The sequence below is a fragment of the Aristolochia californica genome, unplaced genomic scaffold (assembly GCF_029961685.1).
Source record: "Aristolochia californica isolate CCGP_79_NKW_82.1479 unplaced genomic scaffold, dmAriCali1.0.hap1 SCAF_14, whole genome shotgun sequence".
Lineage (NCBI taxonomy): Eukaryota > Viridiplantae > Streptophyta > Magnoliopsida > Piperales > Aristolochiaceae > Aristolochia > Aristolochia californica.
Window position 1 is genome coordinate 26,119,352 of NW_027181815.1, and position 60,948 is coordinate 26,180,299.

Consider the following 60,948-nt stretch of genomic DNA (forward strand, 5'->3'; position numbering starts at 1 on the left):
TGGCAGTTTTACATAGTTCTGTGCCTGCTCACGCAGACAGAACTACCTGTTGGTTGAAGCTATCAGCAAGAGATGAATTCTCAGCAGCTAACGACTCTGCTAGAGCTCGTGATGCCTCAAGAGCTCTCTGCAAAGAGAACTTTTCTTGTGTCAAATCTTCAATATGCTGCAAAAAAAAACGATGCCACAATAAGCAACATTAATATGAAAAGAAGTTTAATGTCACACAGAAGAGAATCATGTTCCTATCAGACGAGTAATTCAAAGGCATTGAAATCCTACTCAGGAATGATCACATCATCAAAAGGCATCAAAAGGAATCCTATGATAATATTTCAAGCAGCAAGGAAGAACACAATCATATTAGCTGTAATTTCAATAAGCCTGAACTTCTGACTAAAACTAGATATTTTTGTCCAGAACAAAAAAAAATCAATTTGCAAAACAAATGCTTAGAAGAAATACAATATCTATACCTGTTCTAAAGAAGCAAAATCTTCATCCTTGTTGGCAGCAGGAAACTGCTGCTTCATGAGAAAGTAATCATCCCTGGAAGAAACAGAAGCACTGGAAGAAGGCATGTTTGTGCATGATAGATCTGAAATTGTGGAGTTAACAACATTCTTTTGACTCTCAGGCACCATAGCTGATTGCTGCAAGCCTGATGAAGGAAGAAGCTCTGCACTGTGTACTTTTGAATTTCCGAGAGGGGAATGCAATTCAATTTTTTCAGACTCATTAAATGAGAAATCTGGCACAGATGAAGCTCTAGCCACATTACGAGAAACCATAAAAGATGGAAGAGATCGTCCAATTATGGTGTCAGACATATATGATGGAATATGAACAGATGAGGCTTTGGAGTTTATAAAAGAAGCAGATGAGGAATTTCCAGACATCCGCCATGGTGCACTTTCCACTGTGTGATCAAATGTGCTACTGAGCTTCTTCTCTCCCATTTCAGAAAACCAAACATTTCTAGAATTTATGCTTCCTCCAATAGAGGTCTCATCTCTAGGAGCACGTACTGTTTGGGTCAATTCTGTGGGCGTAGAATACGATTGGGACAAATCTGCATAAATGCTTGAGAAAAATGAGTTCAAATAGCGTTAAATAAATGGGTAACCAGTAAACATTCAAAAACACTAATAAGATTATACCCTCGGAATTGCTTGACAGGGCTGACCTAGTCAAGGCACTTGGAAACACCGGTATACTTTGCTGAAGACCACTAGATGACCTCTCAGATGAGCTGCTGGTAAAAAGGGAACTAGAAGGGTTAGGAAACTCTAAAGAAGAGTCCCTTGCAGAATTCCCATTTCCTTCCAGCCGACTTTTGCGTGAGGGTAAAAAACTTGACTGACGAATGTTTTCAACATTATTTGGAGAGCTATAAATAGGATCAACCTCCTGTTCTAGTTCAACCATGTGTTTGAGCTTACTTTCAGATCCAGTAAAACCAAGATGAGGATTCCTCTCTTCCCTCCAGTTTTCATTATAAGTGTAGTCTGATGTAGGAGAGCCTGGACCATTAGATAATTTAACCTGCAGATGCTTGGTATGTTGGTCAATAGAGCCATTAGAAGATGTAACAGGAGCCCTAGCATCCATATCATTTAACGGATAGAGCTCATGGCTCTGCAATGACTTAACTGCTTTACTGTCATAGGTCACGACAGAAGCAGCAGGTGCGCGACTGCTCATAACATCTCCTTGAGATGAAGCTCCATCAAATGCAAGAACTTTCTCTATTTCACTTTCTTGTGATAACTTATCCTTTTGGTCAACATCAGCTAATTGCAACTGCCCCACAGATGGAACTTTTTTTGCTCGTCCTTCAGCCTTTTTTTTACGAAACTCCTCCAGCTGATTAGCAAACAAATCAAGATTTAAGGAAACCAAGAAACCCAGTTGCATAGCAACAACAAGTAATTAACTAATAACCAGATTAGCTGCACAAATGTGATTAATAGAGTATTCTGTTAACAATAGAAAACTTTAGACATCAGTTTCAAAAGGCTAGGTGAAACAGTAAAATCTATAGACACCATAAAATAGTAGTTTTAGCGTTTTACATATTGTCACAAGTAAAATTCATTCCATGCAGGATCACGCCACTGTGACCCGACAGGATTAATCCAAGAGGAGATGTACGACTGATCGGATGTCCTAGTACCAGACAAACAAAACGACTCATCTGTATTCAGGATAAAAATCAAACGATTTAAAGCCTTTACTCTAGAAGGATTCTCATTTTTCCATAAGCACCAAGATCATGAATTCTAACGCATGCACGATGAAAATCAAGGGAACAACAAGTGCACTGGAAACTAAAACTTAAAACGACGAGATCCAAGTTTGAATTTCCTGACACAGATTCAATTGAAGGGATCGTGGTGAAACTTCTTCTCTTATTCTCGAAAAACGAAAAAGTTTTCTGCCAAAGTATAGAACCACGAATACCACAATTGTCAACCACCAAGAACTTTTCCCCAAGTCATGATCAATAACAGAGAGAACCAATGAAAATCAATTGGATAAGTCAGACATGCTCAAAAGAGGGAAAGCTTTGAATATGGCATCCCTGATCTTAATTGAACACATAATGGTGGCAAACTTAAAAAATCACGACTAAACATACCCGACGCTTTCCAGCTTCCAAATGCCCCTGCTTCCGCGACGACGAACTCGAACTGGGCAGGACCTGAGCAGAAGCCATCGGTCATAAACTCTTAACCTATGAGACGTCAATTTGCCCCTTGATGACCGAATTTCCACAATATACTATGGAAACCCTATCAGAGAAGCTCACAGGTACAAGGTCGCCTCTCATGCCTTTGGCTGACAATCCATGGACGAACGGGTACCAAATTTTTCAAAAAGAACAACAGATCAATGACGAACGTGAAATCCTTATCAAACACCGAATGCGGAAGCAAGGTGGCATTCCTTTCAAACAATGGAAAAGAATGGCGAACAGAATAACCTTCGAGGATCAGAGAAGATCTCGGCAGCCGCGGCGAAGGTTTTCGTGCAGATCTGTCTCAGATGGCTCGCCCAGCCGCCTGCTCCTACTGGTTTTTCCTGTTTGGATTTTTATTTTCACATCGGTGGAAAACAGAAATATTTGTGTTACAAGCAGGATTGCACCGCGAGAAGGTAACGCAAGTATTTGAATCCCTGGCAAACTAAGTTTTTTCAGGAATCGAATTTTAAATTTGGGAAATTTTTTCGCACGTCATCAGTCACTGCAATTTCAAATTGAATTATAAAAGTAATAGTGCAAGTGAATTACTTTTTTGTATTATTCTGATTAATGAAAAATATTTTTTTATATCAGTATATAGAGAAAAATAAAGAAGAAAATATAAAAATATATTAATAAAATATTCTAAAATTTTAATTTTATAAGATAATTTTTATTTAATTTTTTATGAATAAGTTAAGATAGATTTTAACTTGTCTAAATTAATAAATAATTAAAAATTTTAAATTAATTTTATTTATTTATCTAAATATATAAAAATAAAATACTTAAACAAAATTTACTTTTATAATATCCAAATGCTTAATATAATTTTTATTTTTTAATATTTAAATTTTCACTCTTAAAATATTAATTAAATATAATATTAAAAATCATGAATTTGGATTAAAAAAAGGGTATTTTATTATATAATTAATTTTATAGATTTAATTTTATAATATAGTTTTATTTAACTAGAAAAGATATATTTTAATATGTTCTAAATTAATAAATAATTTAAAATAAATAACTATTATTTATTTAATTAAATATATCAAATAAATTGATTAAATGAATCCTTACTTTTATAATATCCAAATGTTAATCAAATTGTTACTTTTAAAATATCTAAATTCTCACTCTTAAAATAGTCATTAAATATAATATTAAAATAAATAATTTATATAAAAAGGGTATTTTATTATATAAAATTACTTTAATAGATTTAGATTTTATTTTAGATAGCTTTATTTTACTATAGTAAAATAAATTTTATCTTTTTTAAAATTAATAAATAATTTTACAAAAAAATAATTATTTTTTTATTTTTTTATATATAATATATACTTAATTTTAATATCTAAATTCTCACTCTTAAATTAGAAATCAAATATAATATTAAAATCATGAATTTCTATAAATAAAAAATAGGATATTTTATTATATAAAATTATTCTAATATATTTAATTTTTATGTTCTAAATAAATTTCAACTTTTTTAAATTAAGAAATAATTTCAAATTAAAATAATTTTTTAATTTTAATTAAATATAAAAAATAGAATACTTAAACAAATGTTGAATTTTATTATATCTAAATGTTAAAGTGACAGGGCATAATGAGTAGAACAAGACTGAGAGAGCGAGTGAAAGTGAATTTACTAGTCTTATGGAGGGATTTCACTTTCACACATATTTCTTAAGAATAGGTGAAAGTAAATTATCTTATTATATACAAATGCAAGAGTGACTAGGCAGAATGAGTAGAACAAGAATGAAAGAGGAGTGAAAGTGAGTTCACTTGACTTAGGGAGTGATTTCACTTTCACTCATATTTCTTAAGAATGAATGAAAGTGAATTACCTAGATAATTCAAATTCACTCGCCACTTACATTGCACACTAACAGGTTTTGGTTATTTTCACTAGTGAAAGTATTTTCACTTTCACTTTCAGAGTGCACTAATAGGGCCTATATGTAAAAAAAGTCATATATAGTTCGAATAATTTAAAAACTATAACTTGGATGAGTTAGATTATTAACTCAACTAAGTCTCATATATAATGACTCGTTAACATAATTAATACATGACCATGTTAGTCTCGAGACCTTCATTAAAACTAAGTTTGATTATAACAAATAATAAGCTACTAATAATATGCATTAAGTTTGTGTACAAAAAACTTCAAAGGAAATTTTTGACAATATAATTGTTCCACCGAATAAGGACCATCTGAATGGCTTTTTAGAAAAGGGTAATACCTCAAGTAAGAGAGCACATTATTCGAATAGCCTAACAACAACCATTCAACAAAATAAGAGAACGAAAACTCTTTGGAGACAACCATCGAGGGCACAATCCGGTCTGCATTGAAAAACGCTTAGAAGTGTAGTCTCAAAACTTACTGTAAGAAAGGAACTTGTGTGGTTTGAGTATTGAAGCCTTTGACAAAGAAAAACAAGGACTTGAGTGGTTCTAATCTCTAAAAATCAGAAGAAAAAAAAACACTTGAAAAGAATGTATTAGTGCAATGTTTGCTAAACTCAACAAGTTGATTTCTCCACTAAGAAAGTTTCAAAAACCACCTTCAAACCTTAAGTTAGGGGCTTAACACCAAAAAAGGGAGACAACAACCAAGGAACTCAATTCCAAGGCCTGGAATTGGGCATTCATGGAGGTTTTCATGGTTGGATAATGCATGGGAAGAAAATACTACACAACATCAATGCACAAAAAAACATTTTCTTTGATGTAGAATTATGGAACTTATCTCACTAGAGGATGATGCCAACATAATCAATTTTTTGGAGCAAAAATAATTATGGTTCTTCACTTTTGTAAGATCTTCCCATGGAGCAAAAGAAATTATTTGAGCAATAAAAACTCCAGGTCCTAAAACACATGCTTTGATATCATGTTAAATTATAGGTCTTAATTCATAATGACTTTGGTTCAGGAAGAAGGAATGAGTGGAAGAAGAGGAAGAGAAGAAGAAGGAGAGTAGCTCGACTAAAGCGAAACCAAAAGAAAAGAAGCCTCCGTAGTTTCAAATTAGAGTGAGTTCCTCCCTCTTTGTTTGTAAATTCCTACATAATAATAAATCTGCCCTTAAGCATATTAAGAGAAAAAAAACTAATAAGAAAATACCTAAGTAAAAATTATTACACTATAATCTTTAATACCACATAAGTGGGTATTCGCTTGAAAGCAAGCAAAACTAGACCATAACAACATTGACGAGAGACAAGAAGAAGAGGAAGATAAGAAAGAAAAGGAATAGGAAGATAAAGATGGAGAAGAGGAGTACAAAGAAAAGGAAGATGGCGATGAAGAAGAAGAGAATCAATTGGAGGAGGATGAATAAAATGATAACCTATTTCAAATGTAAACATGTCTAACAATATTGTTTATGATATTTTGGTTTTTTATTTATTACAATGTTTTGATAATTTGTATTGTGTTTCATATAATATTGCATATCTAATAATTTTTTTAATTGTCTAGTTCACCAACATGCCTCCTAGAGCACCGCGTCGTTCTCCATCACAGTACTAAGAGCCACCACTTTTGGAGACACAACCCCTTACGTCCCGATAAGAGGTGTCATCTATCCACATGGGTGAGAATACCCTTATGACCACCAATATTTTGAGGACTCACACAAAGAAGAGAATCAAGAAGTTGAAGGAGTATCATGATTCAAATTTCACAATTCGTATACTATGATATAGGTAATTTAGTTTCGTTTTTTGTGTAACAATTAGTCCTAGGAGTAAAATCGATATGTTATATTTTGCACTATTTGTGCAAGAAAATTTTGGTGTGGATCATTGTGGAGACACAGATGTTAGATATGTCTATAGGGAGACTTGAGGCCACAAATTACAAAATTACCATAACAAGATGCACAAATGGTTCCAACATTTTGAGGATCCATAGAAGGTGATGTTGAACCACTATCCATAGGAGGACACGTAGAGGTTTTTAGTGGAGGATTGGGAATGAATTTTCCAAGAGACCTTCATGGATGAGAGTTTTCCAGGGAGTTTTTTTTATTATAATGACAATTTTATGTGAATGTTGATAATGGTACTTTTCTTAAATGTAAAGGATTCCATAGAAAAACTCTATAAATGCGAAGAAGCAAACAATTCGGCATTCCAGCTAGTTCAAGTCATTTCTGCAAGTGCACCATGAGATGCTATGTATTATATTTTTTACACTTAATCCTTCATAACAATTGATGTTAACAAAAACTTAATCAATTTAATAATTAAAAATTTAGTATTTTAGATGTACATCCTTCAAGAGATACAAAAATCAAGGTCTACGCAAAAGAATCAGCACAAGAATCTCAAGACCTCACGCTTAAAAAATGTATAAAGACTTCTTGAAGAAGCAACCACAATATAAGAAATGAAGAATTGAAGATTAGAGTTCAAGTAGATTAAAAAATTTCGAAGACTCTATACTTGTAAAGAGAGCAGCCCCAACTCTTCAAAATTGAGTCAAACTCCACATTCTTTCAAATTGTGTATCAAAGTTGGAGGCTTGGACAATTCAAGGGAGAAGGTTGTCTCTCCAAGAATCAAAGGGTGTAAGCTTTCCATTATTTTCTTGATAGCTTCATCTAGAACCTTTGAATCTAGATAAAAAAAGGCTCGTTAGAGCTTAAATCTAGCCAAATCTCTGGGAGATATCTTTTAATTGTGAATTTGAGCATACACGTAGCTAAAAAAAGAGCCAAAATCTCCTTTATGTAAAATTTCAGCTAATAGAGCTAATATTAATAGAATTTCTCAAGCACGAGTTCTTGGAAGATGAATACCAATAGGAGAATATCGATAACATATTATTTGGTACTATTTATGGTGGGTGCTTAATTTTTAATTATTTACATTATTTTTTTACTTGCGCGGACTTAAAATTTTAATTGTAATTAACTCAATTCACCCCCTCTTCAGAAGCCACCTCAGCCAACGCTCATCATACCCTAGTAAAGTTTCTAGGAGAATTACTTTGGTCAGGTGAGCCTTATGGTCACTAATAGTAATGCCCCATTCTTTGTGTATGTAGTCAAAGATGTTGTTACTTGAATGTCTTCAATATGAGAATACAACCTAATGTACTTCTGCACAACCCAAGTAGTTAACATCTGATATGTTATACAAATGGCTTCTCCCTTGCATATGTGTGGGTACCAAAAAACATTGTAATAACAACTTTATCTCTTACTTTTGACATATGAATTGACCAATCACAACTTCTATCCACACATACAACTGCATAAGTCGAGTCTAGACTGACAGTGGTCTGGTATATGAAACTATCTAATTGATTCATCTTCCAGGACTTCCAAAAATTCATTATGATGCTAAAAGACCATGTCTAATTGTAACTAAGGTGATCTCTATGACTGTTGTACTCAAATATCCTTGCCCCACCTGAACCCCACTACTTCTTCAGTGACATTTTCAACTTCAAACATAATGAGAGGCCCAAGGTTTGTTTCATTGTCACTTTGCTACTGCCATCAGGTTGAATGATAAATTTTCTCTTAGTAATCCTCATCAAACTTGGCATTAAACTCATCATTGAGATTGAGGTTTTGATTGTCACCTAAACTAAGTTGGAGATTCAAGCCATCTGCACTAGTATTCATGGGTGGATATGCTTGCTTAGAGTCCAAATGCAAATCAATGGCTTCTTCATAAATCATATAATGAAGAAGCTAACTTGATCGCATGTCATCTACCCCGCACTTGAAGTAATATGATACAAAATATAAATAAAAAATAAATACTACTTTTAGTTAAATACGATGAATAATTGTCAATCTATAAACCCTGTTATTGCTGTATCATCACCAATTGCAGGCACATAAAAGTTAGTTCGTAAAACATCATCTAGTTCATGATATGTGGGTGCAATTGTTATATTTCTTGGACAATCACTACTAATAGGCTCAATGTCAACATTTACGGGCTTATAACTATCACTAGCAACTCCCTCAACCATGCTACAGATATAACCATATCACAATTTAATAAACTACCTATATATGAATACTCATATACGTGGGCATAGTACTACAAGGTTCACAAATACCTTACTAGTCCATTTGTTCTTGGTGGCACCAATGGTTTCTTTTCTTTACTTCATAGAATCATGGAACTTTGGACATACACCATGCAACAAGATGGAAGGCTTCTTGCATGTCCATGTCATCAAGTATGGCGATGGGATTGTCACTTGGGTTGTTATATGTGCATCGATAATATATAGCTATGTCAACCCTTCAAATGTGATTATCCTGTCAATAAATATGAGCCTACATGTGCCCCCTTCTTACCGATTACCTTTTAGTGTAAAATCCCCATCATAAAACTATGAAACAATATTCTTTCATACGACATTACATGTCAACTATAAAATAAATTATATATGTTAGTGGCACATGAGCTTTGGTTTTGGTTTCCTACAAATAGCCAAGTTACGAATATATGATGCACTATGATATCAAATATAAAGTAATTGTATTAATAAAAAATAACATAATATGTTATCACTGGTAACATACTATATTGTCAACTACCCACCACAACACTATATCGTGAACATGTTTCACTTCAATCAACTATGTCCCAAGGCTAGAAAATAGTGTGTTATAAATGCACTTAACATTGAAAATTACAGTATTTTGTTGGTGGACAAATGACAACAAACATGTATAGATTGACAATAATACTATGTTTATAGATTCACAGTAAGTATGTTAAGTATTAGATATGTAATATGTTCTAATAAAGTCGATTACTATGTTACAAACTGCATTAACACTAGGTTAGTGCTCATCAACTATGCATTAAATTTCCCAACTCTATAACCAAACCCTAAGGAAGTAGATGTATGACATAATAAGCTTGCCTTTTACTATTTCGAAAAAAAGTGGATCTAATAACATACATAAAATCAAACAATACTAAAACTGAAAAAAAAAAAAAAAACTACCCACACGAATGAGAAGGTATGATGTGTTGGAATGGGCATGTCTTTAATATGCAAGTTGCGCCTTCGCTAAGAGGTCGATCTTTTGGCACAATGGTTAGTAACATGGTATCAGAGTAGGTTGGTCTCGAGTTCGAGTCCCGCTCCCCCCGTTTGTTCCGTCCCCGCATAGGTGGGACTTTCTTTTTGGCTGTCCTGGTATAGGAGGGATTGTGCATGTGTATTTGTACACGGGTGTTCCCCATGCGGGAGAGTATTGGAATGGGTTTGTCTTTAATATGCTAAGTTGTGCCTTCGCCAAGAGGTCGATCTTTTGGTGCAATGGTTAGTAACATGATGTTTTTCAATAAAACAAAATTGAAGAACAAAGTGGAGAAAAGGAGCAGGGAAAGCTACATGAATGACAAATGGGACAAAAATAGAGGACATACAATGTGAGGCAACAATATGATACTTGTTTGCCTTCTCCTTCAACGCAACAACCAAAAACATGGGGTACATAATAGAAAAAAATTCAAGTTAAAACTTTAAGTAAGGCATGTAAAAAAATAATGTAATATTGAAATTTCAATGTAAAGTAGACATTCACACACCATAGGAGACAAAAGAAGTTTTTTTTTAGATTGAATTGACTAGATTCTAGCTCTAACAAGGCCTTTCTAACTAGATTGAATAGGTTCTAGATGAACCTTTCTCAAATAAAAATGAAATAAAGTAAAACTTACACCGAAAACTTGAAGAGTACCTTCTCCTCAAGAGTTCGAAGTTTCCACAATGTACAGTGTTTGGGAGATGATATGCAAGGAATAGGTGGAGGAAAGAAGATTGGAAATGCAATTGGGTATCACTCTTTCACTCAAAAAGCACTTTTGAAAAGTATTGCAAGATTGAGAGTAAAGGCTTCAAGGTTTTACCAATAAATTCTCATTAACTTCTCTATATGTAGTTTGGTAGGGTATTTATAGCTTCCCCAAACCAAACTAGCCATTGTTAACCCGTTTGCAAGAATCAGAATAGTTGATTGAACTAGTGCCAGTTTAACTAAATTGATTTTCAAAGCATGATAATGATTAATTCTAAGTGCTCTAACATGTCCTAAAAAGATGTATATGATGTTTCTAAACATGTTTATATGCAATGTATGTCCTAAAGCTCCATGTACACCATTGTACTCTAAAGAAATGAGTTAGGATAGATCTGTTACATTTGTGAATGAGTTTTGACATGTATCATTAACACTTAAACTCTAGTCTTCTCGTTGTCTTCTTCTTGAAACTCTAGTCTTCTCGTTGTCATCTTCTTCATGGGTGCTTCTTCATGATATATTCTTCAATGGTGCTTGAAGTCCATAATTGGCTCTAGTTTGGGTGGGCAACCTGATAAATAGATATCCAAAGGAATCAACTTATTGACTCCCCAAATGGTACTATAAGAATTAGTACTAAACATCTTCCCTATAATGGTATAAGCTCTCATAGCAATGACATTTTGGTCTAGGCATTTGGTCATATAATCTCATTAAAGAAGGAACCATTTTCATTGTTATGCTTGATCATTTTGAAGTTTTAGACCTTGATCGCATTGTCACTTGCAGCTAAAGTATTTTAAATACTTTACTTTGCAAGTTGTCAATCATATTAAGTTTTTTTATCATTAAAATCAATAAGGGAGTCAACCTAAGGTCAACAAATGTTTGGATTGACATGTTGGGTTCATTTAGTTTTACAAATTTTGGAGGGTTCAGGAGAGGCTAAACTAAACAAAAGGGCATTTTGGTCCTAACACCTGCACTTCATAATTTCGATGATACAATTGGAAGAATAATAATATTTTTATTATGGTATCAATTTATTGTATAATTTTCCTCTAACTTTCCCACACATTCCTCGTGCATTAAGATTTTTGAGGCACAAATTTTGAATTGGAAAGTTACTGATTATCAACTAAATAATGCCAAAATTGTGATTATTTCACCAAAGATGGTAAAATGACGATGTGTCAACTTTGGGACAAAATACCCTTGGTTTCAGTTTGACATTATTATTCTGATTCAATTCTTCTTTTTCTAACCCAACTATTCGATAGTATAATGACAATGCATAACATAGTATTCCACTCTAGAGTAACATAATTATTCTTTATTACTTAACATAGCAGTATTATATATTTATACATAGTATTATATATTTATACATGGTATCATTGCCAAAGGATGAAAATTTATTCTTTTGAATCTATAATGAGCATAAAGTGGCTTAGTATGGATACTTTGGTGTTTGCATGGGTAACCTACAATTTCATAGCCAATGCCACAATATCCAACTAGAATGGGAGAAGTAAATGTCGTTCTCAATATTTGAACATTATTATAGTTTCCCTATTTGTGCTAGATTATGTTCTTGATACCCTTTAAGATAGTGTGAAACTATAATTTATTGTACTATTGTGAACCACAACTATTTGATAACATAGAGTTTTGTGCATAACATAGGATAACTATTGCTTAACAGAGTAGTATTGTATATTTATGTATAGTGTCATTACCAAAGAATAAAAAATATTCTTTTGATTCCAACAATGCATGCTTGACTTTTTCTCAATTGATTGCATGTATTATTTTTCTAAGTTTTTTTCAATAGATGTGTGCGTGAATTTTTCTATACAAAACTCCTGAAAAACTACTAAACATAAGGTGATGCTCTTGACACTCAATAATATTGATAAAAAATTAAGAAAATTAGTAAAATACATTATTTAATATTTTGACCAAATAGTCCTCATTGTATGAGTCTCAAATGAATAGAGCGCAATTGTTGAAGTAAATAAGCCAAAATTCACAACACATTGATAATCAATTATGAGTGGAAAAGTGGCCTATTATATTGTCGGTGAAATTAAAAAATATGATGGGTACCAATTGATTTATGAAATAAAGACCTAAAAGATGATGATCTCCAACGTAATAGAATTTTGTTAGATTAGATGAGTTTGGGCTAAATAGTCTCCAATGTTAAAAAAAAAAAAAAACTACTCATTATGGCTTGATGGTTACATTTGGTCATTCAATAAACTTGATCCAAATCAAGTCCAAAACTTGAAAAAAAACATGTATTGACTCCTACTTTTGAAAGTTGAGCATGGTGGTAGGTGAGTTACACATTTTGGAGACCTACAAAATCTAGATCTTAGATTGACGTTTTGACAATTTGAACTTTTGTGTCATGGAATAGACTCCTTTGGTAGTGGTCAACTCCTTCTAGGTTTTTGTCATGCTTTCAAAATGGTGCATGTGGTTGACTCCTCACATGGGATTGATTCATTTTCTACCTAAAAAACTTCCTACTTGTATAGTGTGGTCGACTCATTTCTAATTCAAAACTTTTTAATTTGAGGGTTCGCTACTTTTATCAATTTTTTCAAGTTCAATATAGTTGACTCTTACTTGTGTAGTTGACTCCTTTGGACTTTGACACTTCAAGATATCAACTCTCCTATAGAAGTGGTCAATTCCTTTATAAATTCAAAATTCACTATTTTAAGTGATCGTCTCTTTTTAACTTTAGTTCTTCATTCTTTCTACTAAAGTGATTGATACCTTTGCAAGTACTAACTCCTCTTGATCTTTATACTTCTTATCTTCATTTTTCCTACTGAAGTGGTTGATACCTATGTTGACTCCTTTTATCCAAATTACAAAATTACTCTTTTTTTGTTGTAAAAATTACACTTGTATGTCATGATAAATAGTTAGAATTTATCATCAAAATTAGGACACGTAGAGGGATCTAGATAATTCATTCCAGCGACATCCCCCCTTTTTTTATAATGACAAACACTCAAAAAGATTAAGTGAAAAAATGCACATGAAATGTGTGGTGATTTTGACCTCAATTATTGCTATAATTAATTTAACTTAACTATCATCATTATGAAGTTCAAGGAAAATTGAGTTTATTTTACAAGTTCTTCCCCTTTTTTAGAGATTCATTTTAATCTATGTTTCTCCCACTTTTAATCTCTGTTACCAAGAAGTGAAATATTATGTTATGCATTGCCAAAAATACTATGTTATTAGATAAATATGGTTGAAAAGAGTGCGATACCAAGAACTTATTCTACTACATAAAGTATAATTATGAGTGTATGAATAAAAAGAACAACAATTATTTCTTCCATTTTGGTAAGACGCTATGTCAATGGCAATGAAATTGTAGGCCACCGAACCAAATAACAAAGTATTCACGTTGGAGTCGAATCCATACTCGTATGGAGTCAAATACACCAACATGGAGTCGAACACTTATACATGGAATCGAGAACTCAAGAATCAAACTAAGTCCAGAAATCCTAACTTCTGAGTCAAACTTCAGAAAAATTACCACAAGGAGTCAACCCCATAGTGAAGGTGTCAAGTTTATACAAGCAACCTCAAGGAACAAGAAGTCAAACCTAGAGTTAATAGTAAGTTTTAAATCTTTAAGGATTCAACCCTTGTAGGAAATATGTGTGTATAGGAGTCGATTACATCAAATAGATTTGGCTTAGACTGAAGACCCCCATAGGAAACAAAAAATATGAGATTTGAGTCACACGAAGGATTCAGTCTCTAAAAGAGTCGTTGAAGTAGATAAGATTCGAACTCAAAGCGAAGGATTCAACCCAAAATTCTTAAAATGGAATCCTAAACTATTCCAAAACCAACATCTTCACTTATAGATGATCAAATTGTGTAAGTGAATTACCAAAATGACAAAGGGACTAGTATAATGTTTTTTAGTATTTTTTATATTTTTAGAATATTTTTAATCAAATATTGACACGACCTAGAAATCAACCTAAAAACAAGTAATAACTAGTTTTCAAATTAAGTTTTGATCCTATAAATACCCAAACTTTTTCTAGCTTTCACAACAACTCAACCACAAAATTTTATAGCCATCATATCATACTCATTGGTCTTCTTGTGCTCAAATTTGAAAGAGGTTTTCTACTTCAGGTTTTTGTTTCTTCATACAAACTAAGTTATATGAACTTTACTTTTACATATATGCTGAATACCTTGCTTGTAATTTGAAGTTTTGGTTACATCTTTTGATTGATCTTTTATCTTCTTTATAAAAAAACTTTTGAATAAGATTAACATCAACTCAAAAATGTTAATCTTAAGGGAGGGGGGGGGGGGGGGGGGGGGTTAGTCAACTTGACGTAGGAGATGAACTTCAACCACATTACTCAGTTCATCTTATGATGTCGTTAGTGAAGCACCAGCATTCAATTCATGTAGATGACTAAGATGAATTTGAAAATCATCTCCACGGTTTAATTTCGGGAATCTGGTTTCAACACTATTTTGCGAATCATTCAGATGAAGCGGGCACCATGCTTCGAACCCTCGTTGATTTTAAATTTTTTTTTGGCTCTCTCTCCAGTACCCTCCCTCTCTAGGTCTCTTCCTTCTCGATTTTTTTCCTCCATTTCTCTGCGACCTCCATTCTCCCTGCTCCCTCTCTCTTCTTCCTTCTCCCTCTCCCTTATCCTTTCTCCCTCTCGGCCTCCCTTTCCCTTCTCCCTCTCATTACGAACGTCCTCTCGGCCTCCTTCTGTCTATCTCGCTCTCCCTCTCAGTCTCCCGCTCACTTCTCCCTCTCTCTTATTCCTCTCATCCTCCCTCTCTTCTCTCTCTCTTCTCCTTCTCTTCTCCCTTTCAGCCTCCCACTCCCTTCTCCTTGATGCTATTCTCATTTCCCCCAAGATACCTTCCAATTTCGTTCGACTTCCCCATTTCGATTTTGATTTTCTTAGATTTTGACATTTGGGCATCGATTTCGTCATTTCTACTTCAATTTGGCATTGATTTCCCCATTCGGCTTCGATTTCACCTTTCAACTTCGATTTTCCTCAAATTTCAGAAGGTAGGCCTAAATCCTAATTTTTTTGTCGATTAAATTAGTGTTGTATTTTATTTAATTTTAGTATCAGTGGCTAATTGGTATTGATTGTTGCATAATTGTGGGATTTAGGATTACGATTTATGGTGTTTATGGTCTAAATTCTTGATTAGGGTTAGGGTTTAGTGTATTGAGGGTTTGGTGCTTCGTATTCAAGGGTTAAGTGTTTAGGGTTTAGGATTTATGGTATTTTTAGGGTTTAGGGTTTAAGTTTTTTTTAAAACTTTTTTAGGGTTTAGGTTTTTTTCAAATTTTTTAGGGTTTAGGTTTTTTGGGTGATAGGGTTTAGGGTTTGGGGCTTTTAGGGTTTTTAAGGTCTAGGGTTTAAGTTCTGGAATTAGGGTTTGGGGCTTTTAGGGTTTTTAAGGTCTAGGGTTTAAGTTCTGGAATTAGGGTTTAGGGCTTTAAGGTTTAAGGGGTCTAGGGTTTAGGGTTTTAAGTTATGGAATTAGTGTTTAGTGTTTAGGGTTTAGGGAGTTTAGGGTTTATTAGGGTTTTTTTTAAGGTTCTCGATTAGGGTGTAGAGTTTGGGGTGTTTAGTCCAGTCCAAACAAGGTTGAGTAGCCTACACGGGTGTCCATTTGCCAACAAAACCCGGCCTCCATCACTGACGAGGTGAACTTCGTAGTGACTGTGAAGTCATAAAAGGGCTTTACCAAGGGTGTTCAGTGAATTTGAACCTTATGTGTGTGTTTTTGCATTGTTTAGTGCGTTTGCAGTAGTGAAAATAGTTTGATTAATTTTGAAATGTTTTAGAATATTGTTGAAATTTTTGAAGTGATATGGAACGTTTTTGCCATATGGTGAGGAGATTCGGGTGTTATACATATCCACCACATGGTATTTTATTTTTTGTAGTTTGTGCTTCCATGATGGGTAAAGGTTGTTTGATAAAGTTTTTTCCATGAGGACAATCTCAGATTTAGATTATAAATGGTTGTAAGAAAACAACAAACTGCTTGACCATATGACATTTGGACCTTCGAAGATGACAACAAAATGTTTGAACCCTTGGTCGAGCAGGTCAATATAGGGAACAAGTTGCCCAATGGGGTTTAGAAGCATGTGGTATATATGGACTGTGTCAATATGTTCAATGAAGATGCAATCAATAAAAAAACTATTGAGCAGCTCAAGAATCGAACAAGATCATGGAAGACATACCAAACAGTAACGAGTTGTATCAACACTAGTGAGTTCGGTTGGGATGCAATCACACAACGAGTTATTGCATGTAATTCTGTATGGCAAGGCTACATAAAGGTCAGTAAATCATGATATACTATAAAATATTTTTTATGTTATTCACGTTACTAGAACTCTATTCCAAGACTTCTAAATGATGTTTTATTCTTGTAGAAAAAAAGAGATGTTGAAAAGTATAGACGTGAAGGCTGCCCCCTTTACGAAAAATTGGTTGTGGTAGTGGGAAACTCAATAGCCATGGGGACAGGAAGTATAACCGTTGTAGATCATGGCGATGAACTCCTCCGTGAGTCAGAACATGTCCCGATGGACGAGCTCGAGGATGTCGATTTAGTTAGGAAAGCTCCATCACCATTCTTTAGCAGGAATGAATCGACAACTGATCAAATTCAAAGAAGTAACCGGTCATCTGCAAGTCGTCGTAGAAAGAGAAGCGAAATGTCTAGCAATGACACTGGTAGATTCATTGATGCAATGAAGGAAATCGCTCAGGCATTGAAGGATGTCATCAAGCCTAAAGAGGGTGATATTGAAAGAGATTGGGTTAAAGCTCTCAGGGAAATCTCAGACCTGTCGGTAGACTTGAAGTTTCGCACTCTTGTATGGTTGGATACGCCAAATAAGAAGGTCATGTTTACGGAGATGACAGTGGAAGAGCAGGTCGAGTGGCTTAAATATTATGCAATAAACTATTTATAATGCATTTTAAGTACGATATCTTCTTTGGGAAGATAGTTATGTATTAGGTACGATGTTTGAATTATGACGTTGCAAGACTTATTAGCATGAAAATATTTTATTTTATATGATTGTTGTATTAATATATTGCATAGATGAACATGGTGGATGAGTATAGATGTAGACAATTAAATGGATATGGTTGCATAGGGATGTGATCGAAGGTAGGATGTTTGAGCGAAGATACGAATATGTGGGAATGTGGATGAATATGGTTGTTGTTGAATTTATGGAAAAGAAAAATACTTCATTGACTTCATTAACTTGTTATAATCAGAGTACATGAACCTCTATTTATAATAGAGAAAGGTACTAGAGTCCAATTACAATAAAACTACCTTTGTCCAAATTACACCCAAACTCTAACACTTACAGATAAGTCCTAGCATAATTAAATAATTCAATATAGATAAAAGACAAACATAACTAAACAAGAACTCTTCTAGGACGTGACCATAAGATAAAAATGCCTTTGTGAGTCCTTCTTGATCTTCCAACTTATGTGATAAGGATGCCAACTTGTGGTAATCATGGTGCATCCTACTTCTTATGTGCTTGGGCCCATCTTGTAGGCCTTCCTTGTTCATGTGACCCATCTTACAATACTCTTAGATATGTGGGTCTTCCTTGGTTGTGTGGGTTGGAGCCCATCTTTCGACCCCTCAAGGTGGGGGTGAGAGAACATCATGAACTCCCAGCTTGCTGCAAATGATGTATAAAATCTTTTTGTATAAAATGACAAAACTTCCAATAGGTCTTCATCTTCCAACACTCCCCCTCACGATGGTGCATCTTTCCATGAGGCCCTGCTGGCATATTATAAGTGAGAGTAAAAAATCACTCCAAGCTAGTAAGACATTGCTCCATACTCCACTCCTAATGTTGGATATAGGGCACACTCCGTCTTCAGTAGGTAGTGTGTTTATCGACATTGCTCTTAAGTGTCCACCACCGTGTCCCTCCACAAGACAACGACTCTAAAGTGGTAGGATTAATAAAAACCATTACAAGGGGTGGGGAGGTTGTTGTGGTTTTATTTATAATAGTGTACCAATCAGGACACTGACTCTCATGGTATCCCAACCGTGATATTTTTTAGAGTTAAATTTATCATGGTGTTCCAATTCGGGCACTGACTCTCATGGTGTCCCAACCGTGATATTTTTGAGAGTCAAATAAATTATGGTACGAGAAAAGGTATTGAGGCCACCTCTTCTTCAATAATAATGTCTCATCCAAAGAGACATAATAGCAACAATTGTAATGTAACACGACCATCTTCCCACACATATAACACGAACCAAAATAATAAACCTTGTAGAAGGACCCATCAAATAATCATAATCCGATATGAATATTTTTTCTTAGGTGCAGAAGTTTCATCTTTTGTGCCCCCCTTTTCTTAAATATTTTGGTCACATAAACTAATCCACAACATATGGAATGAAATACATATTTCTTGTACTTCTTGTACTTCTCCCCCTCAAACTAGGATGTAATGGCAGTAATCCCAGCTTGAACCAAATATCATAGATGTAACAATAAGCCCAAATAACAAAAATATAGTAATAAGACCTTAAACCCAAGAGAAATGAGATATTTTCCTGATATAGCAACTCAAACAGTGACGCAAAACAATCGGCTTAAATTCGGATTGTTCAATACAGCTGAATACCAACATGACCTTTGATTCTTCCATCGGATTGTTCAATACAGCTGAATACCAACATGACCTTTGATTCTTCCAATGCTAGTATATCTTTAAATATAGATCAGATTGACATGAAAGTTTCTCCTTATTAAACTAGACTTAAATAAATTTCATCCAAGTATAACTTCTATTCATAAAATATAATTATCAAAGGACAAATAATCTGATAGATTTCGGTCTCTGTCATCTGGCCGAACTAAGTATTGTTTCTCCTTTTTTTCTAGCATGACCATTGACTCTTCCAAGATCAATATCTACTTATAAAAATATCATACCAAGAATTGGTTGAATAACTAAGAAAATAGCTTTACATATATTTCTTTTGATATATAATTCTCCATATAAAGTCTCTTTCTTGATAGCATAAAATACCTCGGAAGTTGAAGCTTTCTGCTGTTACTCGAACCTCTTTTGTAATCTGACCTTCGCTCATTCAAATATAGATATCTCTTTGTAGATAAGTCCGATTGGAAAAAAATCATTTTTCCTTGGAATGTAGACTCAAATATCTTTCCGTAAATATATAATTTTTAATATAAAAATCTTATTATAGAGGTGAAAAATGCAAATCAAACTACTGGTGTAGGGATTGAAAAAAATAACTACAAACTTAGACTTATGTTTAGGGTTTGGAGAAAAGGATCACATTACCTCTATGGGTTGACCACGTCAACTCACAGAACCTACTCTGATACCATGTTGAATTTATGGAAAAGAAAAATAATTCATTGACATCATTAACTTATTATAATCAGAGTACATGAACCTTTATTTATAATAGAGGAAGGTAATAGAGTCCAATTAGAATAAAACTACTTGTATCCCAATTACAGCTAAACTCTAACTTAAAGATAAGTCCTAACATTATTAAATAACTCAATATAGATAAAAGACAATCATAACTCAAACTAGAACTCTCCTAGGATGTGACCATAAGATAAAAATGCCTTTGTGAGTCATTCTTGATCTTCCAACTTATGTGATAAGGATGTCAGCTTGTGGTAATCATAGTGGATCTTACTTTTTATGTGCTTGGGCCCATCTTGTGGGCCTTCCTTGGTCATGTGGCCCATCTTATAATACTCTTAGATATGTGGGCCTTCCTTGGTCGTGTGGGCTGGAGCCCATCTTCCAATAGTTGTGTATTGGTATGATTGCAAATAGGTTATGATTGAAGATTGATGTTTATTTGTGCTTATGACTTTTAGGAAGAAACATAACTTTTAGGCGATTGAATTTGTAGATTTCCATGGATATTATGACAGAAGAAGAAAATATTGCAACTATTATTGCATTCACAAGTTATTTTTCACCATGTGAAGATACTATCTCTACCATTACAAGAAACTTGTACCACGTTCTTGTGGGATTAATGTTCCATTGTATTTGCAAAATGCACTAGACATATCACCTGTTAAATTTCAAAAAGTTTATAGGATGAATCAAATAGTATTTCACAAATTGGCAGAGATACTTACTAGTAGAGGGTTTTATATCAACCACAAAGACCATCTCAGTGGAAGAACAACTTGCATATTTTCTCCTAACTGTTGGTCAACAATAATCTTATAATGTCACACTAGAGATGTTTGACAGATCGAACTGGACCATAAGTAGGTATTTCAATAAAGTGTTGGATGCAATCCTCAAACTTCACTTTGATTACATCATACGGCCTTTAGAACGCACACACTCAAAGATTTTAAATAGTTCAATATTTTATCCGTACTTCGTGGTAACATTACTTGCCCTTTAACTAAACAATTTTAGATTAATATACAAAGTTAGTCAATATTAATTGAAATTGTATAATTAGGATTGTATTGGGGCTATTGATGGAACTCATATCAAAACGAACATTCCACTTGAAGAACAACACAGGTTCTGGAACTGAAAAGGCTATCTCTCACAAAATGTGATGGCAGGATGTTCATTTGACATGTAATTCCCTTATGTACTTGCTGGATGAGAGGGATAAGCAGCTGATTCCCATGTACTGAATGACGCGTTGACTCGCCAAGATAGAATCTTTGTACCTGAAGATAAATATTATATTTTTATGTAGTAATTTTTTTATCTATTTTATCTTCAATTATTTTATGTGGAATATAATTTCTATTATAGGTAAATATTATCTAGTCGATGCTGGTTATACAAATCTTTCAGGATTTTTGGCTCCATATCGAGGAACTCGGTATCATCTACAAGAATTTGGAGATAATATTCCTAGAAATAAAAAAGAATTATTCAACTGAAGACACTTATCTTTGCGAAATACTATTGAGCGAACTTTTGGTGCTTTAAAAGCTCGATTTCAAATGTTGAAAGGCGCTCCTCCGTTTTCTTTTAAGATCTAGACAAAAATTGTAATTGCTTATTGCATATTGCACAATTATATACATGGAGAGGATTACAATGATCTATTTGAATTAGAAGATGATGATTCAGGTGGCGAGCATTAGAATCTACAAGAGCCGCACAATTTTGAGATGCCATAACGACTTTCATGTGGAATGATAAATAATGGTTGTATCTTATTGCTTTTGAACATGTGTCGTTCATATTTACTAAACTTGTAACTTGATGATTTTAATATTAAAGGCACGAACTCGTTATTTGAATAAACTTCTTAGGTTATTAATAAAGTTGTATATTTATTTATTTAATATTTTTGTTAAAATTTATTGCTATATTAAACTTGATATTTAAGTATGGTAAATAAAATATTGTTAAAGTATGCATTTGATTAATTAATTATTTTTTTGGAAGTATATTATTAATTAATACCATGTAAAAAATCCATCTTTTTTATTAATAAAATACTTATTTATTTTTTAATTATTGTATTGTATTAGTGAGTTAATAGTGGTAATTAAAATATTTTTAACTCAAACATTTGATCAATTATTTTGGTTTAATTAACTCATTTTTATAATTAATAAAATCAATGGTTTTAAATTTAATGAAAAAATATTATTAATTAATAATACTTAAAAATATATAGTGTGTTAAAGTTAGCATTTGATAGATTTTTTCTGTTTAATCATTCATTTTTTATGTTAAAGTATACCATATATTATCAATAAATTAATAACTAAACTTATTATATTTGTTTATGTTATTTTTAATGTTATTTTTTTATAATTAATCATGTACACAGTTAATTGGCTCATGTAATTACTATATTAATATACAATAAACAACAATCATTAAATAATATAATATTTAATTCAATTAATTAGTATATTAATATATTTTAGTTATACATTAAATTAGTTATTCGTGTAGTAATAATATTTGTTTTACCTAATTTAATGTTTAAGTATTATATTTTAATTAACTATACTATTACAAGTTACTAATTCTCTTATTTTTTATATTTTTCTTATTTTGGACACTAACACTAGAAATTGTTTTCCAGTACACATGAACTCGTTCACACTAATACCCAATTTGAAGATAAAGTTTATGTAAATGAATGAAATGATTTTAAAGCAGGAGTTGAAGATGAACTTCAAATTGACGTGATTCACTTTAAGTATAATTAATTCCAGACGCTAAACCCATAAAACCCTACACCCTAATTCCAAACCCTAAACCCAGAAAACCCTGGAGCTTAAAAACACAAATCATAAAAAATAGAATACCTTGTGGTGGATATGTATAACACCCGAATCACCTCACCACATGGCAAAAACATTCCATAGCACTTCAAAAATTCTCAACAACATTCTCAAACATTTCAAAATTAATTAAACTATTTTCACTATTGCATATGCACTAAACAATGAGAAAACACACACATCAAGTCCAAATTCACTGAACACCTGCGGTAAAGAGCCCAATATAACTTCGCAGTCACTACGAACTATACCTCGTCAGTAATGGCGGTCGGGTTTCGTTGGCTAATGGACGCCAGTGTAGGCGACTCAACCTTGTTTGAATTGGACTAAAAAACCCCTAATAAAACCTAAACCATAAACCATCAAACCCTAAAGTCAAACCCCATCACCTACTAAACTCTAAACCCTAAACACTAATCCCATAACATAATACCCTAAACCCTAGACCCCCTAAACCTTAGAAGCCCTAAACCCTAAACCCAAAAATCCTAGAGCTTAAAAACATATAACCCCAAAACCTTAAAAGCCCTAAACCCTAAACACCCTAGAGCTTAAAAACACAAAACCCCCAAAACCTTAAAAACCCTAAACCTCCTAAACCTTAAAAACCCTAATCCCTAAAATACCCTAAATCCTTAACCATAAACCCTGAACCCTAATTACATGACCCTTAAATACCGAGTACCAAACCCTATAAATAATCCCTAACACGAATCAAGAATTTAGACCCTAAACCGTAACCCTAAATCCCACAATTATGCACAAATAACCCCCAATTAGGCACTGATAATAAAATTAAATCAAATTAAACACTAATTTAATGAAAAAATAGGGTTTAGTCATACCTTTTGAAATTTGGGGAAAATCGAAGCCGAAGGGTGAAATCGATGCTGAATGGGGAAATTGATGCCTAATCGAAGTAGAAATTAAAAAATTGAAGTCCAAATGTCAAAATCAAATAAAATTGAAATCGAAATAGGAGAAATCACAAGAAATCGGAAGGTATTTTGGGGAAAAAGAGAATAGCGAAAGAGAGAAGGGAGTGAGATGTCGAAAGGGAGAAGAGAGAGAAGAAAGGGAGGTCGAGAGGGATAAGAGAGAGAGAGAGAAGTGAGAGAGAAAAATGGAGAGCGAGTCCAAGAGAAGAGAGGGAGGCACGGAGACAAGAGAGGGGGTGCGAGAGAGAGGGCGAGTCCGAGAGAAGGAGGCCGGAGACAAGAGGGAGCAGAGACGGAGGCCGGAGACAAGAGGGAGCAGAGACGGAGGCCGGAGATGAGAATCCGAGGGAAGAGAGGCAACAACGACGTTGGGGGCGCAGGGAGACGAGAGAGGGAATGCGGGAGAGAAGAAGAAAAAAAGGAAAATGAGGACACGTGAGAGAGGAGGGTGTGAGGAGAGAGAGGGGCAAAGGGAGCATCGTGCGTCTTTCATCTCAAAGAAGATCATAAGATCAAATATGGCCTTCTTTGAGACGAAAGATTTTAAACTGTAAAGATAAAGGACCGCTTCATCCCCTGGATCCAGATAAAATGTCATTTGTGCTCCACTAACGATTTCAAGTGTTGAAGGGCGTCAAGTGATTCAAGATTATCTCGGAGTTGACTAACTCCTCGTAAGTAATGGGTTTCGTCGTTGTTCAAAAATCTTAATTTTGGCATTATTTAATCAAATAATCGGTAAATTTTCCTTCGCAATTCTCTCTCTGTACCTTTCTCCCCTACTGCCGAGCTACTCCATTTTCGTCCGATGTCAGGACAAGTAAGTGAGTTATTTAGCTGAACTACAGTTTGGTGTTTGGCTGGCCGAAGAGAGTAGGGAGTGTAGATAGTAGGGTAAGACAGCCGTGTTGGTAACAGTCTGTTGTTGAAGATCTTAAAAAACTGGGACTAATCTCTCTGAAACTTGCGAAGAAAATCCTTCGAGGAAGTTCTTTTATTAATGGAATATCTAAGACGAGAGGCTGTTCTTTCTCACTCTCCGTGGATTCAGGTTCTAAATCGATGTCTAACCAGGTCATCCCTTCTTGTTTTATCATGCCAATGTTGCGGAATGCAGCAGCTTCTCAATCTATACGGGTCTGTCAAATGGCTCACTCCATCATTCTACGGACTGATCTCGAATCGAACTTATTCAAAGTCAACATGCTTCTCCATGCGTACTTTGTTTGTGGAGGAATTTCTAGTGCGCTCCAAGTGTTCAACGAAATGCGCAACAGAGATGTCGTATCTTGGAACACGATGATATCCGGATTTGTCCGACAAGGATTCTTTTACAAGGGTTTTTCTTTTCTACGTCTAATGAAAAGGTCGGGAATTTTTCCTACTCAGTCAACCTTCACCACGGCTTTGGTTGCCTCTAAAGAGGAGGGCAGTTTCACAAGTTGTCAGCTAATCCATGGACAAAGCTTGAAACTTGGTCTTTCTACTGATTGCCGAGTGGGGAACTCACTTCTCACGGCTTATGTTGGGGGCGGTAGTACAAAGGAAGCAGTTAAAGTATTTGGCGAAATGAATAATTTTGATGAAACCTCTTGTGAGATCTTGTCAAGAGCATATCTCCAAGAAGGTGCATCTGATCAAGCGTTTGAACTATTTAGAAATGCACATCTGCTGGGAATCACGTTCAGTGACTTTGCGCTTTCTAGTTTGATAAAACTCTGTGGAAATCTGGAATTAGTTGATCATGGGATCCAAATTCATGGGTACATTATCAAGGCTGGCTTTGAATCGGGTATATCTATTGCAAATGCTCTTATAACTATGTACGCAAGATACTATAAATTGGATGATTCCGAGCATTTGTTTGAATGTTTGGAGGAGAAAGATATTGTCACATGGAACTCCATGATTGGTAGTTATGCATTTAACAGCCTTGGTGATTGTGGTGTTAGATATATTGCAAGTTTTTTGTGGGAAGGATTGCGGATGAATACATCCACCTTTTCAAGTTTTCTTTCTTGTTGTTCAAGTGTTACTGTTATTGAGACTGCAAAGATGGCTCATGCAATGATACTCAAGTTTTTAGAAACACTAGATCAAAGAGCCTATAATATCATACTGACCATGTATTGTAGGTGTAGGAGTTTAAGCATTTCACAGACAGTATTTAGATCGACGGAAAAGAAAGATATTGTATCCTACAATCTACTGCTTGGGTTGTATAGAGATGAAGGCTTCTATGCCGAATCGGTTAAGCTCCTACGTGAGAGCCAATTGGAGGGTTTCATAAATGTTGATGAAAGAATGTTTTTAAGTATTATTTCTAGCTGTGCAAAATTACTGCATCTTGATTTTGGAGTACAAGTACATGGCTGCATTGTCAAAAATGGTTTTGAGAGGCTTTTCCTGCTAGGTAACTCTCTCCTTGAGTTGTACTCTCAGTGTGGAGAAGTCAAGGAAATGGAGAGAATTTTTAGAGAAATTGAAAAACCAGATCTGTTTTCCTGGAATGTGATGATTATGGGATACACACGGTATGGATTTATTAACAAAGCAATTAGAGTTTGGCATGAAATGAAACTGGAGGGTATAGTGGCTAACGAGTACTCATATACTGTAATGATAGATTTGTGTGACTGTGTGGAAAGGTTAGCTATTGGCGAGCAGATCCATGGTCATATTTATAAGTCAGGTATGGATTTTGATACAGCTCTGATGAATTCTCTACTTTCCATGTACTCCAACTGTGGATTGATGGAGAAGGCATCACTTATTTTTGAAGACATCCACATTGTTGATGCTATCTCATGGAATGCGATGGTTTCAGGATGTGTTCAAAATGGGTTTGTAGAGAGCTCCTTGAAATTTTATTTATCAATGAACAGCAGGGGCATTAAGCCAAACCAAATGACCTTCTTGAGCATTTGCAAGTCATGTGCAATGTTAGCAGACATGTTCATTGGGTCCCAATTCCATGCCCAAGTTATCAGACGAGGATTTGAATGTGAAGTTCCTGTATCCAATTCATTAATAACCATGTATGCCAAGTGTGGCAATATTAGGGGTGCATCGAAAATCTTCAGAAGTACCATGCATAAAGACATGATTACATGGAACTCCATGATTTGCGGGTATGCCTGTCATGGGTTTGGAGCAGAAGCACTGAGTATCTTCGCCGAAATGAAATTTAGTGGATTCAAACCAAATGCAGTTACCTTTGTTGGGGTCCTGTCAGCTTGTAGCCATGCTGGTCTCATATCTGAAGCTTTGGATCTTTTGAGTTCCATGTACAGAGACCATAATATTGTCCCAAATGAAGAGCACTACACTTGCGTGGTTGATGTCTTATGTCGTGCTGGAAAACTTAGAGAAGCAAAGGATTTCATACTAAAGATGCCCTTTGAACCACCTTCAATGATTTGGCGAACTGTTCTCAGAGCTTGCAGGGAGAACGGAAACCTGGCTTTTGGAGAGGAAGCTGGAGAAAGGATACTTCAGTGGAACCCCAAAGAGTCAGCTGGTTATGTTCTTCTCTCTAACATCTATGCCTCAGTGGGAAAGCTAGATTACAAGGCTTACACATGGAGGATGATGAAAGATATGGGTGTTAGGAAGGAAACTGGATGCAGTTGGATTTGTAGTTAACGTAACGATCTATGGTGAAAACTGATTATGCACCAAGCGAAGTCGATTTTTGCAGATGCGTACAGGCTGTCTTTTCACTTGTTCCGGCCTAGAGAGTTGAGGTCTTCTGCCTTCACAATGCTGAACTGACCTCCCCACAAAGAGGTGATCTGTGCAAAACCTTGGTGCTTGTGCTTGCCAAAGAGAGGGACACAACAAATGAATCCTTGGTTGAGCTGGGCCATGAAGAGCACTGAGCTTACTGCAGCTTAATGGAGGTTATTGTAAATAATTCTTTGGAAATCACGTCTTCTTCTTGAGTTATCAAAGCAATTTTATCTGTACCTTTCGGTTTGATCCTTGTACCTTAAAATATATTTATATTTATATATCTTCCTCCCTCTGTTTCTCCTATTCGTTTCTTGCTAGGCCTGTTTTGTTTCCATACTATCTTCTCATTTTTTATTTGATTTTGAGGCATTTGCATTCCTTGATTTGTGCTTGGGAATCTAGCTAATATATTTGAGACTTGAATCCAGTGCACTGGAATTCATTATGCTGGCGTTATTTCTTCTCAGGAAACATTTGTTGCTTTTTACTAAAACTTCTGTAACCGTGATAGAAATATTGTATTGGATATTGGTGGGCATGGCATGTAAAGGTGTTGGTATTGTAGCCTTTTTGGGTGATCTTAGTGAGGTGCAACGAAGAAACTTAAGGTTGGAGCAACAGAGTTCAAAGTGTTGTTCCTCTACTTAATGTGTTTATTAACATGGTCAAATCCTAACATGTCCAAGCCTTTGATCTTCAGCGGAAAATGCTAAACAGACTCGATCTTGGCCTCCCATATGGCCATTCTGACATCAATATACTGCATGCTAGGAAATTTTTGTGTCATTGCTTGATCGGAAAGATTGCAATTTTTTTTAAAAGTTTTCCATTTTTTTTTTCTTCCAAGCAAACAACAATGGGAGATAAGATGAAGAAGGTGCTATGACTAGTACCTTTGAAAGGCAATTGATTTCACAAGAGGTGGGATGAGATCCTTCAATTTTCTCTTTTATTTTTCTCTATTGGAACCATTTCTTTCCATCATCTATTCTCCATTTTTTTCTCCTTCTTTCTTGCCAAAAAAGGGCGATGGTTATTCTTATCCTTTCTTTCTTGTTCTCATATTTCCTACTAAATCACTTTCACCTCTCTCTCTCTCTCCTTGTTTGATGTTTTTTCTGGTTTTGCTTCACCTCTGATTCCCTTTTTTAGTTGGGTTCCTTTCTTGCACAACTTTCTATCAATCTCTGTTATCGCCTTCTTTTATTGATGATCTTCTTGATCTGCTTCCATTTCTTCTCTCCAAATCTTCCTGCTCTATTTCTTCTTTCCTTTTCCTATCCTTCATTGTTTTTTATTTTTCATTTCTGTCATAGTACCTAGCAGCTGTTTGATATTTTCTCAAAGAGAAATCTGGTGATGCTTAGTTGTTTAATTTTTTGTATCTGTCCCTTTTTTCAGCCTTCCCCTCTACCCTATTCCTAAGAAAAAAAAAAGAAAAAACTGATTGAGTTTCCTACTGAGTACTACATGATTTTCTGGTTGTGAAAATTTTATGAGCTGAAGTACTCCTTTTTCAACTTTCATTTGTATTAATCTTATGTTTCTTTGTAGGAAACCCAGTTTTCTAAGGAAAAGTCCAATGAATTGGGTGACCCAATAGCTGGAGCATACTCCAGTCCATGGCAATAACAGTCAAATGAATTAGGTGAAGGATAAGGGTGTTTTTGTTGTAAATTACAAATGGATCCATTTAACAGATCATTTAGGGTTTATTTAGAACCTCATGGAAAAGAAAATAAACGAAATGAAAAAGAAGAATTTGATCATTATTATTCTAAAAAATTGTTAGTGAAAAGGAAAATTTGATCATTATCTCATTTTCTCTAACTATTTTTTGGAATAATAATGGTCAAATTTTTATTCTTTTTTTTAAGCGATTCTTAAGAGACCTTTGAGGAGTTTGTTATACATTAGAATGGTATTATTCTTATACTTCTGTAAAAATAAAAACCGATCTTTTATGCTTATTGTGGATTTTCCTTTATTATTCTTGTTGTTACCTGATTACCCGTTCTACCATCGGAGTATAAATAGGTAAACAAATGACGAGTGGAACGACTTATTTAATATACCGATAATATCGTATATAAATAGAATGATATATGAAACAATTTATTCTCTTTCATTAATATAACATTTACAACCCTACCTTCATTCAGGACATACATGAATGAGTCTTATTTACAGGATTTAAGACTAAAACCAATTACAAATAGATCAAATAGATGAAAGTCACTCTACACCAACAAATCTTATCAATACAAATGACTCCAAAATGATGGAATGGATCTTGTCCAATATAAACCAAATTGAATGGGTAAGAATGGGAAAGATTTCGAACTCCATCTCTCAGGGACAAAATGGCTTGCTCAAACTGCCCCGATGACTGGGAATTGTGAAATGCCTCAGCCTGCCTTCATGTCGCCTGAGGTACCCTTCACACCACAACTCCATGGAGAACTTGTCCTCCACCTCCCTATCCACATCATGAACAAACACGTCAGTCTCTCCGTCTTTCCTGTTCCTCGCCACCATGCCGGCCGTCCATATCGCCCCCATCCTCCCCGGCGCGTCCTTGAAGTATCCCGTCGGTGCGTCGACCATTATCAAGTCCCACTCCACATCATAGAGCTCGCCGGGGACCCCTTTAAGTGCCAATGGGCACTTGGAGTATCTTATCTTACCCACGGCCCTGCACTCCTCCTCCCTTCCCCGCAGCATGAGCTCTTCGGCGTCGCGCACTTTCGTGCTGTACTCAACGTGGTATGTTTCCAGGGAAGGGAACTTAGAGGTGATCTGCTCAATCCAGGCCTTGTCTTCCTCCAGGAACACTGTCCTGCCACCGTAGTTGAGTGAGCTCCACATGAGGCTGTCGCGGCCCAGTCCGAACACCAGGAAGTTGCACGGAGACTTCTGTTCCAGGACTTTGGAAGTGACGGAAATTTCGTCGAACGTTTGTTGTGGAGTGACTTTGGAAGTGGTGTAGTGGATGAGAGCTTGAGCCAGGGGGGCTGGGATCTTGTTGCAAGTAGCCGAAGATGGTGAAGGACATGAGCTGCCTACCTGCGCTTCCTCCCCTTCAATGGCTTTTGTTAATGGCCGTTTGGTGACTGGCGAGGGAGACGAGGAGAGGCTAGATCTTAAGATGAAGAGAAGCAGGAAACCGACGAAGACAACAACAAGGAGGAACTTGAGATTGAAGGGGTGCTGGGTTTTGGACCTCATGTGCAGGTGAGGAAACCCCATGATTCAATTGATCAAGAAATTCACAGGGGAGAGCGACTTAGAGAAATAGAGAGGGCGACTTGGTGGAAGGAGGGGAAGGGGACAGTTATTGATTTGGCAATGTGTTGCACTCTTTCAAATGAAGCAAAGCAAGATCAGATGATTGAGAATGACAGCCGAGCTACTGAGATTCGTGGGGAAGATAACAATGGTTGGTAGATCTCTGTGTACATTCATGACCTGCTAGCTTTTTTTTTAATGGAATTTCTGGTAGTGGTTGTGGAGACAGGGAGGTTAAAGCAATAGTTTACGTTATGAAGATCAATCAATAAATAAGGTTTGTTGAGCTGCAACAGTGGGACAGAATTCAAACGTTGGTGTGGAAATCTTCTAAGTCTTTTGTTTATAGAAATAAGCTAATTGGTGAACAAGAACATGTAATACCAGTTAATATTCTAAGCTGTTTTGGTGATTAATTCAATAGATGGATCATGTCGGTAGGAGTTTGAAAATCTTTAGAGAAAACATAGATGCTGTCATCTCATGATAAATGTTTGTTGAAGGAGGGTGAGGCTTGATAATCGAAAAGAAGTGATGGTGGATTCCATTCTTAAGCATGGTTAGGACCCCGCTGTGGAAAACATGGTAGAGCTTGTTATTGGAATAATAATGGTCAAATTCTTATTTTTTTTAGTTTAGTTTTCATCGGGTTCTAAACAGACCCTTAATCTTATGATTCCACCTTGTTACGTCTCATGCCGATATATACATGACGGTACGTCCCTAATTCAGGTATCTCATGAGGCTAGTGGAATCATACTAAATGTCCTAGTTCCTTGGTTGTTCACTATGTTTAGAACATTCCAAATTAGATAATCTAAGTGGATATTGTCATATAAAAAAATGAGGCAAAATTCATTCGACATACATTAGATGCACCGGTAATTAAGGTAGTACTCAAATCTAAACTAAATGAACTTAAATCGTAATTTCATATCCATCCGTTTGTGATTGATATTCATCTTAGATTTTTTTTATTAATCTCACATTACATGGTACAAAAAATTACACAAATACCCACATTCCATATTAAAAATAATTCACGCCAACACTCCCCTTTAAGTTGGGTTAGACGTATCAAACAACCCCAACTTGTTACATAAGAAAACAAACTCCATTTTATTTAAGGCTTTTGTAAAATATATCAACCAAGTAGTTAAAGATGACTTAACATATGGATTAAAAATCTTCCCATTTAACACAACATCTATGATAAAAGGGCAATCTACTTATATATGCTTCATTCTCTCATGGAACACTTAATTGCCTGTAATAAAAATAGTTATTTGATTGCAAACTCCATATGCATCGAAACTGTAATAGAATACAGTAATGACTTCACACACCTAAGTTGACATGTTGTGTTAGTAATGACCCTATGTCATGCCTTGACACTAGATCTAGACATTACAATACGCTTGTTGCTCTTCTATGTTACCAAGTTGCTTCCAACTAATATGCAAAAACCACTAGTAGAATGTTTATCTAGTTTGGGGCCAACATAATTTGCATAAAAAACCCTTAATCTCAAGGTTCCTATGAGGCTTATATAATAACTTCTTTTCTAGTGTTTGTTTGAACACGTGAAGACGCTACAAATTGCATCACAATGAATAACCCAAGTTGACTCTATAAATTGACTAATCACACTAACTATAAAGGAAATATCCCACCAAGTTATAGTAACAAACTACTTGTCTACCAATATTTATGATGTTGAATCTTATCGTCAAGGCAAGACTATTGTCCATCAGAGTGTTTGTTGGTTTTGCTCCCAACAAATGAGTTTCTTACGGAAGATTTGTCATATACTTTCACTAAGACAACAAAACACTAGACTAACTCCAAATCACCTCAATACTCGAGAAAATACCTCAACATCTCGAAATCCTTGGTCTGAAAATGCACCTGTAGATGGTGTTTCACATCTTCGATTCCTTATATATTATTGCTAGATAGGATAATGTTATCCACATACACTAGCAAAAATAATAATATGTGTCTTCCACTTCAACACAAGTACTAAGTGATCATAGTGACCTATCAAAAACAATGTCAAGTTAGGTATTGCAAAGTTGATGGGAGGAAAACAAGAAAGACAATGTCAATTTATTGGCAGCGTTCAAATTAGGTCGAACCTGACGTTTTTCCAATTAATGATTTTTCGGTCTACTGTAGTTGGAAAATCTTGCCTCGATTTTCCAAGTAAGGATTTTCATGCAGATATGTGTTGCCTAGAAACATGGGGAACTAATGATCTCTAAAGATATATTTCTACCTGAAAATGTATTTCTAGCATTTCCTCGAAAAAACACGACAAGGACTTTATATGATTATTAAAGATTTCTCGAAAATGTATATCTTAGGAAAAACATTTCTAAATTTTCCTACGATAAAAATTTAAGTCTATAAGTATCCAAAGAGCCTAAATGTCTTTTGTTAAAGTAAAATATCTCATTCATAAGAAAAAAAACATAGATATCTCTTTTAAACATAAAAAGTAACATTATAACAAGACTTCATAAGTAGAAGGACCCATCCTTTTGTTGAACCTGAGGGCCCGTTAGTGCCCAACGTAAGTGAAATGTATTTCACTTACGCTGGGTAAAATATGTTAAAAGCCGTTAGTGCCCAGTGCAAGTGCAGGGGGAAAGTAAATTACAAATGTATTTCACTTTCCCCCGTTTTGGGCATAATGGGAGGGAAAGTGAATTCAGAGGGGTCGAGCTCTAAATTCACTTTCCCTCCCTCAATTACATCGGGCTCGAGCTGTCGGAGGGCTTTGTCGAACGAGGGTTTCGCAAAAAAAAAAATTTCTCTCTCGCTCGCTCTCGACCTTCGGCGATTTCAATCGCCCTCTATGCGACATGTCTCCGGCGCTCGACTCTCTTCCTCTCGCCGTCCTTAGCACCGACGACCTTCGACGACTTCTCTCCCCTCTTTGCAACCCCTCTGGCTCCTCTCTCGCTCGCAACCTTCGGTGATTTCAGTCGCCCCCTCTGCGACCTCTCCCTGGCGCTCGACTCTTTTCCTCTCACCGTCCCTTGCATCGACAACTTCTCTCCCATCTCTGTAACCTCTGTTATCCATTCCATTCGTTGCAACCTCCGTTCCGTTCGCTGAGCGAGGAAGATGATCTATAGTAACTCAATGCAACGTACGCCATAATTACTATTATTAATTTTTCCTTTTAAATAACCGTTGTTATTATTTATGTTTTGTTTTATTTTTTTATAATCTCGTTTTTTTGTTTTGGATTTTATATTCATAATTTGGACTTTTTAATTATACAATACTTAATACTTAATTACTTCCCAATTTTATTTTTTAATTATAAAGTATAATTAAAACTAATAATTTTTTTTATTTTCTTTCATTCCTTTTAAAATAATTTTAGCTTTGTTTAATGTTTGGGTCAAGTGGAGTTTCTAAACACTCAACCTAACCTTGAACCATATTTTTAAGAACTCAACTCTACCCCGAACCTTTAACCTTAAACCCCAACTTCTAATTTGACAAAAAAAAAGGCTAAAATATGGACCTAGATCTATCCTGTTTCCCTACCCTAATTTGACAAATATTTTTTGTGTTGTATTGTTTTTATATACAATTGTTTTTTTATATTAAATAGTTGATTGAGTTATATTTGTATTCTTTTTATTTTTATTTTTATTATTACGATGTTTGTGTAGTACGTAGTACGATATTTAATATTTAAATATTAAAAATTACAATTTGATTACAATTTTAATAATATAAAAGTAAACATTTATTTAATTATTATATTTAATATATTTTATTTATTAACTAATATTAATTTAATTTTCTGAAAGTCATATATATTAAAATATTTTATTTAATAAATAATCTATTTACACTTTACACCACACTTTCCATTATACATAAATAAGTATTTTATAATGCACTTCCATTACACGGTAATACAATTACTTAACTTTCCCTCTCACTTTCAACGGGGAAAGTACTTTTCTTCCCTCCCACTTTCCCGTTGCACTTACAAAGTGCAGCGATTCGCAGGAGCCCCTCTCTCGGTACCCGAGGTCCCAACGGATCGAAAACATCGGTGTCGTGTTTGTTTTCTCCGAATTCGAATGCCGCAGAAAGGAACATTTGCGAGGGAAGAGGTTAAAAACATGAAATTTGTAGTGAAAGCTTGCAGCAACGGAAAGGCTCGCGCCGGAATTCTCCATTTGGCGACCTGTCCAAATCCAATCGAAACTCCAGCTCTTCTTCTAGCCACCAGAAAAGGACTTCCCTCTTTCATTACGAAGGATCTCCTTGCCTCTCTCGCTTCGTCTGATTCACTTCTCCTCCAAAGCAGTCCTCTCCATTTGTATGTCGACGCCTTTCCATTTGTAGCGGTGTCTATTGCACAATTTCTTTCTTAACTATTTCTTACAATATTTGCACCTGGCTACTTAAGTCTTATACCCACAGTAGTAGTTGTGGTCTTTCATCGCTTTTTCTCTTTTTGGTTGCGTTCTGATAATAGACATTAATGATAGTCAAGAATATGTGAGGAAGGGCGTGGACAATTGATTCAATAATCAACAGTACTTGATTCTTCAATACTTTTTGCTTGGAGGATATTACATTTAGCTACTTTAAACTCGCTGTGTTTGATCTATTAGTTGTGCTTGTAGATTTGCTGGTAAGATGGACGGATTCGTCAGTTTAGAGTTGAGGGTACATACACATTGATGAGCCTAAATTACTCGATTGAATTAACTTTTTGACACATTTGCATTTGTGAGGAAAATTTTCTATCATTAGTAGCATAACACAGTCGAATATTTGGATACACTTGGCGGAGACGATTGTCAGCCATGACAACAGGATACTTTTTTAATCGGATAGACCATATGTCTTCTGGTGGATGCTGGACTAACTGATGTTCGTGACAGTCCGTCCATGTTAGGGTTGCCTTTAGCTATATAGTGGGCGAAATGAGTTGACGGGTGTAGACATAATCTATTTCACTTGAAATAGCCTCTTCTTGAAATAGTATCTTCAGAAAAGAATGGCTGATTCATTTTTTCTGTCATATAAAGCGTGAATCTAGAATACCATGTTTCCAGTAAAAGGTGATTTATGCTCATCATAAGGATGGACATTGCATTGTTTAATGTTGCCCTCTGAGTGGTTGAAGGAAGTTCAAATTTGATCAAGTTTCCTGGATTTCTATGTCTTGTAGTTGTAAAAAGGACATGCAAACTCTTCGAATAATCACTAAACAAGACCAAAGTTTCAGTTTTAGAACTGATATAGACTAGAAAGTACTCACAAAAAGTTCCTTTGTACTCTTTTGTCAGACATATACACAAACTCTAACACTCTTATCTGCTAATGATTAAGTTGCTTTTGACCATCATGAAAGTTTTTTTGCGTAATGTGGAACCTTCTGGTACTGATGGCCTGATTGTTTAAATGTCTTTTCAGCTTGGATTGCCCTTCACCTGGAACTATCTCAAAGATTGGAGGTTTGCATCACATGGTTGATCTGCATGAGCATGGTTTTGTGGCTGTGCCAAGAGATTCTATTGTATGTCTTCCAGAGTTTGAAAGCACTAATAAACATGGAGCTTCTCTTGAGACACCTTCTGGTCGTACGCTGGTAGTATCTCACACCGTTTTATTTGTTAAAAAATTGTTGACACTTTGACTTTCCAATCTTTCTTATTTTCTTCCTCAGATCAAACCTGCTTTTTACATGGAAATGATTTCATCCTTAAAGCCAAACCTGTGGGCTAGTGTGGCTGATGAGGTTCCTGCTTGGGTTTCAGAGAAAAGGAACAGAACTTCTGTTGATCGGACGATACGTTGGCTGGATGAATGTATTGCTTTAGATCCGGTTAGTAAGAGTTGATTGGATACTAGAAACTCTGGCTAGAATATTAATCCAAACCATTAAGTAGCTGAATCATTAAATATCTTGATTTGCATACTCTTTTAAATTTAGTGCTAAACATATTGTTTGACTTTTCAAATTTAGACAGGTGGAGAAACTGTCTTAGGCGCTGTTGTTGGTGGGGCCAGTTTGAAGGAACGGGGTCGTTGTGCTGAAGAAGTAACAAAACGAAAAGTTTCAGGTTCCATCCTCTGCTGATACCTAATAGTTGAGAGTATTACATTACTATAAATAAACAATTATAATGCATATTATCTGCAGATGAACTCTCTATTCATCTTATCTTTAGTTCAAATCTATAATCTTAATGATAACTTTGAGAGTACAGAAACAGTAATAGAATGACCAAGCATCTGTTTTCTCCTGACAATGTATTTACTTACATGTCTTGGTTTGCGTTTTACTGGTACCCTAACTCCATACCTCTATTTATTTTTTTTAGTGTGTAAAATTTTGCATAAGTCTCATAGTGAATAAGGCCAAGTGGGTTTTTATAATTCTGGGTAGTCAACTTCAAGTTCAGCAAGGTCTACTTTTGGTTCTATATGGGAGGAAACAGAACTGCTGTTTGTGTGTTATTTTTATTAGTCAATTGTCAGTTAGTCTATGGTCATATAGGGGCTTTCTAGTGTGAGGTCTTGAGTTCAAGTCTCTCAAGGGGATAAAGGGGTATGTGTGCATGGGTAATCAACATTCATAAAAAGAAAAAAAAAAGAATAGCCAGTTAGTCAGATAGCCTCAAGAGGTCTTCTGTGTTTTGTGAGTGGAGTTGATCTTGTACAAATCTAACAGAGAAGAATGTCTCTATTTATGGTATTAATATGTTTACGTGTTATAAATCCCACTTAAAAATGAGTCCTATTACATAGAAAACTTGTGTCCATGTTAGGGTTTCTTAAGAAACTTGGCCAGTAAATGGTACAGAATTTGAAAATCACTGATCCCATGTCATATGTCTTATTGAGAAGATTCTGATGGCCTTCTAATTTGCCTTAAATAGTTACTGAATTGCAAAAATATGACCTTCTAGAATAACAGGTTTAGTTCCCTGTTAGTTGTTAGCAAATTCTGTGTAATGTCTTGCTTTTTATATACCTGAATTTTTTTTATGGTATTTACAAGATTTTTTTAGGTTACTGGATTGGAGGATTTGGTCTTGGAGAGGATATGGATGAACGGGATGCTCTTCTTAATGCTGTTACGGTATGCACCGATCTTGTTCAGCTTGTTCAGATGGAAACCAAGTGCGTAAGGCATCCTTGCTGTTCTTTGCCAAGAGGCTGGTAATAATGCAAGGATGAACATACCAAGCTTTTCATTGTTTCCTTGGTCACAAAATTCACCTTCTACTTGAGTTGTTAATTTTCATTTTAAAATTACTTTTCTAGATTCAGTCTCATCTGTCTTTGTGCATATAAAAAAATAGCATGCTAAGTTCATTAAGTGACCATTCAGGATAATTTACCTGATGGAAGACTGCGTCAGATTTGTGGGCTTGGACTTCCAGGTAACTTTGCTGTAGCTTAGATGCATGTGGATATTTCTTTTTACTTTGTTTTGTTGGACAGTAATCTTGGCTTTACTTGTTAATGAAAATGGACTTTTTCTTTTGTAAATCTTGTTAAATGTGAATGATTCTTCCTTTATCATCCTGACCTGATTAACCACTTAAGTTCACTGTAGTTGTTTGCCATTTTATGACTTGGGAATCCTCATAGTTATTGTTATATGCAATAGTTAGAAATTAGGTCCCCTTAAGGTAGTGTTTCAAGTCCCCTTGGGCCTGTGCTACACTGCCACATTTTTACTTAGTGCATATCATGCACATTATTAAATATTCAAGGGTGTCCGATGAACCATCTGTGGCTGTTGGTTTTATCTTTGTTCAGGACACATAGAGACTGTCTTATAATGTATCTCTTCAAGTTCATTCTGTCTCCTGCCTACCTGTCTGGGAACAGTGATGGGCTGTTATTGAAGTTGTTCCTGAAGAAGTCTTGTGAAGCAATGATATTTTTAGCTGACATTGACCTAGTATAGTATCATTGACCCAATGAAGTATCTCTCCGAAATAGTTTGTTTTGGTGCTGGCCTTTTTTGTTCTGTACCAAATTGAAGAGGTTCAACTGGAAAAAAACTGTCAGTGTGCGCATAAGTAGGAATTAATTGCATAAAATACAGAATTCAGGGGTGGTGGGGGATTGTGTGTGTGTGCATGGCTGGGCATGGGGCCCCTTGCCTACATGCAGCAAGGAGGGGAGGATAGGGCCGAGCCACCCCTTCCATCCTTAGGGGGGGGGGGGGGGGTGGGTGGGTGTGGTAAGCTTCCAATCTTCTAAGACAGCACGACTGGAAGGGGCGGACATTTGAGCTATGGCATGCCAGTTATCACGAAGAGGGACTTCTCTCAGGCAATCATCCTTTCTAGGTGGATCCAAGTAGAGACTTTGCCATTAATGCTGCTGGACACTTCCTCCATACTGGCAAATTTGTAGTTGAAGTGCCGGTTATTTCGTTCTTTCCACAGCCCCCAATGGATATCCGCTAGACATGTTGAGAAAAGGGTCTTCCCCTGCCCTGGAAATTTTGTCCTGAGGGCCATTTGACTAACAGCACTTAGGTCTTGTGGGAGGCATAGCTAGAGCCTAATCATGTGGAGGAAGTGTGTCCAGACCCTTAATCCTTCTCTTTTAATTAACAGAGAGACACGGACGGGAGGAGGCTCTATTCTCCCCCTCCGTTTTACATGCTTACTTCTCTAATTCTGAATGCAGGTTGATGACACCCTCTCCTTGCCCTTTCCTCTTTAAAAATAGAGTAAATAAAGAGGCACATGGTAGAGGGTGGGGCTCCGTCCCTATAAGCGAGAATGATGGGGAGTGGTAACACCGCAAAACTGATGAAATATAGTTGATAGGCATGGTTGGAATATGAGATACCTAACCACTACTTTATCAACTTTAGGAAATTCCTGGTTTCAAGTTTTAAAGAAAGACTTGAATTTTCAGGTGCTATTTTGTAACTAGCAGTAGCTAGCACAAGATAAAAATCAGCTAAGAATTTATTCTCATAAAAAGAAAGAGAAACCAATGGTACTCCAACATCCAAAAGAAAAAAATTGTATTGATCTTAAAAACTGATGAAATTTACAGCATATCTTTCCATTTATAGACACTAAAACTAGCATGATCTTGCCAAAATGGGCCACATCACTTAGAATTTTCCCAAGACTAGGCTTCCAAATTACAATTGATTTCTGACTTAATAAATTGAAAACCACTTGTTGGAAAAGAATTTCAGCAATTAACTTAAATAAAAAACTACCAACAATAAACACTCTTAAGGAATTTCTTAAATTGACTACTAACAAAGAAAGCTACTAACCAAACACTTTCTTAAATAAAACTCTCCTAATTGGCACCTATTAATAAACTAGGAAAATAAAATAAGTAGAAACTTACTTTCCTTTTCAAAAAAGTATTAAACTATAGTACTTTCAAAAAAGTGACTTTCCAAAAAAGTTTGTTTGTTGTCTTTTCAGTCTCTCTCTCTCTCTCTCTCTCTCTCTCTCTCTCTTTTTCTTTCTTTCTTTATATGCCTTCAATAGTTTAGGATGACTTAGTTTGTCCTTACATTTTTTCAGTAATTTCTTCACATTAGAGTTATGTACTACATCATTCACCCCCTCTTTGAAAAAACTCGACCTCGAGTTCTCAGATTCAGCTTCATATTCACTGCAATAAGATGTTAGATGCTTGTGATTCAATGTATCACTGATGTTTAACTCAAGAGGCAATTGTACCTTCTAGGCATTGTTATTAATCTTTTGTAGAACTTCACTTGGACCTATCTTCTTTGGCTTTAGTGTGTGATATTCACCAGTAGGGTACCCGTTTTTTGAAAGATAGACCCAACTTTCATCACCGACATCAAAAGTAACCTCCTTCTGTGTTTATCAGCTTCCACCTTGAATTTAGCATAGCTCGTTTAAATGTTTGCCCACACCTGTTTTTAAAGTGTAATTATATCTACAATCATGTTTTCTACTTTGCTGTGTGGTTTCCAATATTTGGGATAGGGAGGAGATCAAGTGTACGTTAGGGATTTCCAATATTTTGAATTGTGGGTTACTAAATTGAAAACCACTTGCTGGAAAAGAATTCCTGCAATTAACTTAAATAGAAACTACCAACAATGAACACTTAATGAGTTTCCTAAATTGACTACTAATAAAGGAAACTAAAAAACAAACACTTTCCTAAATAAAACTCTCCTAATCGGGATTTATTAATAAACTAGAAAACTAATAAAAATTAGAAACTTGTTGACTTTCCTTTGATAGAAAGCACTAAACCATTGTACTTACCACAAAAGTGACTTTAAAAAAAAAGTAAGTTGCTGTTTTTTTCAGTCTTCCTCTTTCCTTTTCTACCTTCTCATTTTATAAACCTTTAATGATTTAGTTTGTCCTACCATTCCCCCTATTTTTCAAAAGCCGGTTCAGCTTGACCTGGCTGGTTCAGTGGTTCTATGAACCAAAAAAACTGGATGGGTCATCCAAATTTTAAGTCTCTCTAGGTCTGGAGAGTTTATAACTGACAAAGGAGAAGAGGTTTGGTTGAACTCAATTCAACTAGTTAGTCTGCCTTAACATCATCATTCAGCTGTACTTGGATCTGTCTATAATATTATTTTGACACGAGAGATATTCCTGGCATCTAAAAGTTATGCAATTTGTTCCGTTAGTGCTTCAGACCATGGTGCAGTATTGTTGGTTGCACTAGTTTGACAGGGTTGTGGACCCGATCTATTAACCTTGCTGCACCAGATGTTAAACAAGTGCCAGGAATCTGTATATTAAGGCATCTTAACTCTGTTATGAGTTCCAGAAGGCTCACATCCAATTTTGCAGTCAGAAACAGTGCTTGATAGAATGAGTTATATGGGTTTCATCTGCTCATTTTTGTGAACGTCACAAACATGTTCTATACACTTTAAGTGGTGAATCAGGTGAACCAAACTAGTCAATGTTCTTATTTAAATGAGAGAAAGGAGTTTGCATTTCAGGTGTTCCAACTGTTAGAACCCAATATAGTCACTTCACCATGTCAACGGCCATTTGGGTTTTAAAATGTTGCTTAACATTTTGGACAAAACCAATTTCCATTTTATTTATATATTGCCCCCAAGTAGTCCTTACCTGCAAAGTCTTTTTCTTTTGTGATAAAATAGTTTGAAATATGATCTATAATTGCCTTTTGTAAAACAATACTTTATTGCTCTTTCCTTCTACAGAGGAGATCTTACAGGGTGTGGCTGCGGGGATTGATCTCTTTGACTCTACGTATGTTACCTAAAGCCCCTTCTATCACTTTCAGCTTTTGAATTTGAATACTTTTTTCTTACCTAATCATGATTTCACCTATACATATATTTTCAGATACATTTACCATCTTACACTTGGGGGCTTTGCACTTACTTTTCCCCTCCATCAAAATGAAAAAAATCTTTATGATCCTCAGCTGTGTGATATTGGTAGTGACAATGCAAAGATAAATCTGCGTGCAACAGTTTACAGGTGAGTGGTGGTATTGTTATCTTGTCAGCAGTAATATCCTTCTTTTGATATCTGTTAGGCACTGGCTTTCTATATGAGGATATCATAAAGAAATAACATTAAATGTTGCTCTCGTCTTTGTCATTTGATGTTCAAGATGCTCACATTCTTAGAGGTCCATGTTCATCCACTAGGCCTCATAATAGAGTGGCAACTATAGATGTATAATACTACCATTTCTCCATTTCTATGGAGATTCAGAAAGTCTTCCAATCATTTAGTCTGGTTCCCCTCCATCAGAGAGCACTCTGTGGATCTATTAAACTGCAATTGACAGAGAAAGGAGGAAATTGTGGATGAATTTCTTATTTTATTTAGTTTTAACAAGACTTTATCTGCTATGCAGGAAAGACACATCACCTATAGTTGATGGCTGTAAATGCTATACATGCCAAAATCACACTCGAGCTTACATAAATCACCTCCTTAATGTTCATGAGATGTTGGCACAGATTCTTCTAGAAATGTGAGTCCATTTACCTAAAAAGAATACAGGTTATTTCATGGCTTCCCATTTATCATGTTTCTCATCAGTTCTTATAAGTAGCTCTTGTATTTTGCAGTCATAACACATACCATTATCTGGGTTTCTTCCGTTTGATAAGGGATGTTATCCTATCTGGTGAGTTTGATGTTTTTCATCAGAACTTTATCAAGGGGAGACGGGATCATCTTGCTAGTGTTGCATTATGTTCATAAATTGTTGTTAAAATTATATCTTTGGTTCTGTATTGTTTTTTACAAACTTTAGTTTCTGCTTTCCCTGAAAAAAAGGAAATTGTAGACGTGATTACATGTGGAAGTAGTGTTTAGGTGTGTTTATGCCAATAGAAAACTACTTGGAGAAAGTACAAATCAGAATTATTCCATTTGGCCAATTTTTTTTTTTTTTTGCGTTTGAGTGGATGAAAAACTAATTGTTCCATTGTTTTCTATGGTGATACAAATGCAAAATAAATTAATCAAAGAGTATTTTTTTCCAATAGAATAATTTTCTATAGAAAATTGTTCAAAGAGAATATTTTTTCACTCATTTTGTTTTCCTATGAACAACACAAACAATACCCTAGTTCAATATCTTAGGCTACCACCCCTCTGTTTGATTGGTTGATGGGAGAGGGATCCTCCACCCTCCCCATTGTTGTACAATAGTTGCAAGGGTGGGAGATCCTTTTATTGTTGTGGAAATTACCAGATCGGGCGTAGTTTCTTCTCCTGAATCAATGTTTTTTTATTTTTTTGAATTATGATGACATTTTGGGTCGATTTTATAACCGAGTAAAACAATCTGTAAAAGGATATGGAGTATAAAAAAATGGTTTTGACTTTCTTTTAATAGCTTTGTTAAATTATACTTTGTTTGGAGTTGAGGTAATGAAAGAGATTTCGTGTCATTTTTATAGTCTTGGTGAAAGTTTTAGTTTCCAAAATGGCCTTGGATTTTTTTTTTTTTTTGTTGTAAATCTTCGATGTCTTTTATAAAACTATGAGGTATTGACCTTTTCATTAGACCCACAAGTTGGGGTATGGAAAGCCCTTGGTTGCTTTGTAGCATGTAAGGCGTTTTTCTTCACCAATCTCTGGTATGAGAGAAACCCTAGCTACTTTGAGTCAAGTTTATTGTTTAACTTGTTGGCATTTGCCCCTTGTTTGTATATTAAGTGTCTATTTTGTATGTTAGATGATGATGTTAAGTCTTGGATGGTATGGGGGGGATAGGGGTATCATCGAGTCGAACCTGCATATGTTCGAGTTTGGCTTGATCTGAATACTTCGAAATCGATTTCAGCCTCAAACCTAAATTTGGAATCGAGTTCGAGCCTAAAAATTTCAACCTAGTTGAGCTCGAGATGAGTTCGAGCTTCAATCTACATTTAAAACTACAAAATAAAAAATTTATAAAAATAAATAAAGATAATATCATGATGAATTTAGTAATGGAGCATACTGATGTATAATAACTTATTTAATTGATCTAAAAGAAAAAGCAAACATTTTCGTTAACATTGTTTATTTCATTGACAAAGAATAACATTAAATGTTGAGGAACCCAAGAGGATTTATCGATCGATCATCTTTGAGGTTTGAGGTAAATAAGAGCAATTATCAATCAGCTAAAGAAGGAAATAACCAGAGTAATTAGAGTAAAAGATATTTTCATAAAAAATCTATGTTAACAAGTCGATTGACGAGGTATCAAAATGAGTTTGAAAAATGTCAAGTTTGGTTTGTTATATACAAAATGAGTTTGAAAAATCTCAAGTTTGGTTTGTTATACTTAACAACCCTTGTTTCAAGTTTGAGTTCGAATCAAACTCGAACAGTTTACGAGCCGGTTTGGGTTGATGCCACCCTTAGGGAGGGGAGAATAGGTTCTAAAAATGATTTCATATGAGACAATCTATACAAAAAACCAGGATTTATAGTAGTTCACAATCTAAACTTAGTTTGCTAATCTACTCTAAAAATATTTTCACTTTGGAGTTGAATCTATTTAGTGGAAGGTCAAACAAGATGTACATCATGAAGGTCACAAAGGCCAAATTACTTTAAATGGCCACAAAGATACTTTAGAATAATCTAGTGGTTACTAAAACTGATTACAACAATACCCAAACAGGGGCTTATAATACCACATTGGCTATAAGAGAGTAGACCAATAAAGGAATTTATCACAACTCAACTAGGTTGCTCAAGCACAAAGGGATGTTTAGTTTTCTCAATTAGAACCACAAATGCTTTCCAAACAAGTTTGCTATAGAGGGATAAATATCTTTTGCATAGAGATCAATTCTAGGGAGGGAGACGTATAGGCAACTATAGATGCAACCAACCCATAAAGTGCCTCTACAAAATAGGGCTAATAGGGCAAGCTCCTAAGCACCTATTGCAACTTTGGGCAAGTGGTGGCCTTGTACACAAACCTTAGGACTCTCTTAACCAATGAAGTATGTGGCTTGAAGTTCTTACCACTACAACGACGTTTCAAAAAGTGCCCCTCTTACTACTTAGGGGTGCACTAGAGGAGGTTAAAATGAATCTTTCTATTGGCTTTCCAATTTATTCTTGAATAATAAATCGAGGGTTAGAAGTGAGCACTTTTAGCTGTTTCACCATCTTCTTGGTGTGGTGGAATGAATGAAAAGCGAGATGAATGTGCTATTTTCAAATCTATTGGTAGATGGCCTGATATGTTCTAGTAGATCGAAAGAGAATGAATTGATAGAGAGGCATCTATCAATAATGGGTGGAAATATCCTTTTTCTATCTATTGATAAAAGAGGATATATCACAATTCTTGATCCATACGAAAGAAGATATGTAACTAAGGCTATGTTTGGAATACAGAAAGTGGAGAGAAAAGAAAAGGAAAGAGAAAAGAAAAGAAAAGAAAAGAAAAGAAAAGAAAATAATAGATGTTTCTTTTCTTTTGTTTGGATGTGTATGAAAAATGACAAAGAAAATAGAAGAGAAATATAGTTTCTTTTGTTTGGATACATGTGAAAATTAAAAAAAGAAAAGAAAATTAGCAATATTTTTAAATTTTGATGATTAAGATTTTCTCTCAAGTTTCTATTTCTTTTTTTTTATCCCCAAATTCCATCATTTGGTGAGAGAAAATTTATTAACTAAGAGAAAAAATGATTTTCTCTATTATTTTCTTTTCTCTCAATGATTCTCTCCTACAAACAACTGGAAATAACTTTCTCTCCCCTTTTATTTTCTTTTCTTTTCTTTTATGTGGGTTCCAAACATGCCTTAATGGAGTCTGTTAGGAATTAGACACCCTAATTCCAAACTAATGAGATCAATAATAATAATCACAAAAGAAATGAAAAACAAAAATGGAAAAAATAACACAAGATTTATACATGTTCGCCTCAATGTGAGATTGCGTCCTATTTTCCGTCGCTGCAGTTATCCACTATGAAGATGAAATAGTTTATAAGAGAAATCACACACAACTTACAGGTGGTTTTTTTGTAACTTCTCCCAACCGCAACTGGTGATGCTCCAATGATAATACTTCGGGTGATAAAAACCTTAACAACGACATTTCCAAATATAAAGGAAAAAATTTGGACAACCAGTGATGACCCACTTACTGAATCAGCATAGGGCGTTGATTAAGGTCCACAACTTAATAATTTCCCACTTGGAGACTAATCCATCATCAATATCTCCTCTAAAGCAGAAAAAAACTTCTTAATCCACAGAGAGAAGTCACACAATTTCAGTTGCTTAATTGTAACAATCTTTGTCAACATGTCAACCGGATTTTGAGACTCCCTTGAATCTTTTAAAGTGCTAATACTCCATCTTCAAGAGGCGATCTAATGAAGTGGTAACACACTTGTATATGCTTTGTTCTGGCATGATAAACATGATTATTTGCTAAATGAATAACACTATGACTGTCACAATACACCATATTATTCCCATGTGTTGAATTTATGGAAAATAGAGATACTTCATTGACTTTTATTATAATCTGAATACATGAACCTCTATTTATAATAGAGGAAATGAGTAGAGTCCAATTACAATTAAACTACTTTTGTCCCAATTACACCCAAAATGTAACACTTACAGATAAGTCCTAGTATAATTAAATAATCCAAAGATAAGTCCTAGCATAATTAAATAATCCAATATAAATAGAAGACTAACATGACTAAAACTCCTTTAAACTGAAACTCCTCTATGAGACCTGCTTCCATAATAATTCTAGTTCTGTTAGACTTCTTGTGCTACCTCACGTTATCATGGTGGGCCCCATATCTTATGGGCTTGGGCCCATCTTCCAACACTCTTGGATATGTGGGCCTTCCTTGGCCTTATGGGCTTGAGCTCATCTTTCAACACTCTTGAATATGTGGGCCTTCCTTGGTCATGTGGACTTGGGCCCATATTTCAACACTCCCCTTCAAGCTAGGGGTGAGAGAACATCATGAAATCCCAACTTGCTGCAAATGATGTATAGGATTTTCTCGTATAAAATGGCAGTCCTCCATATCTTCCAACACTCCCCCTCACGTTGGTGCTTTCTTCCATGAGGTCCAACTGACATAAGATAAGTGAGAGTAAAATCACTCTAAGCCGTATGATATCGCTCCATAATCCAGTCATAACCCATGCTAGATGTAGGGCACACTCCTATTATTCTCAAGTAGTGGCACTCCTATCTTTTGCAGGTAGTGGGTCTATACGTAGTGCTCAGAAGTGTAGTAAAAACTCCTCCATCACTTTGTCCCTCCATAGAACAATGACTTTCAAGTGGTAGGAGTAATAAATGCCAATTAAGGGGGGTAACATATATGTAGTAATAAGCTATTCCATCATGGTGTCCCAACCCGAGCACCGACTCTCACAGCTAGAAATGGGTGATAAATGCCTATCATTCACAAGATGGCGATAAAAGACGTGATACGTGATAAATGTCTGCCATTCACAAGACGACAATAAAAGACGTGATAAGTGGGTAATGCCTGTTATTCTCAAGACGACGATAAAAGACCCACAAGTATATATAATAGGAAACATCAATTTGATGCAGTTTCACAGAATTTAGTATTACATCCTTTTGTTCCTATGCTTTTATTAATTTATTTTATATTTTTAATCTATAAATTTTTGCTTTATACTACTTACTTTGTGAGGTTAACAAGGAGAGAGTACAATTTAAGGCACACTTTCTATATGAAAGTATATTTTGTGGAGAGCCGATGAATAGAATTTTACAAAAATGATTTGGCTAATTCTGCCTCTAATTTCAGGAGAAGTTGGATATTTAAATTGGAGCTTGCAGATGACTTCCTAGTTTGTAGCATTAGACTATTTGCCCTATTAAGTTATTTTGCCATTGGTTGGTTGGTTTGTTTCAGGTACCATCTCTATAGAGATGACAACAAATTGTCTGATGCTTGTAGTGTTTTTAGTTGAGGCAGTAACATTGCTTATGGAGGACTTATGCGTGTGAACTCACAAATTTGTTAGACATTGAAGAGTAGGCAAAGGGTAGGAGGGTATTGTTATGGTTGGCTATGTTACTGATGATAAAAACTGAGTACATGGTTGACATAAAATCATTCACCCAAGGGTGCCTAGGTGGAGTGTAGAATGAAAATCTTGTTCTCAAAGAAATGTTTCACCCAACAAAGAATGATGTATCAGGATCTAAGTCAACTAAACCCTTGAGGATTCAAAACAATACCAGAAAATTTTTTCTGTAAAGAAAACAAGGGAAAGAGAGAGAGAGAGAGAGAGAGAGAGAGAGAGAGAGAGAGAGAGAGAGAGAGAGAGAGAGAGAGAGTTATTGTTAGAAGTGATTCAACATGGCTCATAAGAAAGTGTATGGTAATTATAAAATTTGTGACATATAAAACGAACCCAAAATCACTGGCAAGCAAAGGTTTCATTAGCTTGGTTCAAACTTGCACAATTGCTTCAGTTACTGGGATCAACCTCATATTCTTTGGAGTATGCCACAGAGTTCTTTTTACATGCACCCACAAATCTTTCATAAGGTCAAATCTATGATTATTTAATGAGATAAGGCAAATTTCTACAACAAGATATAATAAAAACACCATTTACACGATCCATTAAATAATTATCAGATAATGAATACTTAATTGCACCCAAATACTCAATAATCTCACAATAAGGTTGACAGATCCTAAAAAGGTGTGAGTTGCACATTTGTGTTGTTTATGTTTCATGCTCGGAATCCACAAAAGCTAGGAGATAAATGAAGAACTTAAAGAGGTGGATATTCCAAAATAAAAGGAACCAACCTCCAACTAACTTTTTATACTCGTTAACAAACATAGAAAAACATAACAAATTATCATAAAAGAGACCTAACTGTTTATAGAACCAAAACAAAATACAAGATGCATGGGTTAGTTGCCAAGTTCGATGCATGGCCTCTCCCATGGTCTCCTTGGTGAGGGAGGAAATGAGGAGGGTGAGGAGGCATTGATGAGCAGCTTTTCATGCCAAGTGTTTGTCATTTGGTGCGTGAGAGTCGGCAGGTTCAAACCTAGGTGGCGGCACAATGGTTCTATCAACATAGCCTAATAAATCTTTGCTCTAAAAAAAGGGAATGAGTTAGCTCTTCCATAGGAGAGTTTGGAAGAAAGTTTGATGTTAACCATGTGAATTAAGGAGTTGAAAGGGAGAAGGGTGAGGGAGGTTTTGGTAGCCATTGAGAGGGAGGATGAAGAATCATATAGGGGATGCTAATCCAGTTTGGCTCTGATATCATGAGAAAGTTTGATGAATTCACACCTGTAAAAGGGTGAATATTTTTCCATTTATATTGAATTAAAAATTGCATGAAATAATTATATATCAATTACATATCAATTAGAGGACAAATAAATGGAAAATATATACAAAAGAATCTCCTAGAATTAAGGATTAGATATGTCACATAATAACCGACGTGAGGAATGAGGTATCTGGCTTTGGCCAGTGGGAGTCGAAACAGAAAATGATGGCGGCATGTTGGATTGACGACATTGGCCGAAGACTCTAGCCCATCGTAAGTGAAGATTTTTTGGGCATCAGTGCAAGAACGAAGCCGATCAAATTGATGAGTAACTATTTTTCATTGTAGTGGATTCTGCAACAAACACAAAAATGGAACCTGTTGGTTTGATCATCTTCAATGAATCCGTCTTCGATGTACTCTTGCATGATCTAGTTCGTCCTCATCTAGTGCTTAGAGCCTCCCTCGAAGAAAACGAGCGACCTCTTACGGCCGACAACTTGTACCTGCTGCACAATCTTGAGGAAGGAGCTGATCACCTTCCAGAACCTTGGTTAGCCCTTCAATTGGGGCAGCTTTTGTTGACATGCTTATGCTCCCTAGGTGTGAAGAAAAACAATTTGCTATTATTGACAGGTGGGTAGGTTTGTGCAAGGTCCTGGGATGAAAATCGCTAACCTCATAGATGAGGATGTAACGTAGAGGGAAGTCTTCGTCTATAAGTTTTTTTCCTAAAGATAAAGCCACTAATTCTATGTTAGTTGGGTTGAATCGGAACCCAACTGACACTGGCACTAGCACCAGTAGCTGCTGTGGTGGCGATGGGGGTGCCGGTGGTCAATGGAGGGGATATTAACCCTCTTTACGTCGGTCTATGTAGGCGGGTAATCATCGAATCTTAATCAATCATTGACTCAATGATTTAAACTTGTTATGCATACCAATTTTGGTGTGTTGGCAATGATTGAGAGCATGGGTCAATCAAGTAGCTTTTGTTTTCTTCGAAGTTACTAACTATTGTTAGCCCTTTGATTGGGGCGGCTTCCGTTGACATGCTTACGCTCCCTAGGTGTGAAGAAATGCTATTCGCTATTGTTGGTAGGTGGGCACGTTTGCGTCAAGGTCATGGGATGAAAGCTGTTAACCTCGTAGATGAGGATGCAACACAAAGGGAAGTCTTCGTCAATCAGTTTTTCTTAATGATATAAGTAACTAATTCGATGTTAGTTGGGTTGAATTGGAACCCAACGAGCACTGGCATTGATAGCTGTTGTGGTGTTGAAGGAGTGCCAGTGGTCAATGGAGGTCATAATCAATCATTGAATCGATGATTTGAACTTGTTAAGCACGCGGGCTTTGGTGCGTTGGAAATGAATGAGAACATGGGTAAATCGAACAACTTTTGTTTTTTTTATGTTACTGTTGAATTTATGGAAAAGAGAAAAAATCATTGACTTGATGTAATCTGAATACATGAGCCCCTATTTATAACATAGGAAAATAGTAGACTCCAATTACAATTAAATTACCCTTGTCTCAATTACACCCAAACTTTAACACTTAAAGATAAGTCCTAGCATAATTAAATAACTCAACATAAATAGAAGACTAATATAACTAAAACATCTTTAAACTGAAACTCTTCTGTGAGACCACATTGCATAATTGTTTTTGGCTCTATAAGACTTCTTATTGTGAGAGTTATGTAAGACTCTTCCATATTTGTTCTTCAACACTCCCCCTCAAGTTGAAGTTTATTATAATTTAATTTTTCAATGAAAATGATTTTGTATGTGTTCTACTGCTGCTCCAACCTCTCTTGTAGTCTGACCTCTACTACTTAAAATATCGATTTTTTTGTAGAAAACTCCGATTGCCAAAATTCGTTTTTCTTTAGAAAGTAAACTCAAATATTTAAATTTCCAAAGATAATAGATCAGAAAAGGATCACATTATCTCTGTGGGTTGACCGATTCATCTCACAGAGCCTACTCTGATATCATGTTGAATTTATGAAAAAGAGAAAAAACTTCATTGACTTGATGTAATATGAGTACATGAACCCCTATCTATAACAGAGGAAAGTAGTAGATTCCAATTACAATTAAACCACCATTTTTTCCAATTACACCAAAATTTTAACACTTAAAAGATAAGTTCTAGCATAATTAAATAACTCAACATAAATAGAAGACTAACATAACTAAAACACCTTTAGACTAAAACTCTTCTCTGAGACCTGCTTGCATAATAATTTTGGCTCTGTAAGACTTCTTATTGTGAGAGTCATGTAAGACTCTTCCATATTTGCTCTTCAACAATTCCTAACTGCTATTAGCCCTTTGATTGGGGCAACTTCCATTAACATGCTTACACTGCCTAAGTGAAAATAAATACTATTCATTACTGTTGGTAGGTGGGTAGGTGTTGTGTTCCCGGACCATAGATTGAGTCACACGACAAAGGGAGAAGTCGCCTTGCTGCTCTAAAACAGAGTCTGGTCGCCGAGACCTCTCTGGTCGACCTATGTTGTCGATTTGGGGATAACGAGGGTCGGAAATGGGTTATGGAAGAGAAAAGATGAGAAAGGTGGTCGGAATGGGGATTTAGACTTGTCGACAGGAGTCTACACCGTGGGTTCCAGGTGAATGCCGACCCTGGTTCCTTAGGGAGAACGCATATCCATAATTCTTTCTTTCTCTTTCCATTCAATCAATAGCCCTTAAACTAAGTCTGAAAAATAGAATTATTAAAAGAATGCCATTAAGGCTTCCCACATACGTGAATCAATTAATTAAAAGACATGTACGCCCAAGCCCTCTTTTTACTCCCAATTCCACTACGTCTTATGCCTGAGTCAACTCACCACGTCGCCTCTGGATGACTCGTCTTGCTATCGAGTCCACAACATCACTCCCTCTCTTAAAAAATGAGGTTGTCCGCAATATCGAATGTGGGGTAGGCTTGCTGGAAAACGTCAATGTCCTCCCAAGTAGCATTGATGGCGTCGGAGTGTGTCCATTGAACTAAAACCTCCCTACGGTGTGCATTTTGGCAAGCATTTAAAATCTGGTATGGCATGAGAGATAACTGACTGTCGTCCATGGGTGGTAGAGATGGTGTGTGTGGATGGTCGTTGCCTTTGAATGGCTTGAGGAATGACACATGGAAAACAGTGTGGATTCGCGCATCTAGGGGCAGGTTGAGTTTGTAGGCTACTTCACCCACCCGCTGAGAGATGATGAATGGCCCAAAGTATTTGGGCGATAACTTATGCCTGCTGCCTGCCATGGAAGATTGCCGGTAATGCTGGAGGCACAACCAAACCAAGTCACCCACGTTGTATTGAATGTCTTTGTGGCCTTGATCATAATACTCCTTCATTTTGACTTGGGCCTACCACAGCGGAGGTGTGTAACCGCGAACAATTTATCCCTCTCCAGAAGAGCAGTGTCAACTGCGTCCACCCTGGTGGATTCTGGAACATATGAAAGGTGCTGAGGTGGATCCATGCCATATACAATCCGAAACGGTGTCTCCTATAAGGCGTTGTGGAAGGAGGTATTGTAAGCGTATTCTGCCCACGGAATACAGTCCACCACTGCTTTGGACGATCTCCAACCAAACACCGTAACTACAGTTCAATGGTGCGGTTGAGAAGTACAGACGTGAAGGATACCCCTTGTACGACGAATTAGCTGTGGTAGTGGGAAACACAATAGCGGTAGGGTCAGGAGGTGCAACCTTTGTAGATCAGGGCGATGAGGTGATCCGTGAATCGGAACATGTCCCGATGGATGAGCCAGAGGATGTTGATATAGTTAGGGATACTCCATCATCATTATTAAGCATGGATGAGTCTCTACGTAATCAATCTGAAAGAAGTAAACGGTCATCTTCAAGTCGTCATAGAAAGAGAACCGAAATGCCCGATGATGACACTAGTAGAAGAATCTTTGATGCAATAGATCGAATTACTAAGACATTTGAGAATTTCATGATGAAAGACAATATTGTAAGAGATTGGGTCAAAGCCCTCAAGGAAATCCCGGACTTGCCTACAGAATTGAAGTTTCGCACTCCTTCATGGTTGGATACGCCTAGTAAGAAGGTCATGTTTACAAAGATGACAGTGGAAGAGCAGGTCGAGTGGCTTAAATTTTGTTTTGAAAACTAATTGTAATGCATTATAAATATACTATTCTTTTGGAATATTGTTATGTATTAGGTATGATATTTGAATTATGATATTGCAAGACTTATTAGTATGATTTGTATTTAAATTTGATATGTTGTTGTATTTATATATTGCATGGATGAATATGGTGCTTTGAGTATGGATGTGGACAATTAAATGAATATGGTTGCATAGGGATGTGATTGAATGTAGGATGTGGGAATGTGGATGAATATGGTTGTTTATAGGTGTGATTGCAAATAGGCTATGATTGAAAATTGATGTTTACTTGTGTTTATGAATTTTAGGCGATTGAATTTGTGGATTTCCATGGATACTATGACAGACGATGAAAAGGTTGCAACTATGGTTGTATTCACAACTTTGTTGATCGCCATGGAAAGATACTATCCGTACTATTGCAACAGACGTGTACCACGTTCTTGTGGGATGAATGGTCCATTGTATTTGCAAAAGGCACTAGACAAATCACCAGTTAAATTTCGAAAAGTTTACAGGATGAACCAACTGGTATTTCACAAATTGGCAGATATACTTACTAGTAAAGGGTTTTTATTAGCCACAAAAACCATCTCAGTTGAAGAACAACTTGCATATTTCCTCCTAACTGTTGGTCAAGGACAAGTGTATAGTGTCACAACAGAGATGTTTGATAGATCAAACTGGACCATAAGTAAGTATTTCAACAACGTGTTGGATGCAATCCTCAAACTTCACTCTGATTATGTCAAACGGCTTTTGGAACGCACACACTCGAAGATTTTAACCAATTCAATGTTTTATCCCTACTTCAAGGTAACATCACTTCCTATAACTAAATAATTTTATATTAATATACAAAGTTAGTAAATATTAATTAAAAATGTATAATTAGGATTGTATTGGAGCTATTGATGGAACTCATATCAAAGCCAACATTCCACTTGGAGATCAACCAAGGTTTTGGCATAGAAAAGGCTATCTCTCACAAAATGTGCTTTTGATATGCAATTCACTTATGTACTTGCTGGATGGGAGGGGTCAGCAGTTTTTTTCCGTGTACTGAAGGACGCATTGACTCGTCGAGATAAAATCTTTGTACCTGAAGGTAAGTAATATATTTTTATGCAGTCATTTTTTATCTATTTTATCTTCAATTATTTTATGTGGTATATAATTTCTATTATAGGAAAATATTATCTAGTCGATGCTGGTTATGCAAATCTTCCAGAATTTTTGGCTCCATATTGAGGAACCTGATATCATCTGCAAAAATTTGGAGATAATATTCCTAGAAATGAAAAAGAATTATTCAACTAAAGACATTCATCTTTACAAAATATTATTGAGCGAACTTTTGGTGCTTTAAAAACTTGATTTCAAATGTTAAAAGGCACTCCTCTATTTTCTTTTAAGATCCAGGTGAAAATTGTACATGCTTGTTGCATATTGCACAATTATATACGTGCAGAAGGTTATGATGATATATTTGAAGATGAAGATGATGATTCGGGTGGCGAGCTCGGTGGAGGAGGTGATGCGGTTCAATTAGTTGCAATGGATGATACAGACATCGACGATTGCAGTGATCTTGAGGATGTGGGTATCCAAGTAACAAGCATTCAGAGGCAGAGTGCATTAGAATCCACAAGAGCTACACAATTTCGAGATGCCATATCGACTTCCATGTGGAACGATAAATAATGGTTTACTCTTATTACTTTTGAGCATGCGTCATTTATATGTACTAAACACTTAACTTGTTGATTTTAATATTAAAGGCACAAACTAGTTATTTGAATAATTTTTTTTAGGTTATTTTCAAAGTTGTATATGTATTTATTTATTATTTTTTTCAATTTTATTACTATATTAAACTTCATATTTAAGTATTTGGTAAATAAAATATAATTAAAGTACGCATTTGATTAATTAATTACTTTTAATTTTGTCAAAATATATTATTAATTAATAACATGAAAATCTATCTTATGTTATTAATATAATACTTTTTATTCATTAATCATAATTTTTTTATTTACTCTATTGTATTAGTGATTTAATAGTGGTAATTAAAATATTCTTAACTCAAACACTTGGTTTAATTAACTTATTTTTATAATTAATAAAATCAATGGTTTTAAATTTAGAAGATGAAGATGAAGTTGTCCACACTAATACCCTATTTTGAAGATTTCAAAGATGAAGTTGTCCACACTAACACCCATTTCGAAGATGAAGATCATGTAGATGCATAAGATAAAGATGAAGATGGCGATCAAAATTTTATTTTGTTGACCAACCCCCCTAAGGGTTAGTGTAGAATGAAGTCCACTTCAAGTGAATCACATCAATTTATTCGCTTAGGCAAAACATGGGGAATTTAGATTCGGACTTGTTTTTCGAATCAATCACTTGAAACGAGGGATGACGCACGTTGCCCCCCTCCCCCCCGAAAAAATTTCCTCCCGCTCTTCTCTCTCGGCCTTCCTCTCTTTTCCCTCTCGGCGTATCGTTGGAGCGCCGCCTCCGTTGGCCCGACGTAGTCTCCCGCCGTTGAGGAAGACGATGGTTTAATTTTTTCTAAGTTAGGAAAAATTAAACCATCGTCATAAAAATAATAATTTATATTTTTTATTTATAAAATAATTATTTTTATTTATTTAATATATTCATTTTATAATTACTATATTAAATTAGTGATTTAATAGTCATAATTAAAATATTGTTAAAATAAATATTTGATAAATTTTTATGGTTTAATTATCCCATTGCTATAATTAAGTAAACCAATGGTTTTAAAATTTGTGATAATATATTATTAATTAATAATACATAAAATATATATTATGTTATTGATAAATGTATATATTTATTTATTATATTAATTTTTTATTATTGTATTAAATTAGTGGTTTTTAATGTTAAAACATATCTTATGTTATTAAAAAATAATTTATTTATTTATTATATTCGCTTAAGTTATTTTTTATTTTTATTAATTTATTTTTAATAATTTATTCTAGTCACACGTAATTATTGAATTAATTTATAATAAACTATAATCATTAAGTAATATAATATAGTTTTTCATTAATTAGGATATTAATATATTCTAATACTACACGTTAAATCACTTATAAATGTAGTAATTATATTTATTTTGGTTAATTATTTGTTTAAGTATATGTTATATTTAAGTATATTATAAAAGGTTACTTATTCTCTTGTTTATATCATACTTTTTCTTCTATACTAACACCTAGTATTAGTCTATACGAACACCCAAAGATGAGTTGAAATTGAATCAATTAATTTAGGATGAATTAAATTATTCGCTTCATTTCAAGTTCATTGTGGACTAACCCCCCTAAATCGAGCGACTTCTGTTTTGTTTGAAGTTACATGCATTATGATGAATTGAATTATTCTCTTGATTTCAAATTCATTATAGACTAACCCCCCATAAATCGAGCTAACTTTTGTTTCCTTTGAAGTTACATGCATGACGACCCACATACATTTACTCTCACGCAAACTCCCACAACCCATTTTTCAAAACGGGCTCCGCCTTTGGAGATTGGATCGTCGACGTACTCCGTCCTCCCGCGCCGAGGGAGCTGCTCCCATTTCCTCGGGGATAACTGCATCCATTGGGCGGAGTTATACTAAGGGAATGGAGATAGATGCGATGCGTTTTCGGTTGGTTGTGCTTGATGCGTCCAACTAGACGGGCGTCGTCTCCCTCCCTCTCTTTCTCTTCCACGTTTTACCGGCTTTTATTTTTATTTTTTATCAGAAATCAATATCTCGCCGACTGTGTCTCGGATCTATGGCGCTTTCTTTTTCGTTCTCCCTCTCTCCTCGTCTCTTCGTTCCCCTGTTTCCATTCCAAATGGTGGAATCCGGCGGGTTGCTGCAATCTGCAATCCCATCTTTGCTGCTATCTGATTTATTCTTTTTGATTGACTCTTTTTTTTCTCTTTTACTTTTTTGCCATTTTTGGTTCGAATTTTATGTTTTGATCGTTTTTTTATGCCTTATTAGAATGTAATTAATTTATTTATTATTTAATTTTTGCATTTTACTATTTTACCCTTTTTCTCTTTTCTTAATGTATAAAGCTTCATGTATTTCGTAACAGAGCCATTGAAATAAAATATTTACGATTCAACCCATCTTCGTCTTCTCAACTGTGCCAGCCCAACGAGCAGAGCAACAACTCTTTCCGTTCCTAAATTCTAATATGGTATCAGAGCGGATGATCTTCATCCTCTGAATATTTTCGGTCGGCGGGCCTTCTCTCGTCCATTTCGGTGACATATTTTTCGGCAATGGTCATCGGCGATCTATTCCCGGCGACTGGCTTCCGCTATTGTCTATTTCACCCTTTCCGGTGGAACCCTTTTGGTAGTGGCTGGTTTCAGCTCTCTATTTCGGCGGATCTTCCGACAAAGAGGTTAGATTTCGTCGTCCTCCCAAATATTTTTTTTTCGACAGACTTCAACTTCTGTTTTCTTGGCGAGACAACGCCGTTGCCGTGAAGGTTGGTTTTTGGTAGTGGTGCTCTGGCGTCGTTGCCGTGAGGGGTGATTTGCCTCTGGATTTGGCCGAGAGCTGGTGCTCTCTCTGGATTTCTTTGCCTCTGGATTGGCCGAGAGGTGTGGTGATTTTGTTTTTGGACCTTTGTGGTTGGGCGAGAGGTGTGCTGTAGTATATTTGTTGATCGGATTTTTTTTGTTGAATTCTAAAAGACCTTCATTTCTTTGGAGATTTTTCTTGGGGGCTTCATGGAGACTTATTCATCGACGGGCGTTTCCGGTTCTGGTCTTCGTACCAGTTTGACTCGTTCCACTTTTGACGAGCCATCAAACCCCTACTATCTTTACCATTCAGACAGCCCCGGGCAAGTTCTTATCTCGTAGCTACTTACCGATGAAAATTACACCAGTTGGAGCCGTGCAATGACCCTCGCCTTATCCGTGAAAAACAAAGTGGGATTTATTGATGGTTCCATACCTGAACCTCAGAGTGCTGATCCCCCTTTGCTCAACTCTTGGACCCGAAATAACCATATTGTCATATCTTGGATTTTAAATTCAGTTTCCAAGGAAATCTCTGCGAGTGTTATGTTTGCTGCTTCTGCCCGCGAAATTTGGCTCGCTCTTCAAGATCGTTATCAACAACGCAACGGTCCGCATATTTTTCAACTTAAACGAGAATTGATGAACTTGCGCCAAGACAAGGATTTCGTTAGCACTTATTTGACGAAGCTGACGACCCTTTGGGAAGAACTGAACAATTACCGCCCTCATTGCTCTTGTGGAAAATGTTGTGGTGGCATTAAGGACCTTATTGATTACCACAACATAGAGTATGTCATGTCATTCTTGATGGGCCTTGATGACTCTTTCTCCCATGTTCATGGTCAGCTGCTCCTCATGGATCCGATGCCTCCTCTTAATCGTGTTTTTTCTCTGGTTGTCCAAGAGGAACAACAACGGAGAACCCCTTATGCCTCGAGTTCGCATACCCCACCGACACAATGGCATTCGCATTTAAATCTGGGCAGACAGACGTTCTTAAACCTGGCCCACAAACCTCTCAGAAATCTCACTCAACTTACAGTGCTCCCCGGAATCCGAACCCCAATACTTCTCGAAATCAGAATTACTATGATCCCCGGAATCCGAAAAAAGATAAGTATTATTGTACTCATTGCAAGACTGTTGGCCATATTATTGCTCGGTGTTTCAAGATCCATGGCTATCCTATTGGACCCGCCTCCAAACCAATGCAACATTCTCATGTTGCTGCTCATCAGGTTTCCATTGCTACTGATAGCCCCGGTTCTACTTCTGTTGGGAGTCTTGTGCAGAATCTTGACTCTGCCCAGTTCCAGCAGCTCGTGTCAATGCTTTCTACACACTTGAGTAGCTCCGCACAAGTCACCACTGCTCCAGAATCTTCTACATCCAACTGCGTGGCAGGTATTTGTTTTTCTGTATTCTTAAATCCTTTAATTTCCTCACCTCAATCATGGATTATCGACTCAGGAGCTACTCGACATATTTGCTCTCACGCTCCTGTTTTTGTTTCCTTGCATGCTATCCCTCACACTACAGTTACTTTGCCCAATAATACTCAACTCTTAGTCCATTTTGCTGGTGATATTACATTGCATCCTCACCTTGTGCTTAAAAACGTACTATTTGTTCCTCAATTCAAATTCAACTTGATCTCTGTTAGTGCTTTAGTTACTGACTCTGGCCTTACTGTACCTTTCCTTCCTAATTGTTTTGTTATCCAGGATCTATCCACCCAGAGGACGATTGGCAAGGGTGACAAAGTCCAAGATCTCTTATGTTCTCAGTGCTCAAAGTTTGAATTCTGTTTCTCATGTTTTTATTAACAATGTTTCAGCCCATGTTTGGCATAATAGGCTAGGACACATTTCTTTCCAGCAACTTGACTTTTTGAAGGATCAGTTGAACAGCGATATAACTAAATTACATAAATCAGATCCTTGTTATATTTGTCCTCTTGCTAAACAACGTAGACTATCTTTTGAATCTCACAATAACTTATCAAAATTTCATTTTGATCTTGTGCACTGTGATATATGGGGACCCTATCAGACTGTTTCTCACACTGGCTATCGTTTCTTCTTAACGCTTGTTGATGATTGCACTCGATTTACTTGGATCTATCTATTAAAGACTAAATCTGATGCTATCTCTGTGATACTGCGTTTTTTTAAAAATATTTTTACTCAGTTTAATGCTAAAATCAAAGTTTTTCGATCTGATAATGCCCCTGAGTTATCTTTTGTTGAGTTTTTTCAAGATCAAGGAGTCTTGCACCAGTTTTCCTGTGTTGAAAGACCTCAGCAAAACTCAGTTGTTGAAAGAAAACATCAACACCTCTTGAATGTGGCTCGATCATTGTTCTTCCAATCCCGAATTCCAATATCTTTTTGGACAGAATGTATTCTTACCGCGGTTTTCT

The 60,948-nt window shown here is 35.7% G+C and overlaps 5 protein-coding genes across 6 annotated transcripts in view; 2 read left to right on the plus strand and 3 right to left on the minus strand.

Moving 5' to 3' along the window:
* Positions 1–3,126, minus strand: part of LOC137949894 (protein BLISTER-like) — a 16,286-nt gene extending 13,160 nt beyond the window's left edge. For both annotated transcript variants that reach the window (XR_011111906.1, XM_068796137.1), the window contains exons 1-4: positions 2,642–3,126; positions 1,161–1,866; positions 477–1,072; positions 47–166 (exon numbers count right to left, since the gene is read on the minus strand). Coding sequence is in view for 1 of the 2 variants with exons in the window: in XM_068796137.1 (XP_068652238.1) it covers positions 47–166; positions 477–1,072; positions 1,161–1,866; positions 2,642–2,719 (1,500 nt within the window). In the remaining variant the exon portion in view is untranslated. The remainder of the gene's footprint in view (positions 1–46; positions 167–476; positions 1,073–1,160; positions 1,867–2,641) is intronic.
* A 21,600-nt stretch (positions 3,127–24,726) lies between these two features.
* LOC137949467 (pentatricopeptide repeat-containing protein At4g13650-like) lies at positions 24,727–27,563 on the plus strand. Its single transcript, XM_068795515.1, has 2 exons — positions 24,727–24,738; positions 24,837–27,563. The coding sequence occupies exons 1-2, from the start codon at positions 24,727–24,729 to the stop codon at positions 27,561–27,563; spliced, it is 2,739 nt and encodes a 912-aa protein (XP_068651616.1).
* A 2,202-nt stretch (positions 27,564–29,765) lies between these two features.
* Positions 29,766–30,974, minus strand: LOC137950051 (glucuronoxylan 4-O-methyltransferase 1-like). Its single transcript, XM_068796403.1, has one exon. It carries the CDS (start codon positions 30,900–30,902, stop codon positions 30,006–30,008), a length of 897 nt encoding a protein of 298 aa, XP_068652504.1. The 5' UTR covers positions 30,903–30,974; the 3' UTR covers positions 29,766–30,005.
* A 3,959-nt stretch (positions 30,975–34,933) lies between these two features.
* Positions 34,934–43,340, plus strand: LOC137950627 (uncharacterized). The gene is made up of 10 exons (XM_068797195.1): positions 34,934–35,295; positions 36,402–36,576; positions 36,655–36,813; positions 36,955–37,051; positions 38,003–38,073; positions 38,326–38,377; positions 42,166–42,214; positions 42,311–42,448; positions 42,834–42,953; positions 43,051–43,340. The coding sequence occupies exons 1-10, from the start codon at positions 35,054–35,056 to the stop codon at positions 43,184–43,186; spliced, it is 1,239 nt and encodes a 412-aa protein (XP_068653296.1). The 5' UTR covers positions 34,934–35,053; the 3' UTR covers positions 43,187–43,340.
* A 9,345-nt stretch (positions 43,341–52,685) lies between these two features.
* Positions 52,686–53,147, minus strand: LOC137949468 (uncharacterized). The gene has a single exon (XM_068795516.1). It carries the CDS (start codon positions 53,145–53,147, stop codon positions 52,686–52,688), a length of 462 nt encoding a protein of 153 aa, XP_068651617.1.
* Between the last annotated feature and the right edge of the window lie 7,801 nt (positions 53,148–60,948).

Bases quoted from the DNA above. Each gene is read 5' to 3' on its own strand.
- LOC137950051 (XM_068796403.1), bottom strand. From the start codon at position 30,902: ATGGGGTTTCCTCACCTGCACATGAGGTCCAAAACCCAGCACCCCTTC.
- LOC137950627 (XM_068797195.1), top strand. From the start codon at position 35,054: ATGCCGCAGAAAGGAACATTTGCGAGGGAAGAGGTTAAAAACATGAAA. The intron at 36,814-36,954 runs GTTAGTAAGAGT...TTTCAAATTTAG, and splicing joins AATGTATTGCTTTAGATCCG to ACAGGTGGAGAAACTGTCTT. The intron at 38,074-38,325 runs GTATGCACCGAT...GTGACCATTCAG, and splicing joins CTCTTCTTAATGCTGTTACG to GATAATTTACCTGATGGAAG.
- LOC137949468 (XM_068795516.1), bottom strand. From the start codon at position 53,147: ATGAAGGAGTATTATGATCAAGGCCACAAAGACATTCAATACAACGTG.